The sequence below is a fragment of the Scomber japonicus genome, chromosome 19 (genome assembly GCF_027409825.1).
Source record: "Scomber japonicus isolate fScoJap1 chromosome 19, fScoJap1.pri, whole genome shotgun sequence".
Classification (NCBI taxonomy): domain Eukaryota; kingdom Metazoa; phylum Chordata; class Actinopteri; order Scombriformes; family Scombridae; genus Scomber; species Scomber japonicus.
The window spans coordinates 23,698,753-23,764,691 of record NC_070596.1 but is presented as its reverse complement, the minus strand read 5'-3'; the positions used below and the strand labels follow the sequence as shown (position 1 = coordinate 23,764,691).

General features: G+C 40.1%; 1 protein-coding gene across 1 annotated transcript; it reads left to right on the top strand.

The window, feature by feature from the left end:
- The first annotated feature begins 14,478 nt into the window (after positions 1-14,478).
- Positions 14,479-53,839, top strand: arhgef28a (Rho guanine nucleotide exchange factor (GEF) 28a). The gene is made up of 35 exons (XM_053339501.1): positions 14,479-14,533; positions 20,541-20,685; positions 20,780-21,157; positions 24,233-24,422; positions 25,200-25,389; positions 25,845-25,914; positions 27,575-27,621; positions 27,797-27,869; positions 32,040-32,149; positions 32,270-32,547; positions 32,630-32,813; positions 32,919-33,030; positions 33,577-33,663; positions 35,788-35,830; positions 36,830-36,931; positions 37,605-37,728; positions 38,355-38,490; positions 38,577-38,632; positions 39,291-39,351; positions 39,516-39,651; positions 39,742-39,857; positions 40,736-40,876; positions 41,085-41,335; positions 41,433-41,558; positions 41,686-41,803; positions 41,956-42,210; positions 42,342-42,418; positions 42,607-42,785; positions 42,915-43,006; positions 43,107-43,292; positions 43,907-44,142; positions 44,948-44,995; positions 45,712-46,230; positions 48,027-48,312; positions 53,240-53,839. Exons 1-35 carry the CDS (start codon positions 14,501-14,503, stop codon positions 53,413-53,415), a joined length of 5,361 nt encoding a protein of 1,786 aa, XP_053195476.1. The 5' UTR covers positions 14,479-14,500; the 3' UTR covers positions 53,416-53,839.
- The last annotated feature ends 12,100 nt before the right edge of the window (positions 53,840-65,939 follow it).

The window sequence follows — 65,939 nt, the reverse complement described above, 5'->3', positions numbered from 1 at the left end:
CTCCAAGACCCAAGAAGAGAGTCCCACAACATTTACAGATATGGAAGAGAAGTAGACAAAGTAGAAAGCCTCTCACTGAGGTTTAACAACCACAAAAATTTGTTTTGCTGTGTTCTTCTTGTGGATTTGTGGAACTGTAACCTTATGATTTCTTATGTAGCTATCCAAGTTGTTTTTGGTTAATGTCTTTTAAGCATATATGGTCTGGACACATGCAAGGTGCAGGACAATTAAATCAAATCAATCAATCTGTTTATCATGTTGACTTTAGTAAAATCTAGATAGAATAAGAGACATTAACTAATCTTTTAGACTATAATATACATTACAGATATATTCACATACAATATTTAAGAGATTAAAAATCAGGTCTGGTCATCATGATTGACTTAATGTTGTACAGATGTGTTTACAAACATAACTAACACATATTTTATAGCCCTGAGAACCACTTGTGTACATTTGTAGGTTGTGAGAAAATAAGCAGCTAGTTTGACAAAACAGTTGAATGATGATTAGCTTGACTGGCGTGACTAACATAAATGGAAATATCATGACTCTGCTGGACATTATTTTTTCATTGGATAGAAGTCATGGATGGTTGGGGGAGCTGTTTTAAATATTTACAACCAACATTTTCTCTTGATTTGACAAAAATAGCTAATCAATATTGTTTGTATTCTCAAGTAATCAACAGTAAACAACAGTTCAACAATCAGCATAGGATTGTTTTAGTATGGGTCAAAGATTGTTACATTGGTTAGGTCTGACTTAAAGTATAACAGTAAAATTATTACAACATTTAAAATAAGAACAAATGATAACAATGCTATCTTCATACTTGTTAAGGAATTTGCCACCAGATGTGCACTTTTACACACAGCGCCTCACACATTACCTTCAACCTGGATTCAGAGTCCAGCACCTTAAAACCATTTTAGCACACAATAGGAAAATTGGACATCCACAACACAGTGGAAGATATTACTTTGAGAAAAGGGAGCCTGATAAAACAAATATGATATGATAAATCACCAAGTCAACAGATACAATAGCCACTTTGTATGACAATTATGTTTTAAACTATTATTTGATAGTTGTATTAATATTTATTTGCACTAGGTATGGTTTTCCATAGTTTCTGCACATATGTGGCCATTTAAATTCAAAGATGCCATCAATCTAAGCTTGTACATACATTTTTGCATGTTCCCCTCTTTATAAAGAAAAAGATACAAGTTCTAATAAGAAATAATTAAGGAATTTCAACAACTGACATCATTATAGGTCCCAATCCAGTATTTTCAAGGTTTTAAAAAGCCAATTCTGTAACATCTCTAAGTGGTGTTAATATCTTTAATTATAACTAATGGCTGCAGTGAAAAAATTATAACCTATCTTGTGTGAGATCACTGACTGCCAGATGTTCAGCATAAGAAGAAAATGATCGATTTTGAGCTTGTTTAATATTCTTTCAGATCAGTTAACCACATTAATGAGGGCTGAAAATACAACATGTTAATCTGATTTCAGCAAATATTTCCTTGGAGTATGTTAAATCCCTCAATTGAAAAGCATAAACATGACATTAATCTTTCTTTTTTTAATTGCTGTGCTAATCTACATTCTTGTTTGTTTTGCTGTCTCAGGTTTATTGACTTTCTTTGTTTGTTTTGATGTGAGGCATGAAAATCCAAAGCGGGTTCAGTCGAGGACAACTGGATTTATTGTAGCTAATTGAAAACGTTTCGTCTCACATTCAATGGGCTTTTTTCAGTACTAAGTGACTGGTGGGGTATTAAGACTCTGTGGGGTCATTATCAGGATCAATGAAACCACTTGGCAGCATGAAAAGCTTTAAAATAGTGTTTTTTTTAATGCCGTGATTAGGCTTTGCAGGATGAACAGTGCTCAAGCCATTTATCCCATTCATTAGTCCTTAGGTAAAATGAAATATTTACAGTTTGATGCTATATTTGAGTGATGCTTACACTGTGATTATGCTGGTTTATTTACTACCGTTAACTTCTTTACCGTGTTATTTTGAGGCTATGTTGCAAATATGTTTTTGTCTTTTGAGACGTGTCAACTATGTTATTCATTTTCTTTGTGTTTTTATTCTTTGTGTGGTCATTTTGTAAAATGAAAACCTCCCTTCATTAAATAACAAAGAAAGACTTTTACACATTGCCTTGACTGAGGGGTTATGTTGCAAAATTCAAATCCCTCAATCTCAATTTAAGGGCTGATTTTTTTCATGATTAGTGTGTTTGAAAGGTCAAGCGCAGCTTTGGAGGCTCAGTTTGTTAAAGTATATAAATTACCACACAACAATTCCTAAGCTGTTATTCTTGGATCGAGTAAGGAATGTCTTCTCAGAAAAAAGGACCAGAAATAACAGAAATGAGCAGAAAAGGTGTCAGTAAAGGGTCTTTTTCTGTTGTTAATGCTGTATAAGTCTTCATATCTCTCATATTAGCGGTTTTGTTTTCTGCAACAAGCACTGCAAAAAGAGACAAGGGTGATTGTCCAGAGGCCTCTTTGTTATTGCTGTTTAGTTGTTTGTTATTTGAGTCTCTAATGAGGAGGTCAAGTGTTCCTCCTCACCATCCATGTTGCTGTGATGGCACCAGGGGGTCACACAGCGATAAATAAAAAGCTTCCAGGTCAGTTGAACTGAGGAAGTTGTGCTCGTTCTGTCGTGATCAAGATCACGCAACTCTGGTCTGGGCCGCCTTGTTTTGACATGTGAGCCTCAGCTGATGGGTGATGAATTCCACCAGTGTGCTGCTCTCTCCACCTACAGGGCACCTGGACCACATGCACTGAAAAGAAGATGACAAGCAAATACACCAGATTATACTTTACATCTAACCCAGTGTGTTTGTTTTGGCAATGTGGTAAAACAATTGAGACATTAAAGATGATGCATGTGGAATGTTATGTTGAAAACCTCCACAGGATGGCAGTGTTGCTTGTTTAATCACTTCTTTTTTTTCCCTTTTATGGTTTTACCAACAGATGGCACCATAGTCTCATTGGTTCGATATTCCAAAACTGCAAGTATTGTGGGATTTGTCCCATTCCCAAATGGCCTATAATCCTCTCATCTCCCCAATTAAGCAATGCAACACTTTCCTGTGGACACAGTAAAACCTACTCAGATTGCTGACTGTGTTAAAAATAAGAAAGCATAGTTACAGCATGTACACTATGACCTCATTTCAGACATTTAATCTGTTACCCACTATCAGTCAGTGGGATAAGTCTAAGAGCAGGAAGGGTGGGAAAGTCTTCCTCTCGTTTCCTGTTAATGTTGTACGTCTATGTGAACGTCTGCATGAACGTCTGTGTGATTATGATTACAATCCAACTGAGACCTGAAAGATTTTTATCCAACAAGAAGAGCATTAGGAAGTAAAATATGCAAAGTGAACACTGTGCTGCGACTGATGACCTTATTTCCCTCAGTGAACAGGTCATTCTTCTTCACTTAGAAACTAGACTGTCCTGATTGAATAATAAAACTTTCTGTAGTCCTGGTGTTACACGTTGCAAAAAAATTCAAATTATCTAGATGATATGATTTATGCAAATACTTATAAATCACCTTAAAATACTAATAATTTGTAGTGATAAAATAAGTAATAGTTAAATAGTTAAAGGACAAGGTGGAGGATTTTATCATGGAGGTCTACACCAAAAAGGATCATGATATATCAGGCTTTGGATACACACACAATTCTTGATTTTTTAACAATAAGAAATATAGAAAATTGTCAGCCATAACTTTTAAAGAGAGCATTTAACCATTGCTGAACAGTGGCCACTGGTGCCACAAGTGACAATTACAGTATATAATAGTAACTGCTAAAACAGGTTAACAGTTCAAGAGAAGAAGATACAAAGTTAGCGAAGTGCTTCAGTTATGACAGTTTTTGAGTAATCAGTTTGTAGCCACCATAGCATATCAGACCAAATAAGTCTGTGGCCACAAATCCCCTGTGTGTATTGAACTGATCAGTTCTTCTTTCAAAAGTGAAATAGTCTCACCCTGAAATAGATTTTACACTTTTTCAGCTTACTTTTTCAGACCGCTATTTTTTTCTTCACTTGGTGTTGAGTCATTTAACACTGCAACTGACTTGCAGTCCCGGATATTGAAGGGCCACTCCACCAATTTTACACATTTATTTGTTAATTTAGAGCCTAGACACAAAAAATATGTTTTGTTTATTGTTCGTTCAGATGGATATTTGAGCTTCATGAGCAGAATGACAAACACTTTCTTACATTCCCATTTACTTCAATGAGGAAGAGTATCCCAACATTTGAATTGTGTTCACATGCATCTGCTGGAAGTGCAAAATTTCTCTCTGTTCTTTGAGTTTAGTTTATCCAGTATACAATTCCCACAAGTGCAATGTGGAAACTTTAATCATCCAGTGCTCATACATCGTGAATGGACTTTTCAGTGACGTAGGAGACATCTTGTGTCCAGCAGTTAAACTTTTGAAACTAACAATATTTTAAAATTCATAGATTCTGAATTTTCCAGTGAGGGAGATAAAAGTAGATGTTATTTTAAGATCTTTTTAGTAAGGTAATTTAATTTTTATATGGAAAACCCATACCACAGAGCTCTTTTTTATGGGTATTAAAATACAGTAGGCTATGTCTGAATGGGATCTTTAATATTTTCTGTGGCTCAAGGGAGCTCTCCAAAGTTAGGCAAAATCTCCACTTGGCTTCTGCTTCAATTTGAACCATTTTGAAATATAATCTCTCTCTGTGAGTTGCCAAATGTCATGGAAGTGCAATACTAAATAACTGGAGGAGTACGCCTTAATAAACACAACACCTCTGACATTAATGTTGTTATCTCTTTGCCCAGGGAGATCTATTCACTGTGATAAAAAAAAAAAAACGGAGACAGCATAAATATACAGGAGTTAATAATAACACCCACCTACAGTATAATAATATCTTGCACATAACATAGATTTGCATGACTGTATCTACTTCTTGCTGTTATTATCATTAGGTCAGAAACACAAAAAAAGTATGTTGCTTCTTGTGGTGTATAATACGGAAGCCAAGAAAAGCCATGCTTGCTGTTATTTTTTTCAGGCAGTTATCTTGAGATCACAAGTTAATTATCTTGATCATGAGATAATTAACTTGTAATCTTGAGATAATAAAGCTTCTAGTCTTATGATAACAGGTTAATTTAGGCTAACTAGTTATTTCAAGAAAACAAAAGGCTGATTTCTCAAGATAATGTCTTGTTTTCTTGAGATCACAAACTCGAAGAAACTCAGAAATCGGTATCTGGTTCATTTGATCACACTTGATTTCAGCCTTCAAACTCACTGTCATGATTCATCCCTAATTGATCAAAGAGTTTAGAAATGTGGAGAGGGGTTACTGTAAGCCTCATTAACAAATGACTAATAACCTCCATATTATATTTGTGCATCCACACAGTGAGACAGTTCTTGGTAAATAAACATCAAACACATGACAATGGCGAGTTTACATATGTTTTGCCTGTTTTATGAAGTCATGCCCCAAATCCTTACATATAAAACCAATGTTAAAGTTGCCCAGTAGATGTCCCCATTTTGACACAACACTCAAATGCCTCGAATCACTGACGCATTTTCAACACAGATGCTTCATTATGATTCGCTGCTTCAGAAAACTTCCTTTCATCTCTCCCATCACTAATGCTGGCATGTGTCATGGCACTAACGGGTGGACCATTTCATTATCTCAACGCTAATTTTCTTGAGATAATAAAATAATTTACTTGTAATCTCGAGATAATGGCGTTAAAAAAATAATTACAAGCATGGCTCTTTTCATCTTCTGTACCACTGAGCTCAGCGATAGTGACATCACAGCAACTCGTTCTTCTGATTGGAGGAATCGAAGCTTGAAAAGCGCAGTTTCAGGAGCGGGAACACACACCAATTACACCCCTTCCGGCTCCTATATAAACAGACCTAACAGCGTCCCCCTCGTTCACTCTCGCTTTCGAGTTTCACGTGCAGGCAGTCTCAGTCAAGCTTTCATGATCAACCCAGAAACAGATCGTACTTCCCGCATTGCATCAACACAACTTGAACAAATGCTACGATTACTACTCCAAGAGTGAACTCACCACGGATCACGAACTGCAGATCAACCCGTCCGACTTGACTGAAGATTCGTGGGAAACCGGTTCTCCTCTCATCACACAGCAGCAGACCGCAGCCGAGCGCCCCGCGGGGCACATGCCGGTCCCGCAGGCACATACCACCGGCCTTGCAGGCTCTTCAACCCACACTGATGTGACACTCCCGGTAGATCTCCGGCTTCCTCTCCTCCACTAGCGAGGGCAAAAAAAAAAAAAAAAAAAAAAAAAAAACCAGGGAAGCAACGCACAAAGCCGCTGGAGCAGCACCTTCAACTCTCCCCTCTTCAACCGCTTCAACAGTCCAGATAACTCTCCACCACACCGGAGTCGCACTCTCCGTCCGGCCGCTTTTACATCCACAAAGGACCCCGACATCAGCGACCGAACTGCCAACGATCCCTGCATAGGATGCATTCCCGATCAACCTCAGCCACATCAAACTAAAGTTTCATTGTTTACTCAGCATCAACAAACAGCAACCGGCGCTCCCGCCTTCCGGGTTTTCGTCTAAGCCAATCACCGCCCGGTTCGGCACGCGTGACGTCACAGAGCCCCGTAGCCCCACGGCCACAGCGTCCCACGGCCACAGCGCCCCCCGGCAGGGGCCAGGTAGTATTGCGCTACTCATTCTACTCAGACTTGTCAGTATTATGGTTTTGGTGTCATAAAAGAAAAAGAAGGAGAAAAAAAAAAAAAATAATAATTAATTAATTAATTAATTAATTAATAAATAAATAAATAAATAAATAAAAGTGGCTCCCGAGCAACAGTCCACAAACCAGTGGGTGAAGTCACATTGTTACGTCCATTTCTTCTATACAGTCTATGGCATTATACCAACGGCATCAGTCCTGCATCATACGTTATCCATCTCCACTACTTTGTAGTAAAGATTCATAATTAATTTAAAGTTACTTCCACATTGTCTTTTCCATATACCAGCTGGAAGCTTCTCGCGCAGCTACTCTAACGTCACTTTGCCATTGCACACCGTTACACGTGCTTGAACATTACAAACACCAAGTTGCACGTTGCCAGCATATCGAGTCAACCGTCATTTTAGGCATCATCTGCCATTAAAAGCATCGTATTGCACGTTATTAACACAGTTACCACAATACTAACCGAAATCACTCTGTATCGTCCACGTTAAAAGCTGGATCGCAAGCTACTAACACAATTTATCACAAATACAACTAACCTGAAATTGCTTCTATATTGTCTGAGTCATAAACCCCCTGCCGTCTCCTCACTCCAACCGCAGAGCCGCTCCTAGACAGGGACATCAGGCACCGGGATGCCTGCGACCCATGCGGTTTCTTACTCCAGCCACAGCATTTCGTTTAGACAGGGACATCAGGCACCGGGATGCCTGCGACCCATGCGGTTTTCTTTACTCCAGCCACAGCTTTTCGTTTAGACAGGGACATCAGGCACCGGGATGCCTGCGACCTATGCGGTTTTCTTTACTCCAGCCACAGTGTTCTGTTTAGACGGAACATCAGTCACAGTGATACCAGCAACCACGCCATTTCCTCAATACGACCGCAGCATTTCGTTTAGACAGGGACATCAGGCACCGGGATGCCTGCGACCCATGCGGTTTTCTTTACTCCAGCCACAGTGTTCTGTTTAGACGGAACATCAGTCACAGTGATACCAGCAACCACGCCATTTCCTCAATACGACCGCAGCGCTTCGTTTAGACAGGGACATCAGGCACCGGGATGCCTGCGACCATGCTGTTTTCTAAATCCAACAGCAGCACTTCGCTTAGTCGTCTACATCAGGCACCGGGATGCCTGCGACCCATGCGGTTTTCTTTACTCCAGCCACAGTGTTCTGTTTAGACGGAACATCAGTCACAGTGATACCAGCAACCACGCCATTTCCTCAATACGACCACAGCGCTTCGTTTAGATAGGGAAATCAGGCACCGGGATGCCTGCGACCTATGCGGTTTTCTTTACTCCAGCCACGCGTTTCATTTAGACAGCATTTCATTTAGACAGGGACATCAGGCACCAGGATGCCTGCGACCCATGTGGTTTTCTAACTCCAATCAGTGTTCCGCTAGACGGGAACATCGGGCACAGTGATACCAGCATCCATGGCGTTTCCTCACTACGACCCCAGCGCTTCGCTTAGAAGCACAGCGCTTGTTTAGACAGGGACATCAGGCACCGGGATGCCTACGACCCATGCTGTTTCTTTAAATCCAACAGCAGCACAGCGCCTGTTTAGACAGGGACATCAGGCACCGGGATGCCTACGACCCATGCTATTTCCTTAAATCTAACAGCAGCACTTTGCTTAGTTATGGACATCAGGCACCGGGATGCCTGCCACCCATGCTGTTTATTTGTCCAACCACAGCACTTCGTTCCAACGGGAACATCGGGCACCGGGATACCTACAACCCTTGCCGTCCCTTCATTCCAATCACAGCACTCGGCTTAGGCCAGAACATCAGCACCAGGATGCTAATGACCCCTGCTGTTTTTCACTACATCTGCACCACTTCAATTCGGCCAGGATGTTTGATGTCAGTGACCCCGCCGTTTACTCAACCCAACCTTGGCTCGCCTAGTTCGACAGCAGGCAGCTTTTATCGTGGACATCCTGCTCTAGTTGCCACAGAAGCCTGCTCTAGTCAAGGCTCCTGGCACCGAGAGCTGCCAGCACTCTGCTCCAACCGGAACATCTGCCCCCGGGCTTCCAGCGCCCCGCTGTCTCATCATCAAGGTACCAGGATAACCCATATTTGACTACACTGATCCCTGCAGCTCATTTCTCCCGGGCAGTGACACCGGGATGTCATTGCCCCCAAGTGCTACTCCCGCAACTTCATCAGACAGAACGATGCATCGTTCTCCGCCAAATGGCCAGCTGAGACCACCCCCTTTCACACGTTTAACGTAAACTACCTGTCGTTCTCTCTCGTCACTTCGACCATTTCATTATCAACGCCCCTTTCATATGTTTAACGTAACCTACACTTCGTCCTATCTCATCGCTTCTACCATTTCATTATCAATGCCACTGTCACACGTTCAAAGTAACATATATATGTCGTCCTATTTCACCACCATAACTATTTCATTATCGACGCGCTATTGTATCGTCCTGTCGCTTCTGTCTTCCTTGTCACGGAACCAATCCTGTCTCGCCGAGCTTCGCTTGTGGTTCCATCTCCTCTCTAGCCGGAACGGTATCTCCTTCTTTCATGATGATCAGCTGACTAACTCCCTTGACATCCAGCTACACTGATGCCGCTCCTTCTGCTGATTTTGGGGGTTTCTACAACGGTAGATGGTTAGCATCAGAATGGCCCCCAGAACTCATGGACAATTGCCAGGTCGCTTCCTCCGCCTCTTCGAAATCTACCCCCGTAGTAGCCACCTTTGTTCTATGGGTCACGAATAGTCTAGTTAATCCATTCTTATACACTATGATAATCTCAGTCGTTGAAATCATTAACCAAGGTCGCTCCAACTCCTTTTCAATCACGCCATTCATGCGTCGCTCATGTGGCACTCCATCACTAACCAATATCCTCCGCGCCGCCTACGTCCCAGGCCACCATAATACCATCGCTGACTCTCTCTCTCATTTTATGTTCCAGAAGTTCAGAAACTGGCTCTGCACGCCAAACCGCTGCCGCCAGTTCCTCCATATTCTGCACTGACTTCAATCTGTAAATCCATCTTTAATACTCCTGATCTTCGAATTCCAAACTACAATATTAACAGCTTATCTTCTACACTCTCGTCCTACTGGACAGCTTGGATAAGTTCCAACACTTTCATGACCGACACAACATCTTTTTCCCCTCGTTCTATCTCACCACCGTCATCTGCTACATCACCTATGCTCATTCTGCCATGAACATAAAACACCTACTATCAAATCCTACTTCAGCGGTACTAGTTTTTCTCCAAACTAATCACAGGTAATCCCAGCCCAGCCATAAACCATCCCCAAGTAAGTCACTTCTCGCTGGTCTCGTCAGCCAAGAACCAGCCAAACGGCTTTCTCTTACCGCCGATCTGCTGTCCACTTGCTTACACACCATTCGCTGAGGATACCAAACTCCTCACATCGCCCTGACCCTCAAAGCGAGGTCCATATTCCATATTCCATATAGCATCTTCAGTTTCCTTGGATGCTCAGAATTCACTGTGTCACCATCACCTTCGACCCGTGCCGTCTTGCTTGTATCTTGGACTCTCACTATTCACACTCATTAACGTATCACAGCTATATCTGCTCAGACTCAACGATCTAAGATCCGCACGAGCACGTCTCAAATAATTGGAGGTTTTTGGGGGTTCGTCACTGCCCGGGCGCAGCGGCGGATCCTTCGTCCGACCTCCCCACACCGCATCAAGAATCACCGTATCAAGAATCGTTCCGCATCAAGAATCGTTCCGCATCAAGAATCGTTCCCCATCAAGAATACACAATTCATTCAAATTCTGTCAATAAATCTGTTAAAACGTATCTCGTTGGTGATGTGTTCCTTGCTCGTGAATCGAAGCTTGAAAAGCGCAGTTTCAGGAGCGGGAACACACACCAATTACACCCCTTCCGGCTCCTATATAAACAGACCTAACAGCGTCCCCCTCGTTCACTCTCGCTTTCGAGTTTCCCTCCCCCCCGCCCTCTCTTCTGTTCTTCTCTCCTCTCTTATAGGTTCCTGGGGGTTCGTCACTGCCCGGGCGCAGCGGCGGATCCTTCGTCCGACCTCCCCACACCGCATCAAGAATCACCGTATCAAGAATCGTTCCGCATCAAGAATCGTTCCGCATCAAGAATCGTTCCCCATCAAGAATACACAATTCATTCAAATTCTGTCAATAAATCTGTTAAAACGTATCTCGTTGGTGATGTGTTCCTTGCTCGTGAAATTATAATTACAATAGGCCTGTGTTACAACTGAACCCGTTGTCCCCTACAACACCATAAATGCAGCAACCAACTCACAAAGCAGTGGAAATATACCCTATAAAGAGATAAACTCTAACTATTAGATGCAAATGGGACATGCTACAGGTCCAAATAAACTTTCACTTATATTTTAAGCATGTGTTCTTCCCCTTGCCTCCCTATGGGGCTGCTCTCCGGCAGGCAGCCCGGTGTGTGAGGGGGCTGGACCAGAGGAGCAGGCTGCAGAGAGAGAGAGAGAGAGAGAGGAGAAACAACTCTGGCGACACCTGCAAACAAACTCACCAACCGACTCTCTATCTCCCGGAGCGAAGGGGACGGATGAAGCCGTGAGACAAAGCAGTAAGTTAATGCAGAATAAAAGGTTGTGGAAAAAGTGTTGCGGAATAGCGAGCGACAGAGAAAGTTTCTCAAGATACAAAGTCGTGCGATATTTGAGTTCACGACAGATCGGAGCGAGAGCTGAGACAGACAGAGAGAGAGACGACAGCAGGTAATGGCAAGCTGATTCTCAACTGGAAAACTTATTAAAATAGCATTTAAACAAAGAAAACAACTCTGTTCAGTGAGCTTTAGTGATGATGAGACTTTTGAGCATCTAAAGTTGTATTCATTATTTAATTGAGGTGTGATAAATGGTGTTGCGTTCACAGGTAAACAGTAAAAAGCGTGGCATGAATTGTTCAGCGTCAATGCCTCTACTCATAATGTTGTTTCAGTCTCTTTCTGTGCTCAGGTTGGAACAGTTGATTCATTTAGCCTACTGACTGTGTTTCACTATGTGCAGTTGTTTCACTTCCCAGTGAAAGCAATAGAGGTCATTTGTTCCTGTTGGAAAAGCATGAATGTGGATAATGTGTGTACTATATTATCTGAAACCTGTTTTCACTTATGTTGAACACACTTTAATCCCACAGTCCATTCAATGGTTTGATAGTGAGGCTTTTCCCTTTAAGTCTAATTAAAGTTATGGTTAGTTAGGTTATAAGAAAAGGTGATGTAGATTAGTGTTTACGCTCTAAGATAGGGACAAACTATTTTAAAGGCAGCTTTATTTACAAGCACTAATCTTTTTGTGATGTTTACTATATGATCATAAAATAGCCTTCATCATATAGTGACAATGGTGCTGTTTGCTTACTGTAGCATTTCATTCCATCAATCACATCGAGCATCTTCTTCTGAGAAATGATGATGAACAGTAGTCCTATATTATTGCCAGTGAAAGCATAATTACCAGGAACTGAAAGCAGCAAACTTTGAAACACCCAAAAACTGATTGCAGCTTATCATGTGAGAGGAATTAAATTATTCAATCATGCATCACCTGTTAAACAAAAAAAAAAAGAAATTAAAGGACAACAGGATCAACTTGCTCACGTCTGAAAATATTTGCATCACATGTGAAGGTGTCAAAATGAGTTTCCCAAATGCTTTTTGACAGCGTGCATTCTCTCGTTATGTGTAATCTCTTTTCTCACGCTCTGTTCTGGAGTGCGTGGCCACCAGCCAGGTCAGGTTTCTTACTCATTGAACATGTCAGAGTGTAAAGTCAAGCTGAGGACAATGACTGACACGGATTCAGCAGAGACTACAAAAAAAAGCTCTAAAATATTAAACATGGCTTGCAAACCACGGATGCTACTTTTAACCTTACGAGTTATTTTGGTTACCTGACTGGGTTATTTTTGGTTTCCAAGGACAATTCTTGATCCTTTTTAATGTGTTGATTCAGATTATGTTGTTAAACCTTACATTTACATAACCATGGCAGAATATTAACGTTTGTTGACCTAGTGGGGCGCAACCTGCAAACGTAGGACAATGTTTATTCTGCAATATGACACGCAAACCCTCTCTAGTTCCACATCACAATGGTGTTGCCCCATGGATATGAAAAGATATAAAAACAGGGACAGACGCCTGGGCCTGTAGCATTTCACTCCTCTATTGATAAGATGTCCTTTTAGATGTAATATTACAGTACACAAACGTGATAGTGATATTACTGTAAGACAAAGCCTGAGGACATTAGTCAGTGTATTACAGTATAATATGACTGGACCTGCTGTTAAGACAGTGAATCCCATTTGTCTTGTCTGCTGTGTCACTTTACAGGTTTGTTTTCATAAAATAATACTAAAGTCATCTTTGGTTTAACCCAGATTCAGAGGATAGTGCCTCCAGCCGCTCGTAGAATTATGATTGTAGATTAATCGATTTTATACTTATGTTTAGAGAAGTGTTTTCATTAGGGCTGCAACTAATGATTGCTTTCATGTCAATTAATCTTAATATCAGTCATGTTTCCAGCAGCCTAAAGTGAAATCATCTATCTATCTTGTCTGACCAACAGTCAAATCCATAAAAAAATCCAGTTTACCATCATGTTCTTCAAAGAAAGCATTACATCATCGCATTGAATGCTAAAGATTTTTGGCATTTGAGCATAAAACATGACTGAAATGATAATTCTATCATCAAAACAGTTCCCAGTTAATCTCCTATTGATCGATTGATCGTTGTAGCTCAGTGACTAAAAATCAGTGATGGTTTACTGTTGTTCTATATGTGGAGTAAGGGGTTATACTTGGATTCCTGGTTTTTGTCAGTTGAGTCATTTTTCAGCCAGAAATTGAATATTGTTTGGTGTTTGGACTGATGGTTGAACAAAACAATATATTTCAAGATGTAACCTGATTGTGATGGACATTTTTCACTTTTTATAGACCAAATAATGAATCGCTTAATTAATAAGCAAGGTAGATTAATCGAAATAATTGTTGATTGCAGGTTCTAATTAAGATCTTAAAGTGGGAAGATGCTCACCACAGGAAGTTGGGTTGTTATGTACCGTATATGGTATGAAAAAAACAAACAATTAATGAAATCAATGAGTGTCTAGACAAAGCGCAGCATGCTGACACCACTGTGCTGCTTTGAAGTCATGCACTATTCACAGCTGAGAGTGAAGTCACAGAGGATCAGGTGTGTGCAGATGATACAGTTACCTTTTCCTCCCCTGCTGCATCCTGCCTGAAGTTACTGTAACTACTGTGGCATACATAGAAGTGTTTCCATCTTCCATCTTTCAGCAGAAAACCAGCTCAGTTGTTTTGTTTACTGTCCTCAAATCATTATCAGTGATCACTTGAGCATCTCTGTTTCCTCTGGGAGACAGTCCTAACTACTCTGGACTGTATAAACAGCCCGTATCATGGCAGAAATCAATGAAACGAATGATTACATGGTATAACAATTTAGATTGTATATTTACAACTGGTTACAGACTGTAACTTCTGTTGTATTCTCCAAACACTGTAGTGACATGACTCTATTCTCTTCAGGCATCTGCTGGTGGATGGGGAGAAAATGGAGGTGAACAGAAGAGAAGTGCCTTTATATGTAAGTGCTTGCATGTTTTTCTTCTCTTGTGTGTTAGTGGTCTTGTACAGGGGTCTGTTTGGGTATTTTTAGGGTGTGGTTGGGTACGTACATTAAGTCTCTTAAGCAGTCTACCACATTTAGACCCAATTCACTTATTTTCTCACCAGAATTAGAGCACTCTGTTTTTCCCTCCAGCCATCCCTTTCCTCTCTTTTAGTTCTGAGTCTCCTCTCTGTGCAGCAGTTGACTGGCAAGCCTTGTGTCGCAGGTGAAACCCAAGCCAGGAGGGTTTCAGTCCCTGGGGAAGCCAGGCCTTACACAGCCTGCTCACCAAATGACAAGGCCCTCTGAAAGCATGGCTTCCATGGGGAGTTTGGGAACCCGAACAATAGAATTTACCCATTTCTTTAGGCTTTTGACTGTAAGGAGTGCACACAGCCCATATGAATTATATAAATACACTTCTCTTTTGGGAGCATGTTTGAGTGCAGACTGTGCAGGTGTGTTTGAATTATTATTTCAAAACTTTTCTTTTGACATAGTAGAACTCCTTACTACATTCATTTCTTCCATGTGTCTTTCTTTTCCCATTCAATCTCTCTTTCTTTTGCCCCTATTCTCCCGTGTGTGTGGAAGCCTGGGTGGGCCAGTCACTGAAGCGTTGCCAGATTTCTGGTAAGCAGAGTGTCTGCTTGTTTTGCTGTGTCACCAGTTTCAGAGGGGGGAGGGGGGCTCGTGCAAAACCCTTTCCCTTCCTGCACTCATAGAGGCTATTGAGGACCAGTCTGAAACCTAGGCATGTGAATCATTACGGTTCTACCACGTACACATACACCTCTCCATTAAGAGGAAGTGGCGTCTCCACCCTCTAAGGTCACAGCTCAACAGGAGTAACTCTCACTACTGAATGAGATCCAGATTTCAATGTGGGGCTTTGTGTGGGTGAGCCACGGCACACTGCCGTGATATAAAGGCTGTTATTGTAACACGCCTAGTAAAGTTTTATGGTGCACCTCCACACATACAACATAGTGTCAGGTCCACAGCAGATACCGTTAGGCTAGATCAATGGATAAATGGATGCATTAAAGTGCAGGCGGCAAGCGTGGGAGTTCCTGTGTTTGAGGAGGTTTTATTGAGCCCTAGAGTCGAAGCGATCTGTGTGCAATTTGTTCATCCAGGTGTGTATGTGTGAGGAAAACAGGAGTGTGTGTGCTTGTATTATGAGTAAGCTGAAATATGAGAGCTCCAAAGTCGTAGTAGAGAGACAAATAACCAAAAAACATGCTTTTCTCAATTTTAATTGCCAGGGACAGTGATGTCAGTTTGTTTGTAGGTCCACCACTTTGGTACTGACTGTTATACCTCAACAACTATTGGATGGATTGCCATGAAATGTTGCACAGGCATTCATGGTTACCAGAGGACAAAGCCAGCAGGTCAAAGTGGCTTTGAAGATAAATCATAATGTCTTTAGTGGCCCCCAAAGTGATCAAAATTTTAGTTTTTTTCCAATTTCATTTATGTCTAAGGACTTCAAAACTAGACAGTCCAATCAGTATGAGCTGTACTTTGTGCTATTTAGTAAATATTTGCATGCTAACAAGCTAAACAAAGATGGTGAACATGGTAAATCTACTAAATGTTAATGTTGTCATTGCGAGTGTGTTGCCATGCTGGCGTTAGTATTTGGCTTTTGAAGCATGTCTGGCAATTTTCTGTATTTTGTACTTATACTTGTACTACATTGTTAATTTCTTAAAGGAATTCAGTACAAAGTTAATAGGTTGTGATGTGTAGCAGAACAAACTAGCAAACGTCTGTAAACAGAACCATGTTCCCACACATGCTCAGTGGAGTCTGCCTTACAAGGAACTACTCTCCAGAGACTTAAGATGTAATCACTGTTAGTAGTTTTTTTTAGTCATTACTTAAAAAATGACTGTGACCATAATCTTTGTGGTGAAAGAACTACAACACAGATGAATAAGATATAGCAGGCTTTGGATGTGTGCACTTGTAAGTAGAATCAATTCATTGTCGGCTCTGCATATGAGGTTTGTTGACAGTAAGAAAAATATAAAACATTATCAGCCCTATCTTTTTAAGCAATGTTGTGCTTATATACAGCCTCACTGAGTTCCTCGCATTGCTGTAGCTGCTTGTTTCTTTAGAGCAGCCAGTATCTCAACACATGCTCATAAATGGAAATATATTAGTATATCCTTGTTGCAGTGTATTTGTTCAAGTGCCAGTATGGTCTGATAGTGTTACTTATCACAGTGCTGTTTGAGCCAGTGAGTTTATGATTTTTTTCAGCTTTAAGTGCTGTGGTGATTATGTTTGCTATGCTGTCAAACCAATATAAAACCTCACCCTGCTGGTCTCAGTCATACAAGAGGCAAAAAATATCTCTCTTGCTTGGACAAATACATACATATGCTCTTATTACAACAGCTCTCTTTCTTTATAGATGTGGATTATCAACATGAGTTTTCATATTTATTCGTTTCACTAAACATTTACCTCAAAATACAGTTATTTTTTGGCATTATTTTGTAACAAGGGGAGTATACGTCTTTGAAATGTGTGTGTGTGGCACCATGCCAGTTTAATGACATCCTTTCTGACATGCAGACTATTAGTATCTCATTTGCACAGCAGATTAAATCAGAGGTATGTGTCTCAGCTGAGTATGAGAAAATGCACTCCAGTACTGTCACATCCAAGATTCCTATGAGAGTTTCTTTCAGCTTGGATGTGAATAGCCTAAATGTCACTGTGATTATTGCGTGACTCGGAAATATTTAAAACATTTTGGAGTTTGAAAAATGATTTGCTTGATGTATTACTTTGTGTGAATGTTTATGAAACGACTAAGCAAGTCAAAGTTGGTCAAAATGGTCCAAGCATATGCCTTTTCTCAGCCTTCTGTTGGTAAATGATCAAAGCCAAACCATTAAGTCATAATGATTTATTGTGACTGTAACATAAGCCTTTTTTTTTTGTAAATTCATGTGAGGATCCATCCACTGCAACAATGTGGAAGAACCTTTAATGCGACTGTTTCTCAGCTGAAATACTATACTGCAATTCTACTAATATTTTGTAAATATTTTAAACAGTAAATGCCAGACCCCGCTGACGTCAGGCTATCTTCTCACTACAGGGAAGTGACTGTTATTGGAGCTGTTTTTGTTGTTGCGGTGGAAGAGATCTCGCTCCCCTGACGTCAACTTATGTGTTGCACTCAGGAGATCACGGCAAAGAGCTCTAGAGCTGATGACTTCTGGTTTCCTGGAGACAACAGGCAGTAGATCTGTTGTTGTTTTCCACCTCTGGACTGACAGCATGTGGAGGTTATAAAATCATGTTTACCTACAGTGTATTAGGTGTTTTTAATGAGAACAAATATTGAACAAAACACCCCCTAGTTGTTAAGTCATATTTATGAAATCCACAGCATGGTTGCCTTTTTATAGAGTTATATCAAACAGCTATTGCATATGATAAACCTCTCTATAATGTGTTCAATATTAAACACATTATACCTGACCTGAGAACTGCCCATATGTGAGGCATGAGGTAAAACCACAAGGTGTTGAATATTTCATTGTTACTGGATCAGGCTGGGTCATGATGAAGCCCTGGAGAAAAGGCCATAGATCACATCAGCCTGATGTCTTATCACCATGATCCAACCATCCTCCTTTCTGTTCCCCAAGGCAACAGAAACGGAGGTAGGATCAATGAAATTCTGTCTTATCAAATTGTGCCTTTGTAAAGCAATATTATGTGAGGCATCTGCAGATGGAGCCACAGCCACCATGGAGGAGTGAAAACCAAATAAAAAGATATTGAAAAATAAGCGTTCACATGTAGTCGTGTAGTGTCTTTCATAAACCTTTATGATCCAATAGCTGGAGGACAATTAAAACATAATAACACACCACAGACAGGGAATGGATAAATATCATTGAATGTAACATGACATAATAAGACTCATCCAATGACGATTAGTAGGAATAATTCTTGTGATGATGGACATGATCTGTGTCCAAATCTCTACAAAAAACTAATAAAATGTCAATGGTTACTTTTGAAAAAATAAAAAGGGTAAGTTATGTCACAACTGAATGAAACATTTTTCAGAATGACCTAACCACCCTTTTCAGAAATCAGGAAAGCTGCATGAACCACAGACCAACGTCTTATCGTTTTGTTATGTGGAAAAACAATCAGCGATAGCATTAACAGTGGTAAGTGTGCACTAAGTGGTAGTGCCGCAAACCACTTAGCACACACAACAAGCTGAGAAACTGCAGCTTGAGTCACTCTTATCAGTCCGAACCAATAGCCTGCCTACACGAGAGGTCAGTCACTTCACTACCTCTGAACCACTACAGACTTAGATTTTAACAGTGACTCTTGAAAGCTCCAAGAGTTCAGAGGGCAAAGAAAATAAAGGGAGACTGAGTCAAAAATAAAGACGTAGAGAGATATATTTTACAGATCCAGTGAAATATCTCTACAGGATGGATTGGCACAAATTTTGGTGAAATATTCATGTTCCACATAGAAGGAATCCCCCAAATCTGATAATCTTTTTACCTTTCCTCTAGCGTCACCAACAGGTTGACATTTTTGCTTCCTCATGAAATGTCTTAGGGAAATTAATTTTTTCCCCCACATTGATCATTACAGCGTCACAGAGTCGTTGGCATGGTTGACTTCTAGTGTTGTTAAAGACAATTACATAGATTTTATTTAATTCATACACAATCTTAACTGTAATTGTTAACCGTGTATGCTTCAGTCTGTTGTATATTACAGATATTAAAACTAAGGGTGACAATAATGCAATGATGAGCCACAAAATGCAGTACCTAAAATATAAAGTTAAGTCGATGTAGGCGCTAGAGCTAAGTTTAAACATGATAGATGTCTTAAAGTGTTAACAATTAGTGTACATTAAAGGCAGAGTCAGTCATTCTGGTGTTTATTGATATGGTTAATAAGTTCAAAACACATAAACACACACACAGCAGTATACTTGTGTATTTTAAACAGCTGCCCGCTCCGATTACATGACAGAAACAGACTTGTTTGTTTGTTTTTTGCAGTACTCACAGAACGGACATTTAGTAGTTTGCTGAATTTGACAAAAAGTGTATTGAATAATCTTTCTCCAATATCACTGGCTCTACCTTTAAGGATAGCCCTATGGATCACAAGATAAAACCCCTGAGCTGACCACAAGAAAGCTGGAGATAAGGATATTGCACAATGTTGGAACTCCAACTATGCAATCCCTCTTGAACTTGAAAGATACACTCTTAAGCAGACCCTCTTGGAAAGGTCAGCCTCGGGAGGATAATAGTACTTAGTAGGATTAGCTAAGAACTTGTATCTTTCCAATGTTGATGTTGACAACAAAACACATTCACTTTACAGATGACTTGATGTCCCTGCATCAATGATTACATATTAAAGACATGTATCAGATGCAATGAATCATGTGAGTAATAGAGAGACCACTTAGAGAGAATATTGTGTTTTTTATCCATGTTTAGAGGAGAGTTGTTGGGGGTTGTCAGGGAGATGCAGTAAATAGCAGTGCTTAGATGAGGTCAATAAAGGGTAAAAAAGGCCAGTGATGTAACAGAAATAATGAATCTCATTATGAAGGTGGATCATGAAGTAGAGGCTCGGTGGGGTGCAACGGACTCCCATTGTGAGAAAATGACTGGTGTCCTTCTTCCTCTTTTTCCCAGCTGCCTCATTTTTACCCCTCCATCTATTACAACACATACAGTGAACTTTTTTAAACTGACTGAAATTAGTCTGAACTCATGAGCTGGGCGATAAGAAAAGACCTCTTACAAATGCTCACTTTAAATTGGAGCTATTAGAACATCATAATTGAGTAATTATATTGGATAGGGAGCGATTAAAGACTCCTCTATTTTTATTATGAACCATGTGCAGGTGCTTAAATGATTGTCTTTTCTTTTTCTGGTTGCAGGGACAGGTGGAGGCCCATGTAATGTTACAAGCCATCCCTCCAGAAGACGCAGAGTTGTATGTGGTTCTACAAGGCTCTAGACTTACACATGTGACTGCAGCCAAAAGAGGAGATGATGGACTGACTCTGTCTTTCACAGCTCCTGGTAAGTCCTTCTGTCAACCTTTTAAAAACACTCAGATTTCTTTCTTTACTTGTCATCGTCTCACTTCCTTCTATCATCATTTTCTCTCCCATAGGCCATGACCTTGTGGAAGTTGTCTCTGTCGCAACTTATTTTTACGCAGAGGACCAGGTCAAGCCGTGCAGGGGTGAAGCATCTCTTGAATATGTCAGGGATATTGCCCAGGAAGCAGCAGAGTACCTGAGTGCAAACAAGGACCAGCTTGGCCCTCAGAGCTACCTAGAAGTCCTGAAGAGGTTTTCCACGTGGGCGCAGGGAGATGACAAGGAGCTCACTGCTGGACCATTAGATCGCATTGAGGAGGATGTACGGCTTAGACAAAGTTCAGGCGATGAAGCAGATGTCAAACAGCTGGATGAGAGGATCACACAGGCTATGGCTAACATGGATTACCCTCAGCAGTGGAAAAACACTGAAAAACAGCCCAGAGAAGGTAATGAAGTAGGAAGTGAGAGTGTAAGTCACGTGCTGTGGTCAGTCTTCTGTGGCCAGAAGTACTTTTTGTAACCACTCCAGATTATATGTGATTTTCTGGCATGGATGTACATATTGAGTTGCAGGAAACTAATCCGGTTTAAACCAAACACCAAAAAGCACATTCAGGAGGTTTGTATCGGCGTGGGTTCATTTCAGTTTCTCTGACAAGTTCAGCAAAAATTTCCATAAGTCTCAGTTTGTGTTCCGCTACTTCCTGGATCACCAAGGTCAAAATGTTAGGGATTCCCCTCCGCTCAGCTGACATGAAAAGTAGCAGAAAGTATGTAACTCTTAAACAAAAGAGAGAAAGAGAGAGTAGTAGAAAGTATTCCCCCCCCCCCCAGCTATTGTTATCATTGTTTTGTATTCACAGACATTCCTAAACCTCTGGTTCACGGAAAAAAAAGACAAACAATATTTTGCAACTTAACTCTTAAAATATGTTGCTTTTATTTGCTCAAGTTTTGAAATATTCATCCTGTTTTCAATGAAACTATTTCTTAGAAAACTGGAGGTCAAGAGTCACAGGAGACTGATTCTGGGAAGACATGTTGCTATTGAATTTTTTAATCCTTACATGCAAAAGGTCATTTGAAACATACATTCTTCCAAAAGTGAGTGAAAAGTGACCCACATTAGTCTTTTTTTGGTAATGATATCTAGTTATTTTCATAATCTTTGCTAATACAAGGGGTCAAACTAATTATTTGAATTCTACACTAGTGTTATTTGAAGGTAATCAGACCTGTCTATCTACTTACCTAGCTTGTCAATGGCAACAGTATTTATTTGCTGCTAATGTTAGCTAGCTATAAAATAGGGTCATTTGATTATAAGCAAATACTCTTTGGCATAAAAGAGGAAATGTTTTTCTTGTATGAAAATGTAGGCTAAATAAATATTCATCAAATCTAAAAATGTCTTGCTGTGTCAAATATTGATGCTAATAACAGTTGAGTTGTTGTCCATATTACTTGCGTTATATACCCCAATATAAGTAAATGAAAGAAAGTCTGTAGGTAATGCATATGGTTTATGTGAACATTGTTAATGATAATTAATTTGTTTCCAGTGTATTGAGGTCTAAATTTAAATCTCACAACCTCAACAGATAGACAAAATAAAACCAATACTATCCTCATAGCCTCATACCATCAGAGGAATGTTATAAAATATAATCTATTGTAAGTCAGATGACAAACTCTTTATCAAACAAGTCATATTATAGTCCTTTGGGTTACTATCATTACTCTATCATGGCTACTGTGTATCATTGTTCTGTTCAAGAGATTTCAAACCCAACATGAGATCTGACTCTACTGCACAACTCCTCCATCACATGATATGCAGGACCAGCCAGCCAGCCAGCCAGCCAGGCAGGCAGAGGCCGGTGTGCTCCAAAGACGGAGCAATTACTGCCATTATTCCTCTTCACTCAGATTAGAGTTGTCTTGCAGACCTCCGTGTCTATTAAATCAACTCCCACAATCCTCCTCTTCACTGCACTCCTCCACCTTTACACCACAGCTGTCTCAGAGTTGTTTTTGGCGTCTGGCCTCAGATTTTATTATTTATGATGTTCCATTATTTCAAAGCAGTGAAGTCTCTCCTCATTATGAAGAAATTGTGGTCGAACACTAACAACAGTATGCCAAGGTATTACTGTGTGCACAAAAAGAGCACTTACGCGTTTCCAGATTTAAAGTAAGAGATTGTGTGCCCTAGTGTGAAAAGTGAGTGTGAAAAGTTTGAGTTGATGTAGTCGGTACAGATGGCTTATACAGCTCTAGACTGTTTTGTATTCAGCATTGTAAAAGGAAATGAGTTCTGAGACAAACTAGAGCACACAACAAATGCACATGTCCCGTTCATCCCAGTCCTCTCATTAGACAGTAGTAAATTTATGTCCATGCCGTTCTTAGAAAAAACAAATTTCCATGCAAAACACAGGCGAGGTGCAAATGCAAATAGCTGCCGGCCCCTAGTCCTTTAGTGCACTAGTCAAATTTGACAATGACATTCTTGTTTGCATGAAGGGTATGTTCAGTATTCACTCTCCTCAGTCTGCCAAAACTGGGTCACAATTAACGATGCCATTGTGGAGGTGATGGGGGCATTTCAGCTATCTCAGGGCTCCAGCAACAAATTGGAGGGAAAAGAAAAAATAAGAGTTAAATTCTTCTGCACGTTGTTTCACTGTCCGAAAGATAGCACCATGGCAACCTTTAGCCAGTCACCCACACTTAAAGGAAAGGCCCAAAGATAAAGTACCTGTGGTCCTCTCTTAATGAATATTTGATCCTGTGCTTACAAAACAACAAGGGTGTATTTTGTATGCAGGATTTGTGCTGACTGCTAAGCAATGATCTGTATTACTGTTGGTGCTGCTGTAACATATTAGCTAGTGAGTGCATGTTAAAACATCAAGATTTACAATTGGAATTGGGGTTATTTATATGCCCTTATACTTGTTGTTTATATGCCCTTATACTCTACTGCACACGAGGCATGAGGCAGCAACTGTTTTACAGCAGGTGTTAGCTCAGTGAAATATCCTGTTTTTCTGGGTAGTAATATTATTGATATACCGTGGACCTTTCATAACCCAGTACTTCATTCCTTCATCTGCATGGTATGCTATTACAATACATTCCATACATAGCCAGCAGATGATCTGTGTACATCTGTGAAGGTTGATGGAAAGGTTTACATAAGTAACCTCAAAGTGAAAGTATTTGCCACATGGCGACATGTTGGCAAACTGTAAGATTATCCAGCAGTTATTCCTTCAACTCCAGTATGCTCGATTGAGACACTAAAATGCTGAATGTTCAATCGCTTTACGCTGCCCTGCATAAAACGTTTTCCCAAATCCTGGAAAAAGTGTAGGATTTTTAGGAAAACCTTTAGGAAATATTGCATTTTATGTCAGCAGCGTTTCTGACTATAAATCTCCCCCTTGTTGTTTTCCTCTCTCTCTCTCTCTCTCTCTCTCTCTCTCTCTCTCTCTCTCTCTCTCTCTCTCTCTTAGCTGTTGAACTTCAGCCCAAAGAAACTCTCCTTCACCTTGCAGTGCGCTTGGGTTTGGTCCATCTCTCCCGTTTCTTAATTCACCAGCCAAGAGGTCAAAGGTTATTGACTTTGCCCAACCAGGAGGGAGACACACCTCTCCAGCTGGCTCAGAAGGATGGAGAACATGCCATGTTCAGGGTGCTGGCAGCGTAAGGCTTTGATTTTTATCTGTTTTACTGTAATACTTAATATGTTCTCTTTTACTCTCTCAGACAAACATCTTTAATTGCTTCCAGGAGCCATTGGAAAGGGAATTTCTTGCCCTACTTGAGGAGTTTAAAGGCTTTCTGGAACCTTTTTATTTTATCACAAGTAAAGTTCAAGCTAATAGCTATTTATTCTATTAATAAGCTGCTAGAAACCACAAATCATCAAAGAGGATTTGCCATGGCTTCAACATTGTTATAAGAGCGGGGAAACCCACCACAAATTTGCCAACATCAAACACTTCTGAGCCATTTCTGAATAAATCTGCTATTTTCCATATGGAAAATAACACGCATGCCACAAAAACCCACTCAACTAGCAAAGGAAAACATTAAAGTCACAAACCATCTTTGTTAAACAGACAACTACAGAAAGCTACTCAAGCAAAGGAAATCAGGACACAGTGTTGCTATATGTATGATAAGTCATACGTGTAGCAACTAAGGTCATATTTCAAAACCTGAAACGTGTTTAATCACTGATCATTATCCTGCATTTCCCCCTGCAGTGATAACAATACAGATAATGCTTGAGAACCTGTCAGTGAATATAAATGATATCAACATTTTCACATATGATAACTAATGAAAACTTCAGATAAGGCTGATTCATAGAAGAGGCTCCTTTCAGTCTGCATTCATTCACTCAATATTAACCTCACATCTGATAATCTTTATTCTAATTTTGTTCACTCGTGCCGCTTTCTTTCACCTTATCAGACCTCCAGGTCCTGTAGTCGGCCCTATTCCCGGTGTATGGTGCGTTTGGTCAGACAGCTCCCGCATGATGAGGTTTTGTCCTGGGACGGACTCATTGACCCTGACTGTGCAGGAGGCTCCCAGCAGCTGCTCACAGGAGGGCATCATGTTCCTCCGAGACAGACTAGGAGACCACAGCGTCCTCAAACTGGTGAGAGCAAACACGGAGAGAACACCTTTATTTTAAAGTCTGTTATTGTCACATCTACTGCCAAATAAAGGAAAGAAAACACAAAACAAATATTCCCATGCATCTCTGTGAATGATGTAATGTGTCGTTGCTGTCGAGATAAGGCCTTTTCCACAGGTTTTGTTCGGGCTTGTGCAAACAGCAAGCCCTTGACTCTCACACTCTTTAACATGCAATCAGACATTGTGATAAGAGTTGAGCAAGTTAACAAGTAAACAAAACACTGCAGCCTTTTGCAGCTGGTAAGTCAGAGGGAATGAATGACCAACCTGAAACAGGCACACAGGCCAGGATGTTGTGCTATTAGCGTGTAGAGAATGAACCCGTGTGACATTTTTGAAATGTTAGATCATATTATTTAAACTACATGATTGACAGTGTAATTGTGTTAATGGAAGATCTGCTTTTTGTTTCAGATATCTGTGCTTAGAGCCGACAGCGAGGTTGAAAAGAGAGACAAAAATGAAGGGCATCCTAGCGATGAAGGTAAGCTGACCTTTTAAATTGAACTCTATGCTATATCAAGTATTAAACCTCTGTATAAAGTAGTATTAAGTAGTCCTTTATCATCCTGAGACCTGCTTACAGTAACCTGATAATGACGTTTGGTTACAAATGAGTCACAGATGATTCACAAGGTACTTTTCATCTGTAATCCACCTGCATGAGGAACTAGTTAAACACAACAGAACTAGCAAATAAGTACCTGGAAAAAAGTACTAATAATTGTTAGTAAGAACCTGTAATTACTTACTTCCCTCTCTTTCTTACTGTAAGAGTCTTTTTCTCCACATTACACAATCACGAGAGAGGGATGAGCTCAAGACAAACATGTGTTATTCGTGTTCTCCTGTATGTGCCACACATTACCTGTCACATGGAGGTTTCAGCTGTGTAACCCGACCTAGGAGAACAAAAACATCATACACACACACACACACACACACACACACACACACACACACACACACACACACACACACACACACACACACAAACACACAATTACATACATGCATACAGAGTGATGTAAGTGCACAAAAAGTCATAGATGTAGTATTGTGTAGTGCTAAAATGATTAGTTAATAATATATGACTGAAAATGAATGAACAATTTTGCTAACAAATCAATCATTTAAATCATTTGTGAAGCAAAAATGCCAAAGCTTTGCTGGTTGTCAGCTTCTCAAATGCTTCCTTTCTCTGTTTTATATCACTTTGTATTTAATATCTGTGGATTTTGGACTATTGGTGAGACAAAACATTTGAATTTTACTTTTTTTTGACACATTGGAGACTTATTTTTAAAATAACCCAAAAAATAATGATAAACATGTCAAATAATAAAACTAATCTTTAGTTGCAGCCTATCATACTGGGCCTCTGCATGCACAGACAGCTCATATTTGCTCTGCCTGTGTGTGGCGGTATGTAAGTGGAGATTTTACTGAAGAGCGGTGGAAAACAAACCACCACAGATTCACTTGAGCAAACATTTGTACTCCCTGACATCCATCACATACAGCCCAAAAAGACTAAGAAAACACTTCCAACAGACAGCATACACAGCCACACTCTCCTTTCCACGTGTGTTTATTCTTCCTCAGAGAATACAGGGAAAACTTAAGGGGGCAGATTGTGTTTCTTTTAGTGTGGGGTGACTCACGCTGGCATGCAGCCACACACAGAGTAAGATCCATGCAGATCTTTAACAATACTGCCACTACCTCTTTTATTTTTCTGTTTGTCTCTGTTTCATGCACATGCACACACACGTTTCGTATCGCTCGCTTAACCTGTAGCCACTGTTTTTGGTAACCATAGAGATGGCAGATGGCACTATCGACTCATAAAGGGAAGCAGGAAGTGTACCACAGTATTGACCTTAACCCTGTCCCGACTTCAGCAGCCGTCCATTAATCCTCTCGAAATAACAGCCTCACAGTAGGGAGTTTGTGCTCTTCCTTTGGACCTGCTGCTTTGGACGAGCACAACATCTCATTGGCCAGTTTTCCGTTCCTGGAGAGAAGAGTCATAACCAGAAGACCTGATGCCGTGCCGTCCACACCAATCTTCTTGACAGGAGGAGGAGGGTATTAAGTGTGTCATGCATCAACTTCTGGCTAAATATTTTTATTTTTCACAGGCGCTAGCAAGGAGATCCGAGCGGAGGAGCATGTGCTGGTTGACAACGTGAGTATGCAGATGTATATGTGAGTCTTGTTGTGTGCTATAAATGTTTATAGATTTTCCTCTTAAGTTGGCTGCCGGTCGTTGTGCGTGTATTTGTGTTGTTTCCAAGTAAATGATACTTGAATTTGCCTAAGAGCCATGCTTCCTTTGTGGTTTTGTCTTGGTTTGTTTAAAGGTTTTTGAAGAACAGCTTGTTCTCTCTTTGGATGACGACGACGATGAAGAAGAGTACCCATCCTCATTATTTGGTAATTCTTTTCTCTTCTCTTCTCTTCTCTTCTCTTCTCTTCTCTTCTCTTCTCTTCTCTTCTCTTCTCTTCTCTTCTCTTCTCTTCTCTTCTCTTCTCTTCTCTTCTCTTCCATTGTCTCAACATTTTTGCTCGGTAAACACAATAGTGAGTTATCCAGACAAAAATACTGTTTCCATTTTAATATTATGGCAATAATACGCTGACATTTTGGCTTAAATTCTGAATGGGTAATCCATAAAAAAACACAACAACATATCTGTGGCTGTACTGAACAGCAGGGTGTGGGAACAATGCATAATAAGCTGGTTGCGAGCGCCCTGACTGGAATCCGTTTCTCTTGTGACGCTGGCACAATATTCAGAGCTCTGCTTTGAATCACATAATAGGAAATCAATACTCTTAATGCTTTACAGACACAGGCAGGGATGCACTTTTTCTTTTAGGTTCAGGCAGTTTTCTTTGATTTAGCAGTAGTATTATTACTGTGGGGCTTTAGGTGGTGCAGGTTGGGGTTTTTATCCACTTGGCCTTTGCAGTGACTCAGTCTGAAAATACTGGAATCCTCTCATATCACTGGGACAAAGACAGAAATGGGGTCAGACTTGTCCCACTCAAATTCTGTCTGAGCTGGGAGATGCCCCCCTCTGGCCTGTCGCCCTGCCACCCTCCCTCCCCCGACTCCCCGGGGTCGGACAGTGGAGCTCTGTACTTAAAGTGAGAGTCGGAATGTTAACAAGCTCAAATGCTGCAGGCTTACAAAAGGTGACATTTTAGGTGAGACACATACATTATCCTTGAATTCTCTTCAAATGCACATGTGCGCACAAGATTATATAAGCTCAGCGAGCGCAAACACTGGCCTAACTCGTAAAACTTGGAGGAGGATGTTGAAATTTTTTTTAGGTGTTGACACGGTTACTGTGAATGCTATTTTCTTGTGTGTTGTTTGTGGGAAGAATGAAGTGTGCTGTAAACTCCAGAGAGACTAGGCTCCAGAGTTGCTGAGTAGAGCCCATAAACCTGTGTGACCATAAGCTGAAGTGTGTGTGAGTGTGTTATGATAATGTGTCTTCGTGAAGTGCTGATGAGTGACAACACAGGGGCATTGATCCCCGTGTTTTCAGCTCAAGTGGATTGCAGAGTTGTTTGTGTGTTGCTAGTAATAAAACTCACTGTCAAGCTGAATGCTTTGGTTGTGTTGACAGTGCCTTGAGGCCTCTGTGGTACAAAGTTGTCATCCAGAGTTATTTTTCCAGATCTGTCGAAATGATCATGAAGTTTTTCTCTGTATTCGCTGACATAACTCAGCAGTGTCAGTTATTGTTGGAGCTAGCTTTGGTCAATTAGTCTACCAGTTGAGACTGGTGTTGCTGCAATCTCTCCATCTCGAGTGGAGCTTTTGTGTAAAGATGCATGCACATCTGAACAAATACAAGGCAGATGGAGATGTATAGAGAAGACAAGTGAAATACAATGAATGAATACGAGAACTCCTGCCTTGTATGTTTGAGTTCCATGCTAATGTCTTCACTGTGTGAGAGCAGCAGAGAGGAAATGCCTCTGTGGTGCCCAGGATTTCCCTTACATTAGTGCAGGCATGGCTGGTCCAGACATCAAAGCCTGTGTGGAAAGTGCACACAGGGCTATGAAAATGGCATCTCATCAAGAGGTAATTTTCCACATTGTTATAAACCCCCTAGCACTGCCACCATCACCACCATCTTCTGTACGGTGGATATGTACACTACAACTGTACATTTATTGTGCACACATAAATTTCTTACTTGCACTATCTTTCTTCATACTTCTATTTTATCACATTTCATTGATAAATATTGCATGTTTTACACTTCATTATTGTAATTTGACAAGTATAGTTACATTACTTTGCAGTTTGTTAAACAAAACATATAATAATACAGCTCCTTTCATACATGAAATGCAGCTTAACGTGCTTTATAGTAGAAAATCAAATCAAAGACAAAGGTATTAAAAATAATACATGAGGCAATTCTTATACAGCAATAAAAAAGAGCAATTAAACAATACAAAAACAGTTAAAAAAGCATAAAACGGGTATATAAAGAAGTTTCAAATAAAAACAGTGATTTAAAAAAGTAATTAAAAGCAAGATTATAAAAATAGGTCTTGAGCCATTTCTTAAAAGCCTTCAACAGCTTGTCTAATTAGTTGTGGGAGTATTTCCTCAACCTTGGGTGCATTACAACAGAGGGCTGCTTCACTAAGCTTTTTATAGTTAATTTTTTGCAACATTTAGCAAGCCTGAACCACACGACCTAAGGGGAACGTTATGAACAAACTCAGATAAACAGCTAGAAATGGATGAGGGTGCTGAACCATCGAGAGCCATTGTAATGATGATAAAACTGGAGTAATGTGATCACCTCTCCTGGTTATTGTTCAAATCTGGCTGCTGAATTTTTTTTTGGCAATTCAGAATAAATAAATTGCGTTATAATAATTCAGGCGTGAAAAAACAAAAGTATGAGCCATCTTTTTGTTTTCTTTTTTGACTCGTTCTGTGGCGCCAGAACAATTTGGAAGTCAGAGAACAAGATATGACCAACTTTATGATACTCTGTCATGGATTTATGGCTTTTAACATTTTGTAAAACTCAATATGAAGCTACAACCAGCAGCCAGTTAGCTTAGCTTAGCCTTTTTTTTTCTTATTCGGCTGTTCCAGTTAGTTTAATTTGGTACAAAGACTGGAAATTGGGAGACAGCTTTCCTGGCTTTCTCCATGAAGTCACTGCACGCAGCCAGGAAAAAGATTGGAACGTAAACCAAAATTTTTCATTTTTACACTTTGTTTTGGTACAGATTAAACAAACGAGATGTAAGGTGTTGATTAGTGAGTTTTTAGGGATGCTGGTACCAAGTAGATTTTGTTATCTTTGAGTAGAGCCAGGGGGAAGACTAAATACCCTTGTTGGGCATGCTTTAACCAGTATCCATGAAGACCTGACCCTACTCCGCCTCTGACTGGTTCTGACTATGACCTTTCTATCCTAACCCTAACCATCTCACTCCCCGTGCCTAAACCTAACAAACTGGCCCTCAGGTATCTTTGTCAGATGTCATGGAAGCATGCCCAGCAAGGGTAATTTTTCTCAGAGCTATGCTAGCTATTTCCAATGTTTATGCTAAGCTAAACTAACTAGCTGCTGGCTGAGGCCTCATGTTTAGGGTACATTATAAATGAGAGTGGTACCAATCTATCAAACATCTCCTCTAACTCTTCATAAGACATTTTAATGATTCCTTTAAAATACCCAAATGTAAATAAAGGAGTTCAAATGAGTTCCACCTTGGGGTGATCTTGTACTTTGGAGATTAAGACGGCAACCAGAAACCACAATGGAAAAAAAAGGAAAGTCTGGGAAGATGAGTCCTCAGGTACAAGAACCTAACCCATGTGTTAAAACGATGGTCTTTATTTATGACTATTACAAAGAATTAGTGTCCATAAACAACATTCGGCAGCAGACGAAGTACGCGAAAGAGAGAATGACATCGTGCAAGTCAATAATCTACTTTTTTCCACCAGAAAATAGCCTGTTTGTACAGATGATATGTGGAGGTTTCTATGAAAACAAGCCTTTAAAGGTCAAAGAGGGAGTAGGTATGCAGTGTCTCATCACATTTTCCTTTCCTCCGTCTAAGCCTTGACATTTAAGCCATGAAAGATCAATGAATTATTGTGAAACGATCCCAAATAACAAGAATGAAGTAGAACAGAGGGCTTATCAGAACAGTCTGAGCAGTCCAATATAATGGCATGTTTGGTAATCGTATATTCCTCCTTTTTGGCATACCTGCTTGAGGTTTTTTGGTTGCTTGGTGTCAGACTGTGAAATTTGTTGTCTGGTTTAGATATCTGGTCATCTCACGCTTCTCTAAGAGCTGCTCTCTGCATTCAACCAGACATATGCTATGGCAATCAAAAGTGGCCTCTCACTGCGTTCTGTGTCAGTAAATCATTCAACAGAATAAAAAGCAATATCTAGTAGTCGTCTGCATCTTGTAGAGTGAATTACTGTAAAGTAGTTTATCTGAACTGGGAAAAGGGAGGGGAGACAATGTGAAGTAGTCCGTTTGAATTATTAGAAACTATTCCAAGATTGTGCTGTATGTTTATTGCAGTAAATGGGCATCCCATGCAGTCCAATGGAGTTCAAAGCCAGTTCTCCCAGCATGCTACAGACCCTCCGCTTTCCATGATCAACAGCAGCAATCAGTCACAGCCGACACAGGTTGCGTATAGTCTCTCTCTTCAAAAGGTTATTTAATCTTTTGTTTTTGCAATGCTACTATTTTATTCACATGATCTTTCTGTTGCACCTTTTCTCTTCTTTCCTGTGTTTTTGCCTCAGGCCGATGATGCCGACACAAAGTGCAACATCAGCGGAGTGACGAGTGACAGCACAGCGACTGACAGCGGATTATGGGACACAGTGGACTCAGAGGACCTCCTTCTAGCCACTGATACGCCTCCACCCTATTCAGAAGACTTCTACTCTCCCTCTGTACCCTGTTCTCTCCCTCTTCAACTCTCGCGTGCTGACCAGGCACTCGCCAGGCTGAGCCGTCTCACCTCCCCTGAGTCGACCAATCAGAGAGACAGTCCGCCCATGGACACCTGCGACCTCAGGTATTAAATATCATAGAAATTCAGAGGGTAAGCGTTCTGGGTTCCAGGGTGGGTCTGTGTGTAACCGCTCTTGTTATTTCAGTCCCAGTCTTGTGGCTCTGGAAGTGGACAGTGAAGAGGACAGCATTGAGCCAAAGTCACCGCTTTCCCCACTCTCCTCAGATGTTGAGAAAAATGAAGAAAAAACTGAAACCAATACTCCCTCCCCTGACCTTACTTGCACTCGCAGCCAGTCTGCCTCCTCAGCATGTGAACCCGCCACAAAAGTAAACAGCCTTTCGTCAAATATTTCCACTTTCCATTTATATCACAAAAAAAGTGTTGTTTGAAGTCTTATCTTCTTGCTTCCAATTATGTCTTTCTTTGTCTAGGAACTGGGTGACCAGGGGATACGCCTGCGCTCTTATTCCTACTCCTCCTCGAAAATCAGTTTACGTCCTTCTCGTATTGCCCGGGACAACCACACGTTAGATCCCAACCCCGGTCAGTAACTATGGGACTGTTAAACCACCTCACACTCTCACCTACTTAGAAGCTTGGTGTAACTCATAACTAACAAGGCCTCCATGAACTAACTTCACTTGTTTGGTGTGTCTCTAATGGGGCAGTCTCACAATATTTGTTTTTATGTTCTGTTACTTTTAAACTAGCTTTTCAAACGCAAATAACCTCACTACTAATATACAGTACAGTCAACTCCGAGTAAATGTATGATTAGCAATAGATTGACTTGATTTTGGTGAGTATATGCTTTCTCAAGAGATTTCCAAGAGTTAGATGAGATGATGTTGAAACAAGAGTTATGTCTATCATCACATCAAAGTCTCAGCAAGAAAGCAAATATGCACTGTATAGTTCCCAAAATTTCCAACATTTCTTAGGATTCTACTTTGCTTTTTAAAAAATATTTACAATAACCCATTAAATATTGTTTTAAGGGCTCTCAGTCCAGAGTTGACTGTACATGGTGATAGTTAACACGCTCCATAGTTGATGTGTGAGCAGCCCTCTGTCCACTGTGCCCTGTAGATGCCGTGCTCCACAGCGTCAGCCACAGCCGATCTCTCCTTCAGGCCCTATCTCTGTCTAAATCTCTGTCTCTGCTCCACCCTGGTAGTAAGTACTGGACACATGCAGCCGTCACACTGCGCTAACGCCCTGCATAGCCGGCATGCTGCTGTCAGTGTCAGTGCTTATGTGTGTATGTGTATGTGTGTGTGTGTGGTCGAGGTTATTATTGTAAACTAATTCAACGAATATCTGACTGCATTCAGAGACAAAAAATGACTTTAAAGGGGCTATAATCAATATTTTTATTAACAAAAAATCAAATTACAATGTATAATGTGAAGGCTTGCTGGTAATAGCAAACCCACAAAAAATGATCAACTGACTCTACAGTTCCCCACAGCTCATTCAGCTCATTGTTTTGATATTACTGATTTGGTTCAGTGCTCTCATCAGCATTGTTTTCAGCCGCAGCAGGCAGCTGTTTCAGCGAAAAAGCTCTGATAAACCAAATGTTTGCGACTTGCCCGGCATCAAATGGCTACACACTGACAGACAAGTTGGCAACTAGTTGGTGAATCTAGTGGAGCATTTTGCAGCTAAAAAAGCCAGATACGCCCTTCAGAAGTTGATGGAGGACTTAACCCTCATCATACCAACATACAAGGACTACTGACTGGGGTCACTGGAGACCCCAAGAATCAACTACTGTAAGAAATTACTGGCATAGCAACATTTATTTCTAAACTTATTTCTTCTCAAAACATAATTGTTATGTAATTAACGTAATCTAAAAAACAGATCATTATTGTTTTAGGCAGTTAATTTGCATATTGTGTAAAATGAAAGAGCATATCAGGAAATCTCTGTCTGCTGCATCTCTCCTTCAAAATAACAGTGTGTCCCTACACCACGTGATAGTGTGTGATACTTTTAAACTAGCATCCATGGCAAGCATGAACTCAATAAATAGTTCCATCTATTAAAACTGCAAAGGCAGAATTAGGTGCTTTTATTTTGGGGTTGTAAAAAGCACTAATTAAAACAGAAGGAGAAAACAATGATGTGAAGTCATTAGAAACATATTGATTGATAAAATCCTAAAAAATGGGAATAACAGAATAAAACACCTGTGAGGTATGACAGAAAGTAAACCTGAGTCTTGGACTTACATCAATTTAAAAGGTGATAATGTCACAGTTGTTTACAGCTTGTTTCTGAGGCTGAAAGGTCTGTTTTTGCAGACTGGTACATGTTGAATTGTTTTGCCTGTTCCAAAATATAATGACCACAACAGAAACATGATCCTAAAGTTTTGTTTTGATCCTGTGTGTGGAAGGGGCAGTACTATTCTATTATGACTGCCACCTGTTCTCCAAATTTATGGGCGCTTATCCAACAGGATTTAAAAACACAAATAATGAACCCTGCTAAACCTGAAATGAAACCAACTCCCTTTTTCCTTTTAATTATCTTAAATTACAATATATGAAAGTGTTTGGTAGAGATAGCACAGAAGTATAAAACCATCACAAACTGGAGTAGAAGTCACAATATGCATGTTAATACTAAAAACAATGACTTGGAATTAGAAAGTGGGACTAAAAGTATAATCAAAGCAAAAACTAAATTAAAATCATGAAACTGTAACAACCTTGGCGTGTGTTTGCATGTGTGTCTGAGCAGATCTGTGTCTGTATATGCTTGGTCTAATCATGACACAGCTCGACTGTAATCAGAATAACAGCGGGAGCGCAAGAAGAAATCAAATTTGCAATGATGAAATGAAAAGACTGATTGCTTTGCAGCCCGGTGAGAGATATGAGGATTCTCTGAGGGGTCGGCACTTTGTGTCTGTCTGTGCTTTCAGCTTTCATATGTGTCTCTCTGTACCGGTGACGTACCTGAGGATCATCTCTGTCACTTTGCATTTCAATCGTTGTTATGTTCAGATGCTTTCATATGATTCAGTTCAGACGGCAAACTCTTTCTCTGGCATGTAAAGAAACCTGCAAGGCTTTTTTTTATAAAATCATGTAACTCTAAAACAGTCTGAATTTGAGAATGAAACATCTTAAATTGCTATGATTTCCTTCTTTCTTATATCATTCAGTCCACAGGGATTAATCACCAGATTTGGTACAGCGGGTGCTTTTGCTGTCAAACGTGTCATTAGGTTTTTTTGATTCAACAATTACTTCAACAACTTCTCCCAACTCTTTATGTCCACAGAACAAAGAGCCTCCAGTATATCAGAACAGGCACATGAGAAAAGGTATTTATACTTTACATTTTATTTATTTATCTCTTTCTTTTTGCACTTGCATTGTGTTCCTGAAGCTTTTCAGTGTTGCTCTGTGCTAACATCAAATGACTCAGCCTTTCAGGTTGGCCTCACTCATTGAGGCTTTTGCTCTTAATTTAAATGACAGTATGTTTCATCAAATATGTAATCCTCATCGCCAAGAGCAAGATATCTCAGTAACCATGACCACCAGGTTGCTTGGTGACAGCGGCGCAGTCTGTGAAGTTTGCTGCCTGTCTCTTTTGTCCTTGTGTTGCAGAGCTGGTTTAATGTTTGCTCCTGGTGTTTTGATCCTTTCTTTCTTTCTGTCTGTCTTTCTTTTTTTTTTTTTTTTTAGTTGACAACAGTAGTTAATGACGTGCTGATATCCATGTGACCCTGTCCCTGAACTACTTCCAACCCCCCCCCCCCCCCCCCCCTTTTTTTTTTTTTTTTGGTACAATACATTTGCCCTGTTTTCCATCTGTGGCTTACAGTGTCATCGTGTCCCAGTGCAGTTTATTCTCAGATAGGACCAGCTGCATCACAGATATAAAGATATCATAACATATAATGATTGTACTATGTTTCTAACGCACATGCAAATAATGGTTCACGACTTGACCGCAGATTCTGATATAGAGTAATGTGTTATAATGTGTTGAAGCTTTATATGACCTCTGTTTTGCTCTAAGGGGAAAGTTACTGGTTTTAAAAAAAGGGACATCCTTTACCCTTCCTGTTCCACTATTTTTACTGCCACTCCATCAGGAACAAGGGCAACTTTTTCCCCCGTCTGCCTTTTGTCATTTAACTGCCTCGTCTCAGTAGCTCCCCCTGGTGGAAGACACCGCACAGACTCAGAGATAAAAACAACCAGAATAATTTGTTGGTTGTTTGTGCTTGTTTTATCGTGACCTTTGCGGCTTCACGTCAGCATTAAAATGTGAGTGTGTCCATGTGTGTGTGTGTGTGTGGTGTTCTCTACAGGGAGGTTAGGTTTCGTAAGCGTGCCCAGTCTGCTGACGATGAGGGCAGCATGGAACTGGCAGAGTCTCTCCAACACCTCACTCTGTCTGAGTTCCTCAAAGAGTACGTGGGGGTCGACCCCTGTTCGCCTGTTCAAGCTTTGCTAACCGTCCAATATAAACAAACTAACCATAAAAACCCTTCAACTTATGACACATTTATCACCTAATGATAACAAACCACTACTCTCCTCAGCGGAATAAAAAGAAGTTGTTATTGTCTTTTAACAGCGTGTGCACCAGAAGTCTTTCATTTGTGTTTTGCATGTTTGCAACCTCTTAACATTTCTACTAATTTTAATTTACTTTCACAGCATTAGGGTTGGAGATTATTGTCTGTTTTTCATTGTTTTGCCACATTTTCAGTCACTAACAACAGATTGTCTGTGATGAGAATGCCATTTCAATTGCTTTGCTTATATTTATTTTGCCTGAAATACCTATCTGTGAAAAATCATAATACTGGATTAGCTATTTGTCGTGTCACTTGTCAGTTTCAGTTTCAATTAACCATGACCCAGGTCATAAACCAGTTATTTCCTTGTGTACTATAAGCACATAAGAGTATAAGCCTGCACGTACATGAGCCTGCCTTACTTTCTTTTGATATCTTGTAGACTCAGCAAGAAGAAAATGAGGATTTCGTGACTTTTTAAAGTCTTTTTAACGACTAACACATGAAAGTTGGAAAATTGCACCGATTTTTTTAAATTGCATTCATTTATTTATTGTGACAGAATTGAAGAGGAGGAGTTGGATAAGTACAACATCCCAACCAAGGTGGAGTCAGAGAAGTACAAAGTGATTCGTACCTTCAGTTTTCTCAAAAACAGGATGGCCAGTACACGCAACAAGACAAAGGTAAATCCAAACCATAAATAATTCTCACCTCTGTGCTTCCTTGCTTCCTCAATACATTAAAAGCTAAATTTCATCTAGAATATTAAGAAAAACGAATAGGCTAGGTTGACATACTGATTAAATTTTAGTATTTATTCCTATAAAAGTAGTTATGGTATTTAATTCAAAGACTTTAGTGTGGTCTAGTATCCCAGATCTGGATTCAGGTAATGTGACTCTGTCTTTCTGCTTTGTGAAAAACACAAGCAGGAAATGTTTCTGGGAATAACTCAAGGTCACACTAACAGACCAAACATGGTGTCCAGCCTCTTTCCTTTTAATGATTAATCCCCTGTTGTTGAGTCAGCACAGAGAGTGGAAGCCGTCCCCGACCTGTATCTGTTGTTAATGCTACGCTCCATTTCCTTGTCTGTGGACTTTCTTATGGTTTAGAAAAGGGCGGGATTCCTTCTCAGCTCATATATCCACTTTAACACGTGGGAAGTTTACTTTACAAATAGAAACAAGACAGAGATCTGGATATGGGAATTGAGGCCTGCTTTGCTCAGAGTTTTTAGCTGTCACATTTTGTCTCCGTGTATATGGCCTCTTTGTTTACGCCTATGTCTCTGACATGGTTTTCAAAGGGGAAAGGGAAGGACAGAGAAGCCAAGGATAGACAGACAAATGGACACCAGTTTGCAACAGGCTCCTGTTTGGGCGCCACAGTGTGCGTGGTCTGTGACAAAGCAGTAACTGGAAAAGACCTTCTACATTGCCCCCGTAAGTACCAGCATAAGTCACTACATTTATATTTTCCGCAAAAAATGAATGTACATAAACTTTTAAAATGTGTCTTTCTTTTCCAGGTTGCACTGCCATGGTCCATAAAGGCTGTAAAGAATCTGTACCACCATGCTTGAAAGTGAGTATTGTCCTGGACCTTGTTTCCTGAAAACATCTTAGGGCTAAGATGATCATAAAATCTGTCTTAAGGGCCCTCTTAAACATAAGGGGTATTTCCCAAAATGATTGTAACTGCTCTTCCTAGATTAATGAGTAACTTGTAAACAACTCACTCGGAGGCCGAAAACATTTGAAGAAGTTCCGTAATTTGCAGGAGGAACCAAAACGTTCATGTTTTATTTAAGTTTTCATTATTTTTGTACATTTCTAAGACTATACTTTTTCATGAATACAGATATTTTTTGTTAAGTGGCCTTTAATGTAAAATGAGTGACATTGGTGTTTAAATTAGAAAGAAAAATGACACCATCGGCCAGTTTATGGTCAATTTCAGGTTCCATTTCCTCTCTTTTCTTTCTATTTTTGGTGTGCACGTTGTTTACTACCACGCTTCCATGGGGCAAACAACAATGGTGACTGAATGATGCCCATATTCATAGTGCCTTTATAGAAACACTCTGAGAAAAACACTCTTAACTCCTAAGATTGATTGATATCAGGAAACAAGGCCCAGATGTGTTGGAAGAAAAAAATGGTTTGTGCTGGATGTCTCTACTAGAGTCTGTCCTTGTGTCAACTGTTTATAAGCTCTAACCAGCCTCATTTGTATTACTTAGAAACTACAGGATAAGTATACTGTTACCATGGTGAAGAACAGGACAGCATCCCTCCCACAGAGTGAGTTTACAACACAAGGGTCACAACAGTCACAGAGCAATATTTCCTTTCAATCTCTCTTAATCATGTTGTGTAGTCAATTTTTATTTGGTTACATTGTATTGTGGTTGCAGTGAAGACAATTATGTTTATGAAGTGTCTTTTTTTTGTCTTTTTTTTTGCAGATTTCACAGTGAGAGACAGCCCTCCTCAGTCTGTGATCCCTCTCTCCAACTCTCCTCCTGTCGTGTCCCCTAAAGACAAGAAGGACGCCTCACCTCTATCATGCACGTTCTCTGGAAGCTTCCCCAGCAGCGACAGGTAATAAAACTCACAGATTTATGGGCTATGTATTATGCTGTGGTGTTAAAAAAGTTAGTATAAATTAAAACTCTCTACCCTTTGTTACAGTCGGCTCAGTGAGAGTTCAGAGACAGAGCTGGATAACTGGAAGCTGTCCAGCCAATCAGACGAACTCCAACAAACTCCTGTGTCCTCCACCTCCACTGACTCATCCTTGGGAGATGGTATGAGATAAATTGTTCATACAGATTTTTTAAAAATTATCTAAAAAGAACCACATCTGTTATTACCTGGATGTTATGTCGCCAGGTACCCAAACTCTGTTGTGTTTCCTGCTGCAAGAAGATGCCGACCTTAAAGCCAACAAGTCATCCTTGATTAAAAAGCAGGAAATGGTTAAACTACAGAATGGATGCATTGCAATGGTTATTTTAAAAACACTATTTTCACTTTTTAAAAATCTGAATTTGACCTTTTTCAAGTTTTCAAATAGACCCTTTACATTTTTTAAATAAAAAAACAAGAAATTAGCCCTAGGGATGATGCAATATATTGTGATTGGTGAAAGCCAAGACCTGTGGCTATAATCAATATTTTTATAGTAACAATTTATGAAATAACTTAGTGGGATGTAAAAGGCAGACACTCAAAATGATGCACCAACAGATAATAAACCTACCCTAAGTTTCCCTTCACCTTTACCAAGCTTCATCACATCTCTCAGTGTTTTGGATTTCAGCTACAGGCAATAAAAACTGTTAAAAGTGAAAAAGTTCCTGATACCTACTGTATGTAACTTCCAGAGGACAAAACAGCAAACAAAGTTAGGGACTAGCTGGTGAACACAGTGGAGCATTTACCAGCTAAAGAGGCAGATATTTCCCCCGGGTGTTAGTGAAGATTAAAAACAGAGCTACAAGCAGAGTGAATATTGGACTCAAACTCGACTCCTTATGAGTCTGCTGGAGGCTCTGTGTCTGCTGGATGTGTAAATAGGCAACTGTTGATGTGTTCAGAGTGGTGTTTCTGCTGTCCCAAACTGGCCAAAAAATCTAATTTTGCAAAGATAAAAGTAATTTTGTTACTCTGTGTCTCTCTATAGACTGTGTGGACGGGTATATCCACAGTGACATCTCAGCTGACGCTGTGGATTTCGAGGCTGAGTCATGGAGTCTGACAGTGGAGCACAAGTTCTGCAAGAAGCAGGACAAACGAGCTGTCAAGAGGCAGGATGTTATCTATGGTAAGCAGATGTTGGAGTTGAGAAAGAAGGCCACTGGAATGTGGCATTTTCTGCCAGTGTCAGTATTTCATTTATGAAATTGCTGTAACCACACATAATTGTCATAAAACTTCTATGATTTAGTGAGAGCCAAAGCTTTTTGGAGTGATATAATGGATGTTTTAATGACACACACATTGAGCGTCTTTATGTCGGTCCCCTGACGCAGAGCTGATGCAGACTGAGGTTCACCACCTACAAACTCTGCACATCATGGCAGAGGTTTTCCGCCGAGGTATGAAGGAGGAAGTGCAGCTTGACACAGAAGCGGTGGAGCGGGTCTTCCCCTGTCTGGACCAGCTGCTCCTCCTCCATCATGCCTTCTTCACTGCCTTGAAGGAGCGGCGACACAACTCGGCCCAGCCACAGGGACACAGGAACTACCTCATCCAACGAATAGGAGACGTCTTACTTCAACAGGTGAGCTGGGACTTTTGGGACTACCTTAATACCTTTAGCTAAAAGATGGAAACCAGTGAAGGTATGAATAACTAGATGTGTGTGTGTTTTTTTGCAGTTTTCAGAGGAGAATGGAGAAAAAATGAAGCAGGTGTATGGAGAATTTTGCAGTCATCACAATGAAGCGGTCAGCTTGTTCAAAGAGCTCCAGCAGCATAACAAGAGATTTCAAAACTTCATTAAGGTACTTAACCTTCTCAGAGCATACATTTTAAGAAATTTAGCTTGGTTTAAATCAATGCTAAAATAAAAGCACCTTAACTATTCTGCTCAAGGAGATGTAGCATAACTTTTGATCTTACTTTTTCAAGCAACAAGGTAATAATTTATTGGTGCGACGGAGGGAGATCCCTGAGTGCATCTTACTGGTAACCCAAAGGATTACAAAGTACCCAGTGCTGCTGGAGAGGATCCTACAATATACTCAAGGTCAGTCATGTACTGCCCTCTGCTGGATACGTCCTCATATGGTCACCAAAACCAAGTGCTGGTCAATAACAGCATACTAAGCCATGTTTCTGTTAAAAATATACAAGTAAAACAATCTTAATCTCATTATTTTTCCTTCCTGACTCACTCAGAAGAAACAGAAGACCATGCAGTCCTCTCAAAAGCACTTGTCCAGATTCGAGAGGTGATTGTAGCTGTGGACTTGAGTGTCAGCGAATATGAGCGGCATCAGAGGTTACATGAAGTGTGGAACCGCATAGAGAACCGCAGCACAGCCAAGCTAAAGAACGGCCATACCTTCCGCAAGCAGGACATGATGGGTCTGGGACAAACCCTCAAACACCAGGGCCTGCTCCTGTGGAAGACCGCTACCGGCCGACTTAAAGGTGAGACCGACGTACACTCTGATGTTTGATGAATGTGTCCTTTTTGCATCCTTTTTACATGCATTTCCATGATAATAGATAATCATGTTTGGGACATGGTAATGTATTCTGGCCTGTCCTCATTTCCACAGATGTCCTGGCACTCCTTCTCACAGACACACTCATCTTCCTACAAGAAAAAGACCAGAAGTATACATTTGCAACTGTGGTACGCAGCACTAATCATGTCGGCTCGATCTGAAGGAGACAAATACCCAGCTGTAACAGTAATCAGCTGTGTCTCGGTTATAATGTTACACCCTATTACCTGTTCTGATAGAATGACTTGTTTTGTGTTAGGCCATTACCGCCTTATGTATAACCATATTTTTTTCCCCCACTTTTAATGTGCTTCAGGATCAGAAGCCTCCTGTCATCGCACTGCAGAAGTTAATAGTGCGAGAAGTAGCAAATGAAGAGAGAGGCATGTTTCTGATCAGCGCATCAGCCGCAGGGCCAGAAATGTACGAGGTCCACACATCGTCCAAAGATGAACGAAATACCTGGATGAGGCTCATTAGAGAGGCTGTAGAGAGGTGCAGAGACGTTTGTGTTTTATGTTTGTTTGTAAACTGAAGAAAAACAAGGATATTGAAAAGAAAATGTTCAGCTTTTCCTGTGAATAATTTGTACAATCATTTGTTTAATGATCTGTCTCTGCCCAGCTGTCCAGAGGAAGAAGAAGAATACACGAGTGAATCTGAAGAGGAGAAGCGAGTTGCTGAGGCTCGTATTCAGAAGATCCATAAAATACAAGGTAACTGGGAATTCAAAGATATTTTTTTTGCAATATTTATTACCTATGAATTAATATTTCATGATTTTTAAACCTTGAACCATATGAACTTGTGTATTAGAGAGTCTGATGAGCCAGGACCAGCAGATCTGCTCCAGCCTGGAGGAAAAGCTGCAGATCTTTGCAGAGCTCTCTGTTCTGAGTGGGAGGACGGAGGCTTCTCTGGTTGAACCGCGACTGCTCGTCCAGCCGCACTCAGAGGAGCCGCCTCAGGCTGCTGCGCTGCTGGCTGCAGCTCTGCAAGAAGGTGAAACACTTTGCACATACCGTACAGTTTCATAACAAACACAGACAGACTTATTATTTTGGCCTGCAGCTAAAGTTTATTTTCATTACTAATCAATCTGACTATTGTTTTCCTCATGAATTATTTCACCTATGAAACAATGGAAAACTATGAAAGCCATTTCTTTGCTTTTTACATTCCCAAATTGGGATGGGTAGGACTGGGTTTAGGTTACCATCATTTAAGAAACACCAAAGTCACACAATTGAGAAGTTGCTACCATCAAATGTTTTAGTGTTTTTGCTTGAAAAGTTACTTAATAAATTAATTAATTATTAAAATAGTAGCAAATGAATTAATAAACCAAATTGTTTAAACTCTAGTTTATGTATATTTGCCAACATAAAATAAATATACAAATAACATATACAAATGTTGGCTTACTAAACTTGACAAAGATTTTTTGACTTACTAGTTAAGAGATCATTTGAAATATCTGATAAAGAAATGCAATCTTATTTTTAATGGCACACAAAACTCAAACCCAACTACACGCCAAACCTCACAGTATAAACACATGAACTAATGCTCAGATTCAAACTTACTTTCACACTTGTGTTGTTTTTGTTTCCCAGCTGAGAACCTGAAAGCCGCACTGTCCTCCAAGGTCTGTTCCCCATCCAGTCACAGCTCTGACTCCGACATAGACTCTGTGTTTCCTGTCAGCCCCGTTACACTTGAGGAACTCCCATCAGACCCAGAGGCCTCACCAAGGGACCCAGAGACCAGTGAGGGGAGTTGGGCCGAGGCGGTTGTACTTCAGTCCCCGACTCACTTGCAAAAAACAGACACAAATGACTTTGACTTTAAGGTACGCCACAGCTCCTGTTACAGTGTATAAAATGAATTTTGTTAATAGATATTTTTGTGTGACCTCATGATACAAATCGACATGGTAAATTAAACGCATAAGTTTTGAGTTAAATATTAATACAGCAATATGATATAATGTTTTCCCCATTACTGTAGTTCTGCTGGAGGTATAGTAGAGGTATTACGGGTTATTATAACCTCTTAAAGCCTGCATCTGAACGTCACCTCTTTCCATTTCTTCACAGATGTGTGGCTCAAGATTGCCAACAGTTGTTTTAATAATTCAGCGCAGTCTATTAGAATTACATTTCAGTTGTAATGTGATGAATCATTGATAAGCTCATAATAAAAGAAGAAGTCCATTTAGCCCCCAAAGGTATTGCATCATTAAAAATGGATATGGAGACTTATTCCAATTACTATGCCGCATTTGTGCTAGCGTTTGCAGCTTTTTGTGACCTGTGAGGTAAATGACTCTGAAAACAGAGAGTTATTTTCTTATCGGCTGCCGTGTGATAATTTAAATCTGAACAGCGTGGTAGGGCACCATGCAGCCTCAAGGGGGTGCAAATGTTTCATGAATGCAACACCCCATTTTGACCCTTGCTTTCCTTGAGAGGAATGTATTGAGGGGAAAAAGTGAGCATTTTAGTTCCCAGTGAATAAATTGTAAAATGAAATTATTATTCATTATTTTGCAGGAAAACTGTGATATTTACATGAAGTTTTTAAAAAATGAAGACATGAAAATCACAACAGTGTTTTTAATCTGATGTGTTTTGTGTGGTTTTGTCCATTAACAGGTTGCTCGAAGTGTCCAAAGCCTCACCCAGTTACTCTACAGTCTGCAGGTGAGTGTATTATTCTGTATAGTTTCACCTTTTATCCTGTTTATAGCCCCCATCTATTTTATCATCCAGTCAGCAAGTCAACAAACAAACCTCCTCTGTTCTCAGTATGAACGAATACATGCTACATCGGTGTCTTACTCAGTGAAGATGAAGATTTATTATGTGTCTGCACACTCCTGATTCAGTAAACAGAATCAACACTCTGCTCAGCTGTTTGAAGCCAAAAGTAGTGAGCTGCAGGAGGAAAGATCCTACTAATCTGTTTTCTGCTGAGAGGCATAAGATGATCTTTTGTTTCACCATACTGTACACACACACTGCTCTTTGCTATAAAATGTAAATTTATGTAGGGAGAGCGTGTGTGTGTGTGTGTGTGTGTGTGTGTATTTGCATAAGTGCATGTGTGTGCACACTCTTGCCTATCTGTGCAGGTTTTGGTCACAAAGCCATTTTCATATTCAAAGTTCTGTATCCCTTCTTCCACATGAACCTGAAAACCTCAGTTCTGCCAGCTGTTGTTGGATCAATCGGCTGTTGCTTTAATATATAAAGAAAACAGTGCACCCAGTAAAGCCCTATCAGATATACTGCCATATTTTGCCATTCAAATCATCATCTTTTACTACTTCTTGTGAAGATACACATGTGGTCAGAGTGGTCGTTGAGCTTTGCATTTTCATAAATCCCATCTCTGTGCCTTTCCGTCTGTGTGCCAGGCCGCAGTGACCATCCAGGACAGCTGCTATGAAGTCCAGAAGCTCCTCCTCCAAGAGAATGGGCGCCCTTCCCCCTGCCCCCAGCGACCCCACCTTCCGAGCATCCGGGGCAACACCTTACAAGAACAGGAGAAGCAGCGCAACCTGGAGAAGAGGAAGGAGGAGATGGTGGCGGCTCAGCGTCTCCAGGGCCGGCTGCGCCAAGAGAAGGAGCGCTGGGAGAAGGAGTGCCAAGCCAGGGAGAGTCAGCAGGGGGAGCAGGAGAGCAGGCTGGAGGAGAGGGAGAGGCAGTGCCACCTGGAGGTGGAGAGGCTGAGGCGAGAGAGGGAAGAGCTGGATGAACAGCTGGAGGAGTACCAGCAGAGTCTGGAGCGGCTCAGGGAGGGCCAGAGGAGTGTGGAGAGGGAGCGCGAGCGGCTGGAGAACCAGCAACAGCTGCTCCAAAACTGGAGGCACGGCCGGCAGAGGAGCCTGCCCACTATGATTCCTCACATGGTCATCCCTCTAGATGAGCAGCAGGTAAGGGTGGAACACAACTGACAACTTTTTCTTTCTTTTGTGTAAGGGTTTCACAATAACTTATGAGGTTGAAACTAAGAGCTTTGTAATGCTGCTGACTAAAGTTCTTGACCCTGACTGTGAGGTTGATATGCAGTCTTTATGGAGCCCTTGGCTACAGCTATTAATGAGAAGCTTTTCTCAGACAGCTATCAGCCTGAGTTACGTTGGTTCACTCATTTACACAAGCAGCTCAATCCCCTCTTGATATATGACCTGCGATAATGAGAGCTATTTCAGCATCATTTGTCTTAGTGCTCCAGCAGCTCCACTCACCAATAAACATCTTAATGATTGATGATAATTAAACCGTTGCAAATAAAAGCTCCGACAAAATAATTAAAACCAGAGGCACGCAGCCCAAGAAACCAATCAATCGTGTCCAAAAGGACTTAAATTATCGACACTTTGTTTGAAAAGCACTACAGAGAAATGTCCCCCGCTGCTGGAAGGCATTGAGGATAAAGCGCGCACTGTTCTCTGTGCCCTTTAAGTCTCAATGTACTTCACATGGAAAAAGCAGCACTGGTGAGGCTAATACATCAATGTGAGCCTTTCCTGGGTTCAGCTTTTATGCTGCTCAGTTCAGCAGGTGTGATGGTTCAAAAGACACACACAGAAAATACTTGAATAGACAGCCAAATGAGCAGACTCTTGTTACAATATTCCCTCTCTCCCTCACTGATTTACACACCACCTTGCGCTTTTCAATGTCTAGACGTGATGAGGCTCTCTCGGCTTTTTGCAAGCTTATTTATTTCCATTCATTTATTTTAGTCAGTGCGGAGTCTGCATTAACAGCAGTGGTCCAACAAAAGGCGAGCAGAGGCAGCGGAGGTCCTAATGTTCCCTCGCTAATGTTTTAGCCCGAGGCAGCAGTTCACAGGGTCAGGGACAGATCGAATGACGTACACTCACACCTGCTCTGAGGTACTTTGTAATTAGCTACGGTGGTTCAGCTCAGCAGAGAAAAGGCCATGTTGATGTGAGGATGAGACAGACGAGAGGACAGGAGGAGGGACTGGGGAATTGACCAAACTGCAGCAGTGACACCGTTTTGCATGCATTAAAGGGTGAGTTAACCCAAATTAAAAGAATTAAAAGTCACAGCAGCTAATTTTTCAGGAAAAAAAATGTACATGCTAATTTATAATTTGACATTCAAAACCACACACTGACAGAATAATTGTCAGGAGTCTCATTTATTAGGATTTTTTTTGCAAATTAACCACTCTGTAGGAACCCGTATATAATGAGTGGGTGTTCACCAAATAAACCAACAACTAAACTCTATTTTGCTGTGTTTTCTTACCACCCACTGTGTAAAATATCCTCAAAATTGACCATTATATGACTATAAATTACTCAGAAAATATCTAGCAAATTAGCATAAGAATTAAGGACCTGAAAAAATGTACTATTATCCAACTTTATTTTCTCATTACTTGGTGCCATCACAGGAAAGTAGGAAAATTTATTTTTTTGTAATTTGGGTGGCTGGCTCCTGTAATTCTTTTGAATTAGAGAAATTGACCTACATGTATAGCAAAAGAGCCTTTTTTAGGTTTCATTAGTTATATTTCCTGAACCCTCGTGCAGATGCATCAGTGAATCTCAAAGGGCATTGTTGAGTGGATTTACTAGTGGGGAAACCAACCATCCTGCTTCAGAGAATTTCATCAGGGCAAAAACATAAGCTTCCTCTGAATTTCAGCTCTGTTTCTGAATATGACAGTGACATTTGCTCTCTCCCTTAGGAGTCTGCACTAAGTCAGCCCAGAGACCATGCTGGTAACGGCTCCGTGTTCGTGAACGAGGCTGCGTTCGGCAGCGCCAGCCTCAACAACCGCCACGTCCGCCACAAAGGAAATGACCCCAGTGCACACAATTGTCTCAACACCCTGCTGGCAAGATCCAACAGCAGACAGACCTCCATAGCTAAGACCCAACACAATCCGCACTCAGACTCACAGGGATGGACGATGGGTCCCGGATACTTCTACAGTCCTGCAGGAAGGCTCGGACTGGAGCAGATGCCCATTGGTAAGAATTACTACTAAGTCCATGTTTTATCATTTGGTATAGATGGGGGAAATTAAGTGCAATATTCTAATTGAATGGCATCTGATGGGTACACGAGGCTCTGTAATTATAGTTGGTTTAATTAGTTTGTTGGCTGTCTGGTTTGTTGATACATTTTTTATGTTTTTGTTTATTCAAGACAATAAAAAGCAGAAATCACAGCTTACCCATAAAAGCATGCCTTAAAACAACAGTCAGGTGCCCAAACAAACACTGACACATGTTTTTCTTGCTGTAATCATTACTCCTGTTCATAATGGCTATTAAGAGATTCCTTCATAATATGCAATGTAAGTGATGGGGGAATAAATCCACAGCCATCCTTTTATACAAAACTGTTAATTTAAAATGAATATGAGGTTTTAGCCATTCTATTAGTCAAATCAAGTCAATATGTTTCATAGCAACAGTGTTTTTAGTGCTAAATGTCTTCTTTTTGTTATAATCATTCCACCGTTTTTAATGACTATATATATTTTTAGTATCCTGTATCTTGGTGTGACATTACTATCTAAAGTGCATCTCGTATTGGACACTAATATGTTATCATGCTGTTTTTGCTTCTCAACAAAAATAAGAAATCTGCAACCTGTGAGAATGTAAACAAACACTGCCTACGCCGGTTTCGCCCATGTGTGTGAGAGCATACTGTACACACACACACACACACACACACACACACACACACACACACACACACACACACACACACACACACACACACACACACACACACATACTCCGCTCTCAAGGCTGTATCCCTGGTGAGGCCTTGTCTGTCCTTCCTATCAGTATCTCCTGACAAAGAAACCACCCCCCCCTCTCCACCACCAGCATTTCCACCTGCACCAGCAGTGAGCAGGGGTCCTCGCCTGGCAAAGGAAAAGAAAAATCAATGGTTTCTCTATCTATCGACTGTCAGGGTAGACAACAGCACGTGAATCACAGTTCACAGGCGATGGCTGACTGATTGGGACATCGATCTAAAAAAAAATCTTTACAGAACTCATTACAGCATGACTTGTCATCGCATCAGGCGAAAGGGGGGAGGGGCGAGGTTCTGAAATGAGAGATGCAGACAGGTATTAATATGAGTTTCACTCAGGAGGTGTCAGCGACATTCTCACACTCACTCGTCCCCATTCATCCATTCATGCACCGTTCATTCAAATAATGATGACAGGCAGGGAAAATTACAGGTTACATGCGACTTAGCTCTTGTAAAAATAGGGTCAGCGTTTACTGCGGCTGATGCACAGTTTCTGGTATTGTTTACCAGCTAAAGCAGGCAGCACATTCTCATTGATCAGCTTATTAACCTTTCCTCATTAATGAGCACACAAGTGAGTTCCAGTGAAAATCTGAGTCACTTGTTAACAAGCCTGGGGTGTGTACTTGGTTGCAATAAACAACACAGGGTGTATTCCAGCTGACATTTACTCACAATGCATTCCTCAGTGGATCCCATGAGGGCCTGCGATTGAATACTGAATAAAATCCCCCAAACTCCACACAATTTCATGCTGAATTTAAACCTCTCCAAGGAGAAACTTTTGTATTTTATGTGCAATCTCAGATTTGAAAAGCTCCTTTCCTACCATGTACGGGAATATGTGTTGCCTGGTATGTCGAGAAACCTGGCATCTCTTTTTTCTTTTTTTTTTTGGAACAGAAAAGAGAAGAAATCTCTTTCAAATGCAAATTCACCATTGTGCCGCCAGTCACACGGATCAAAGTATGATCTCACTTCTCATCCTCACCTGAGTATGTGAAGATTTCGTCTCACACACACACACACGCAGACACACGCACACACACACGCACGCACACACACACACACATGCACACCCTTTTTCATTCAGTGGATTTCCATAATTTGTCTCTGCACAATATAATCTCGGGAAACCAGTTGGATGGAATTTTTCAAAATGACGTTTCATCTGATGAGTTGTATCAGGTTTTTGTTGCTCACCTTGTCACACAAAGAAGATGAGCATGATGAGTCGGCTGAAGGAGACAAGAGAGATGAAACTGGTGCACTTTACAGTATGTAGATTAACGCATACCTTTTATAATTCTTCTATTATTACTCCCTCTGTGGGAACCAAACCTGCTGTGTGACTTTTGAACAAAGCATTGAGCCATGCTGTAATACAAATGATTATTTTGCTCATCATGAGATCACGATTACTCACACATGTTGGATTCTTAACTGCTTTCTTTAAATAGCATTTGCTGTTTGTGTTGCAGCTTATTAATAATGCTAAAACGGTATTACTTCATGGACAAAGCTCTGAGACAAGGATTGAGTGACTTTTTTTCATCTGGCTGCACCCTGATGTCTCATCTATCAGAGACCAGGCCTATATGGTGGCTAACAGAGCTACTCTAACAGACTCCTATATAATTAATCAAACAGAGACACTTTCCTACAGGGACACAATGAGGCAATTTATAGTTCACGCCATCTGTTACCATGACAGCACACCTGCCCTAATGTTCGACAGCACCCACCATGCACACAAATGTAAGAATGTAAGCACACGCGCACAGGCACATTCCCAACCAGAAACCACCCACACAAACAGTTTCTCTTTGAGATCCTTTAATTCAATAATACTGTTATTGATCCTTGAAGAGAAAGGCCCCTTATCACGACAGCAATAGCGTGCCTGAAGGTGGTAGGGATATAATATTTTTTAAATCTTTGTAATCTGGTTTAAGGCTTGTCACCAAGATCTTGGTTGTTTATCATTCCTAATTTCCGGTCCCTGGTTTCCTCATCTCTTCTTGTCAGCTGTCAAGTGTGAGGAGGCAGATGTCGGCAAATCCCGACCATGATGACAGATTATGCTGACAAAGATAATGACAAAACTGACAACTTTAAGTAGAGAGGAAATGATGGATATCTTGGAAATCTTTGTTTTCTTTCCGTCTCTATTTTAATCACGCGAGTGCTAAAAGCAACTGCTATTTTGGTCCATGTAGGTGCAGCAGTGCAAAAGGGCAAAAGGGCTTGGTGAAATAGAATATAAAGCGGAAGGTGCCGTGATTAATAAATACACCCTCGGCCAGTTACGTTACTGCTCTCATAGATCTGAAACAGCTGTGCCAATCAGTCAGAAAAATGCTCCTCAAGAAAAATCACATCACTGTTTGGATGGTGTAGAGAGATACAAAGTGACACCTCAAATCTACAGCCGGAGGTGGATGGTGTTGGTTTTTACAGTTAATTAGTGCATGACAATTTAAATAACTATTAAAAAATGTTGATGTTGCTATGACAGTATATGTGATAGCATCAATCCAGTGTTTTTTCAGCATTAGTTCTGCTGTATCTCATGCAGTACATTTCCACAGTGTATTGAAATTGACATGACAACGCTGTATAGCATTTAATGAATCAAACATGAGACATCACTTCTGGTGAAAAGAGTGTTTGAAAGGAGACAATGGTGCACAGGACTGATGAGTGCCGGTAATCTGACGCCTCCCATGTAAACAGCAGACGTGACTATATGTGATTTAATATAGGAAACAGTGGACAGTGTTGGCGCTGCGCCCTGGCATGGCACTTCTGAAATCTATTGCTGCAGATTTATCAATTTATCCATCCTGCTGCCTTCACATGAACTGAAGGAGAAGCTTTTCCTACTACTATATAAATTAGATAGTGAGATAAACACATTGTCTGTACTTTGTTTTTATTATTAGTGTGGGAGGTGAGGGGTGGGAGGTTAATTGTATGTTTTATTGTTTCTCAAATTACATGTTTTTCTGTTTTATGTAAAGCACATGGAGTTACCATTGTGTATGAAATGCGCTATATAAATAAAACTGCCTTGCCTTGCCTTAAAATAGTATATTTACACTTTAAAAACATATTTTAAGACAAATACAAATACTTATCCTGGACTAATAATTTGTGTCTGATATGGTTTGTCCATAAAAAGATATAAGAACTTAACTAACATACAGATTTTTAAAATTACATCTACTCCTGGATCTGTTAATATTGCAAATATTTATATTTTCAGTCATTTAAGTGTGCAATTGAAATGTTCCTTTTCTATTGTTGCATACTGAACCATCACTCCAAAAAAAGTTGTGCTGTCACAAATCATGCTCCTAAAAACATTGAGAGAGAAACTTTCCAGTTTCAGCTGATGAATGTGAAAACAGCCGTCTAGTGTCAAACTCCAGGGACTTTAAATGTGACTGCTTTATCTGTAAATAAACATGTCTTTACGAGGATTGTATTCCTTAGAGTGTGGATGAAGTTTTAAAACATAATTTAGACTGTCATGTTAAGCAGCAAGCAAAACATACTTTTGAGTGGAGGAGGACCGTTATTTTTGTTATTACTGTGCATTTGCTCGTAGTATAATTTGCACTGTGTCGCCATGTGTGCAGCACTGGGCACTAAAATACCACACAGATGGGCAAAGCAAATTTCAAGCTCTGGAAAATACCATACCAGAGTGTTACTTGCGCTGATCGTAGCACCATCACGAAAATAGGGCCCTAAATATAATGCTCAGGGTGCAGGAGGAAGCAGCAGACTGGGATGCAGCAGCTGTGGTTGATCTATATACAGTAGGTGATAGTGGCCCAAGCAATTAGATTGAGCTCATTAAACAAGTGGCTTCATGTCTCATCCTGGTGATTATTTATCATTTCATAGTAAATGATGAAGTCTCTTTAGTTTGACTTCAATCAGATTGTATTAATTTATCTGGTTTCCTTCTATTTCATCGATTCTTCCCTTCATTTTTCCAATGTTTTATTACAATTATGAACTAGTAATGTATTATTATTATCAGCAGCAGTAGTGACATATTTGCTCTACACAAAGTATTAATGCTGTGTGTTTCTTGTGCCCACTCAGATCATAACAGTCACAGCTACATCGGGGAGACTTGGTCGTCAACAGCAAGCGGAGCTGACCCGTATCCGGTGCTCTCGCATCCCGGTGACCCTCAGTTGGACCTCAGCGCACTGGTTTCCTTGGAGACTGACAGCGGTGGGGAGGAGGGCAGGGAAGAAACCATCGTATACCTCTGAATGTTAATACATTTCAGACTCTTGAAACAACCAACCCAGCAGCACTTGGAGGAAGATCATGACGCATCAGAATCAGGACTGAACCCAGGGAAGTATTTCTCTGTATAAACACTTGTCTTGTACAGCATTTGTGTTTCGTTTGTTTTTGTTTTTTTTCAATATTTGAAAGATTGTTTTTTGTTGTCTTTTTTGTAACATGGAGAGTTACTGGAAACACGGACTGAGAAACAGAGATAAAGAAACTGAGGTTGTTTCAGATTTAATCTCACATGTGTCATGCACCTTAGCTCAAGGCACCATACTGTGTTCAATGTCTATTTTCTGTTTTTTGTGTGTGTATGCGTGGGGTCTTTATTGACTGCCTGGGCCCCTGCAGCCCCACCTTTCCTTCTTTCCCCCTCTCTGCGCCTTACTGCCCCCCCCCCTCCCCTCTTTCTTTTCTCAGGTCCAACATATCTCATCCCTCAAGCTCTGTATTTATTAAATTTACCACAGAGAGAGAAGAAGCGTACACCCAATATCAGTGAAACATCAGGCTGCATCTCCCTAGCGGGTGATTGTCTTGCCTTGGAGTAAACAGCCCCTCTTTGGTTTATCAGAAATGCTCTGTTTATTTACAAGCCGAGCATAACGTGAAGCACAAAACATTAGAATTGAAAGATGAGGTGTGACAGCGTCAGTCCCACGTTTTTTTCAGACTCGCTGCCTGTGGCCATCATTTATTCCTTTTTATCTGGAGCATGTATTTCTTGTTAAGAGAAGGGAGCGCAGATGTTGATTTAAGAAAGATGTTGCAGCTGTGCTAATATGTCAGTTTTATCGGAGCACAGAAATCCAAGCTTCTTTTGAGTGCAGCTGTTACTGCTAAATGTAAAAAGGGACTTGTGGTGCAGGAGCATGTTGGGATGTCAGTTGGCTTACCACTTTTGTCCAGACTTAAATATATATCTATCGGTTGGATTGCCATGAAATATTGTACAGACATTCATGATCCCCAGAGGATTGATCTTAATTAATTTGGTGATTCCTTGACTTTTTCTTCTAATACTGGATTGCCATTAAATTTGGTAAAGGTTAGTGATGGGGTAAACAAAGCTTTCATGAAACACTGATTCAATACAATCAGTAATTCGATAAAAAATAGTTTGTTGTTTCGAAGCATTTGATACGGTCAAAACATCTGCAGAGCAACTATTGATATTACATTCTGATACCATGATGAAACAGTTAGCAGTTAGTCAGAATATAAGTGGTCTTACTTTTGTTATTTTTTTCAGTCTGTACTATTGAAATGGCCCACTTTTAAATAGTGCGCAGCTGCAACACCTCTTTGACACGAGTGTAAAATGTAAAAAAAAAAAAAAAAAGAAAGCCTCATTTGAAGTGTTTGTGTGATTTTTGGCGTGGTAAAGCGAGGCGAGGAAACATCTTGATGCAATAACTGTGCTTTGAAAGATGGATGCTGTGTTGAGCAGTCTGTGTCATGCATAACAGAACTAGTAAACACATCTACGTATATATCCCAGCTCAGGATGAATTGTAATAACCTTGGTGATCCTTAACTTTTCAACTAGCACTGTCTTCTGGTCTAAATTTAAACTTGTCCAGTACTTCATTGTATGACCAAATACCTGCAAAACTGACGACATTCCCATCTGCCTCAGTTGTACTTTGTGTTCAGTGCTAATTAGCAAATGTTAGCATGGTAACACACTAAACTGAGATGGTGAACAATGCAAATATTAAACCTGCTGAACATCAGCATGTCAGCATTGCCATTACGATGTTAGCATGGTGAGATTAGCATTTAGCTCCAAATAACGCTGTGCCTACAGTCTCACAGAGCTGCTGGCTGTAGACTCTCAGTCTATTACTTATCTTTTTTTTTTTTTTACTTTATACAAACTGTAAAGGGTGAAAGACGTCCTAAAATTATTCTGGCTAGCACCCTGAACCATATGAAGTGCCCTTATTGATACTGTCATGCTTAATGCTTAACTATTACACTTGAATATTCATGTGGTATATTTACATAATGTCTCTCATGGGCATTTTTATGTATAGTTAAGTCTCCTGTGCCAATGCTTTAAGTGTCCCTTGATGTTTTTTACAGATGCAAGAGATGCATTGGTTTAATTGCTGTCATAGTTTCCTAATGGGACAATAAGGTAGTGGCAGTATTTTGATGTGAGTTTAGTACCATGTATATATGTTTGTGCTTTTATTTATTTATTATCATACAGGAGTTGTAATGTTTTACAGTGCTTTGTGAAGGGTATTGTATGTAGCAGTGTAACTGTGCAAACAGATGAACAGGTGTGTTTCCTTGCTGTGTGCTCATGTTTTATATATTCAGACATGACTGTATTGATAAAAATGACTTTTGTGAAACAGTGCTTTGTTTTTATTGTGACGATAAAAAAAATTGGGCTGTGTGAAGGTGTCATTACAATAAAACTGTAAACTGGTTGAAATATAAATGTTCAGCTTGGGTACAAACGTCACTTTAGTTTTATGTCATTTAGCTCTGAATGTGAAGCGTCTCCAACAGTGTAAACAGATGTGCGGGAAAGCAACCGTTCAGTTGCCAGCAATGACAGGTGGCAGACCAGGTGCATGAATGTCAATGATTTCCTGTCTGACTGCACCTCCGAATCGCAATCACAAAAACACATTAGTACTGGGTCGAGCGTGATATCTTGTGTAGCAAAAAACAACCTTGTCACCAAATTAGTGATCCGTTACAGACTTTTCCAAAGACTTTTATGAGTATAAAGTTTAAAGTAAAAACCTGTCTATAAAGGCTAAAAATAAAAACAGAAACACCTCATTTGGAGTTCCCAGGCATGTCTGACAGCAGTAATGTATTTCATACGCTACATCTGTGCCTCTTTTGCTCTTCCTCTTTTAGACAGAAGATCAGATGCCTGAGATCAACAGGGTCCCTGCTCCAAACCCAATATGCACCTTATTATTTCTCCTATTTGGCACCACGGTAAATCCTATTACCTATTACACCCCATCCATTCCTTATCAGATACAATCTCACAATGCATTTAGCATTACTTAATGTCATTTGCAGGAGAAACCCACATAATTCATGCATTAATTACTACATATAGAATTGATTTTATGATTTTAATTTAGACTTGATTTGGTCTGGTTGTTTTTTTAAAGGATTAGTGCGTAGGATTGAGTGGCATCTGATTTCAACTGAGTAGCATCCGAGCCCCTCCCTTTCTATTCATGTAGGAGAACCTACAATAGCTAAAACTTGTGAAAGAACATAAAAGGCCCTCTCTAGAGCCAGTGTTTGTTTTGTCCTTTCTGGGCTATAGTAGAAAAATGGGGCCATCTTGATAAACTCTGTTATTTGCATTGATTTTAATGTGTCTGATTTTAATATTTACACTGATAACGTCAAAAGCAGTTACTGCAGACTGGCTCAACTTGTACTGGTTCAAATATGGTTTGCATGATAGAGACCATTTTGTACTTTACATAAAAACGACAACAAAAATAAGCATGATATGTTAGAGTTCCCTGAAGCCTCCTCTGTTTGATCTGTGCATGTTTCCACTACCTCAAATTACATTACAAAAACAAAATCCCTGCTCATATACAGTTACTGCTCCAATTTATATCTGACTCACCGAGTAGTTAATAGACATGTGCTAACATTTCCTCCACTGGGACCCTAAAGGATAATTGTGGTGATTTTCTGTATTTTTAGTGTTTGGTTGTTCTCAACAAATCCAATTTAAAGTCCAAATTCATCAATGAACTGATTCTACTAACAAATGTTGAGTAGCCACACTGTTGTAGTGCTGGAGATGTTCCAATGAATATGGGCACTGTAGTTTATCCCACATACACCATCCTACAGTAACATAAGCCTATCTGTGGCTGAAAATTCAATATTCCAAATACTTTCAGAAGTATTCGCTAAAATCTTCAGTGCCAAGCTGTTTGAACAAAGTACTTGATTAAAAAAACATATCAATCTATTTATATATAGATATGCTATACTATTATACATCTTTAAATGAATAGGAACCAGTATATTTTGGGTTCTTCACAGTAACAAAAATACTGAATGAACCCCTTAAAACTGCATTATAGTGAGAAGTAAAGGAAACACTTTGAGACAGCTCCAGCTCCTTCAGACTGCTGCTGATTTAAATTAAAGTGTGGAATATGTAAACATCATTATACATTTCCTCAATCGTTATCCGCATCCTCTTGGCTGTTTGAGCCTTTTTCCATCTTCTTTATGTGTTAAAGAATTTATTTTAAACTTCCCCTACTAAATGTTTAAGGCCCAAAATACGTCTCTCTGATCTCAGGTCATCTGGGACTGCTTTGCTTCTGCAAATCTGGAACAAACCTCTCGCATCGTCTCCTTCTTTTCACTTTATTACTGCTTTATTAAACAGGGTTATTTTATTTTTGCACTGCAACAACACTATAACTTTTATATATGTGCCTAATAATATTTTTATTTCATATTATGTTATATAATTTATCATTTATTTTACTTTTACTTTCATCCCCTTTTGAATGTTGTAATGCGTTTTTATTCCTTTTATAAGTACTTGGCTTACCTGATCTTTAATACTGAAGAGCATTTAAACCTCTGTTTGATCTTCTTTATAGTTCTGGTAGCCTTTCAAGAATCCATTATGCTCTCACCTTTGCTGTTAAAACTGCGGAAATAAAATAGTGGAATACTTCACCTAATCAGTTTTGAACCACTGTGTACGCTCCAGTGAGCAGCAGCTTTTGCCACAATTTTTATGGCCTATGCAGCTGCTATAATCCAAATGTTCCTGTGTTTTATGTGCCTATGCAGCTTTTAGGGGTTTTCAGTTGGAAGCAAACCTGACGAAGGTGCACAGCAGCTGTTTGACGAGGTGCTGATTGTGTTTGTGTTTGACAAAGAGAGGTGTTAAAAAGGTGTGGAAAGAGACGGTACAGTTGCATTTTACTATAACCGAGCTTTTTTGTTTGCATATGATGGAGATGTGTCTATTATGTTTGCATTGTGTGCATCTGTTTTGTGTTTGACAGGTGTGGTTGCACTAACAGGGGAAAGTGCTCTTACTATCATGTTAATGCCAATCAGCCATCTGTTCATTCCAGTTCAGCTGACAAATTGACTCTTTTTGATATCATTTCCCTGATAACGTTACGACACCTTTTCATTTCCTGATAACTTCACTTCAAAGTATAACAAGTTACTGATTTATATATCTCTTTTCAGTCTGCTAAAGGTGGAGCCAGAAGTGTAAATATCCTGAAGTGAATTTTCCTTTCACCAAACCATGCACTTTACACATGCAATCTACATTATATGAAATACTTTATAGCTCCCTTAGAGGTTCGTTCCCTCTGCTTTAGACTGTGTGGATTCAATAATCAGAAATTGTTCCTTCCTCATTACAAGCTCATAAGGAAAGCCCCGCTATATGTGGCCTCTGTCCGTCTCCCCTTGTTGTTTTTTAATGACCCCTGTGGAAGGTAACGAATAACACCGAAGGAAAAACCGATAGAGGGGAAAACATATTATCGCTGAGTCATCTGCAAGGGTGAAACACGTGTTGCTACAGCCTTTCCCAAGGGGAAGTGTAATGATTTCTGTAGGCGCACAAAATAAACCTGCCCAGCCCAAATATAAATAACAGCCATTAAAGCTTATCCCAGTGAGGAATGCTTTTATGAGAAACCTGAACAATATACAGCATACAGGTTATTAGATTTCTCTTGAGGTGAAATATAGTGACAGGCTAGACTCAATATATATATATACAGACACAACTAGAGGAGAAAATCTATGGGTAACCGTAACAACATGCTGTATATTTGTTTACATTTTAAGACCAGGTTGCTCTGTCTAATGGAATGAGAACAAAATAGTTAAGTGAAAATGTAAGAATCCCTGTGAAATATCTTTGCAGCCTTCTCACGCATGCAGTGTATCTTTTGAAAGCGGCGTTTTAAGTGACGCATCCTCTGATCTTTACTTTTGACCCCGGCTTTAATTGGTCTCACTCATCACGTCCGTTTAAAGTCACGCTCATCTCCCACAGCTGTGTCAAGACCAAGTGCAATGCTGTTTACTCCAAAATAAATGCTAATCACAGCAGTTACACATCAGACAGGTTGAATGTCACAGCCACAAGATCTAGACTTCAAAGCAATGGCATGCATACATGTATACATGATGTGTAATGTCTGTTTAGGACATGATAAGAAAGGCTACACAGTTTATAGGACATCCTTTCTTACTGCATGTCTGGGAAAATCACATTTGTAATTTCCTTAATAGATTTTTGCATTTCCAGTTGGCCCTGATATAATATAATGAGCTAGATCCAGTATTAAAATGCCAACATCAAGGGCCAGATGAATGTTAATTGGTCCAGAAACTGAAATTAATAGTTATCACGCAATAAGCTACAGTAAGATAGCCAGAGCTGATTTTTGTGTGGAGATTAAAAATATTGTTTTTGATTAAAAAAGAGATTTAAATGAATCTTTATTTACTCTTAACTTCGGTTGAATCAATCCATCCATGTTTGTTTGCTTTTCAAGACATTTACATAACACTTAAAGCCAAGTTGGATATATCAGAGCTCTGGGAAAAAAAACACATCCATCAGCTGGTGAAAGTTACGACTTGGATATGGGTTTTATAAGCTGGAAAATGGCAAATATGTTCCCTCTGTGTGACGTGAGCACAGCATCAGTCAGCTTGCAAACACTTATTATTAGACTGCCTTGCAAATTTCTAGTAGCTTACAAATGGCAATTTAATTTTTTCCACATTAATTCAGGCTCATAGATGAACTGTGTTTCCAAAAAGTGAGGGAGTGGTAGAGGGTTAACATTAGGTCACTTAGTGGTAGTGTGGATGTCAGTTTACACTCCCGTAATGATACTGCATGGCCTAATTCTGTACCGCAACTTTTTACATAATATATTCATCATCCAACTTAAATGGTAATGATTATCTTAATAATAAGCAGACATACTGGGAAAACACTCATCTGCCACATATGATATCAACTTTTCCAGACTAAGGTTAGAGAGAGGTTAGAGAGGTTAAAGATGATAAGACACAAACACGCACTGTATATTATTTCTTATAGCAAAACATTTCTCCTGTTTGCTTTAGGTGAAGAAATAATCTTTATTCTCAGCATGTCAAAAAGCATTGGAATTGATAATCCATGGACTTCCAGAGGCGTCCAAGCACCTCAAAGTGCCAGAGGGTGAGCACAAATCAATACGAAAATTATAAATCCATGTCAACACTGCATTTGCTTTATCTGTCCCTTTATTTCTCATCTCCTCTAAACTGGTTCGCCACAGCCCTAATTTGCATAAAGCTTGTCAACTATGATGTTTTGTCCTTGAAATGTTAATAATCTCTCTTCTTATGTTTTGAAGGAATGGGTAGAAAAAAAAGTTTAAGATACAATCCACACATAGAGCATCTGTCAAGCCACCTGTTGGAAGCGTCTCTGCCGTCAACGGTGGATCATTTCTCACAACAGGCTGTTTCTGTGGAAGTGCGCTCACCGCCTGCTATCCTGTCATCACCGCTCCGTTCTTTCTGTCGTCAGTGTCATCAGTTGTTCCTACGATGTTGTTGGCAAAATAGCATTACAGGACCATGTGTATGTTTGTGTGGGAGGCCGTATGCGCAAGGGGGAATAAGCACATTTGATTGTGTTTGAGGTTTGGTTATGAAAGCACAGTAACATTAGAACATCAGCTGTCTGCCAATCAAGAGAAAGATCACAAAGGAGGGAGCAAAGGAATGTTTTTTCTAATCATGAATTGACAGACTGTGGCCATCTTTAAATGCCTCTTTTAATTGCTGTCTTGGTGGTTTTACACTGGGAGGGGGTGAGAGGTCTTCCAGGCATACTGCTACATGCCAGAGGCCTGTACCTGTCAGCACACAAGGAGTGTGTGACATGTAACTGATGGTATTCGTGAGAGCGTTGGGGATGAGCTGTTCACTGTGATCCTGCACCGTGACAGCGAGGTAATCCTAAAGAATAGGCTTACTCATTAGCTCAACCCACCCACCTGTTCCTCAATAGGACCCTCATTTTCCTTCTTTGTCCTGTTAAATTATAGAGGGCTGTCAGGTATCCGTGTGTCGTGCGTGTGAGCAAGATGTAGTGTGAGTATGGAATAATGGATAATGGAAGGGTGTTGAACACAAGTAATGTTGGATAAAATCATCTGTCCTCAGTATGAGCAAAAAATGTATTTAAAAGTTTATCTGAGGCTTAAATGAGGCTTCGGCCATCTGAGTTTGTCAAACTGAGAAAATTGTAACAAAATGAGGCAATATGGCACAAAAAAGAAGGTATCTTTGAAAGATATTCATTTGATTTGACTACATTGGATGGCTAACACTTACCCTAACCCTCTCTTAGTGGTATGTATGAACAGGAAGAGCAAGAAAAAATGTGTCCCAACTATTGTTTTAAGACAAGCTTAAACAATTGTGAAACTACCCTTTAAAGATCCCCTCCAGACATGTTTAAGACAATTAAAAATGCTCTGCTTTGAATGATAAATTGTGTAATATGGTTTTTTTTCAACAAAAAATTTCAATTATCTTATTAGAAATTCTTAAAATTACAACTACTCCTCCCTGATTGAAAAATCCATAATCTATCACTAAGCAAATACTGTATTTCAAAACTTTAATTGCTAAACACAAGACGTGTCCCACTTAACTGTAACATCTATTCTCAGTGCATGAGCTTTCAGGTTTCCACATCACACTTGTGTAAGATGCAGACTGGACCATAATTATCTCCAAACTCGTAGGTACATGTCCTAAACTGGGATTTGAAGTGAGCTCAGACATCTCAAAACATCACAGTGAAGCAACAATAAGCAACATACATGTTTGGGTGGAGGGGGTCTTAAAGATTTCTATGAAACCAAACCCTGTAATATATTTCCTCTAAATATATTTACATTCCATAATTACCTCTCTATAGAGTAGCTTTCATCGTGGGTGCCATTCCCATGCTGCATTCACACGCTCAAATGACTCACACGACACTATGCATGTAATCAAGTGTTACTGTTTTTAATTTTATGCCAAAGGTAATTTACACTCAGCTTCAGCCCACACAAATAACTATGGTAAGTGTGGTTGGTTAATATTAAACCAGGAAGTTGGCCTGTAAACTCTCATGTATGTTTACAACAGACAGTTTGGATAATAATGTTACTGGTTGCTTTCATTTTCTCTTCTGAATAGGTTTGGCTATGTGTGTGTGTGTGTGTGTGTATGATCATCTGATTGCTTTTGTTTCTTGCCGTGCCCGACGCTTTAATTGTGTCCCTGCTTTCCCATATCTCTGTTTTCGCAGATCTCATTACTGGTGGATGAAAGGTTATCAATACTGAGAGGAATAATGACCAAAACTACAAATATAAGACCCACGTTGAAATAAACTGTCATATCTCAAGTCGGCTCATCTGTATGTATGAGTCAACGTACAGTTTCCTCTGTCTCTAAATGAGTATCCCTTTATGTTCACTGGACTGTGAGCTCTTTAATGTCAGTCTTTTACTCTGCTTGTCTTTGATAATGTCCTTCCCCGCATCAGAGGTGGCAGCAGTTAACAGATAGCGTGCTGGCCCTCCTAGATGAACACTTGGTCATTAAAATAGGTGAAAACAAGGTCAGTCCACACCTTCATCCTCTTGTGCACAAAGAAGAACTGACAATTATAGCTTTCAGGGGTCATTTAGTGTTAGTCATGGGTACATCAGCCCAGTGTCTGCCTTGTGATCAGTGAGGAAAGCTGAAGTTAGTGATGCTCTGTACACCAGCTATTTAGGCCATGGCAGATTAAACAGGTTAGACACCCATGCCTCAAGTGGGTCATCATGCCTATATCCTTTGACCCACCGATCAGTTTGACACTGCTGAAAAGAGACAAGTAAATACTGGCTGTCAGAACCTCAATGATTTATGTTTTTAGGGTCACTCTTTCAGTCTATTATACTGTTCATAGCTAATGTGATACTTTGCTTCTTGATTAACACCTGTACTGTGATTACATGCAAAATTAAACATGCCTGCATTTTTTATTTTTTCCTATATTTGAGCTGCAGCACTAGCTTGTCACCTTGTGTCACCTCTAGCCCTGCTGTGCAATACATCAGTGCCAAACAAAGAGACTAATAGCCAGGGAGGGAAGGTAGGTATATATAGTATATATATCCTATCCATTCTGTTCTAACTCTGGGGACCAACATCTGTAGAATATCGTGAGAGAGAGAGATTGAGAGATTCGTGAGAGATTTTGGTTTTTACACGTGAATGCACACAGATAAGGAGAAACCAGCCCAAGGAGAGATTTATATATAGAAGTTAACTAAAGAAGAAGTCTGCAGATATACAGAGAGGCCATTTAACAGCAACATAAAGAGCACAGCAGTGTATGAGATTCCCACAGCCAGTAAAGCACAGTGGTATACAGTATCCAGCTTTTTTAGGTACTGCAGGTGCATTCATAAAGAGCAGATGGGCATAGCCTAATAAAGGTAAAGAAGTTGTCAAAATCTCTTCCTTGCTTGGAGGGAGAAACATAAGGAAAACTTTAGGAAACTTAAATTAAGTGACCTAAAAAGAAACTTAATTTAAGTTTCAGCTTTTAAACAAGATTTCTAAAAGTTCTGATCTATAATCTATAATAATACCTAAATACTTTTATGTTGTGACCATTTCAACTTCAGTCTCCTGAGCAGTTGAGATCTCACAAAGATTTGATGGTAACTCCTTGCCATTTGAAAATAACATGACTTTGGACTTGTCAGTATTTAAGTCGAGTCAAATGAGACTGAACAAACATCAAAGGCAGACTGCAAGAATTCAAGGGTTTGCATTACTGAAGTGGATGAGTAATGGATAACTGTATCATCTGCATAAAAATGGAGTGCAACATTTGATAAATAATCATAAAGATTACTTACATATATGGAGAACAACAGTGGTCCTAATATAAAACCTTGGGGCGCACCAATCATTGTATCCTTTCTTTTGATACAATGAGAAAGGATGAAAAAGACCCAGCAAATAGATCACATTGCGTTCTAGCTGACAAGTAATTTGAAAATCAACTTAGCATGCCTAGATAACCTAATATTATAGAGTGACATATCAACTGTGTCATAAGCCTTGGAAATTCAATAAAAAGAGCTGCACAATATCTTTTGCCATCCAGTGCCTTGATAATGTCATTCTCCACTTTAATAGCAGCGGTTATTCTACTGTGTTTTCTAAAACCTGACTGATGTTAAGAGAAGTTACCATTTGTGTTTAAAAAAATGTCTAAATCATGTTCAAAGACACGACTAAAAGGACTTTAGTGAAAACACATCATTTAGAGATCAGCCTCTAGTTTTTAATAACTGCAGGACCGGACCACTACCACCACCATCTTTCAGCAAAGAATGAACATAGGTATATCTCCATATGTTAGCAATCTCACTGTTGGAAAGGGTGAGATTAAAAATATGAGTCAGAGGTTCTGCTATAAAGTCTATAAAGTTCACTTGTAAGAAAGTAAGGATCAAGCTTGTCAGCAACTGTTGATTTATTAGGATCCAGTTGCTTTAAAGCTTTACGGACCTCCATCACATCAAGAGGAGTGAGATTAACTAAGTAAGAGGTGTAAGGTAAACAGACATCTTACATCTTCAGAGTGATGAAGTCTTATTTAAAGCTGTGCCTTTTACTTCTGGATGGAGAAGCAGACCAAGCAGAGTAATTGTCTGTCAATTTTGATTTTGATTTTACAGTTTTACACTGTTGTCCTTGTGTAGAAGTAAGGAAGGAAGGGAGGAAGAAGGAAGGAAAGGAGGAAGGAAGGGAGGAAGGAAGGAAGGAAGGAGGGAAGGAAGGAAGGAAGGACGGAGGTAATAAGGAAGGAAGGAAGAACGGAAGAACTGAGGAAAGAACAAAGGAGGGAGGGAGGGAGAAAGGAAAAGAGGAAGGGAGGAAGGAAGGAAAGAAGGACAGAGTTAAGAAGGAAGGGAGCAAGGTAGGAGGGAGGAAATAAAGAGAGAAGGAGGGAGGGAGAAAGGAAAGGAAGGAAGGAATGAAGGACAGAAGGAAGGAAGAAAGGAGGATGTAGGAAGGAAAGAAGAGAGGAAGGAAAGAAAGAGAGAAGGAGGAAGGGAGGAACAGTAAAAACAGACGGGGTCAATTTGACCCGGGAGGACGACACAAAGGTTAAGGTTAAAGTTAAGCTAATGCTAAGCAGATAGCTTTCATATTGCTATCATTGCAAAGTAAGTGAACTGATGTAATGCTATCTTAAGCCGCAACAATGGCAATCTCTCTTTCTCTTTCTCTCATGAAATACAAATGTACAGACCAAATGTAAAGTAGTTGGATGGTTTTGAAAACTTAAATGATGATTAATAATAAACTACTTATAAGCAATTAAGTGTTTTCCACCTGAAATACTTTA

What these genes read in the sequence shown, in the direction of transcription:
- arhgef28a (XM_053339501.1), top strand. Translation starts at nt 14,501, where the DNA reads ATGGAGGTGAACAGAAGAGAAGTGCCTTTATAT. An exon ending in TGAAAAACAGCCCAGAGAAG is followed by an intron (nt 21,158 to 24,232) that starts GTAATGAAGTAG and finishes TCTCTCTCTTAG; the next exon opens with CTGTTGAACTTCAGCCCAAA. An exon ending in CAAATGACTTTGACTTTAAG is followed by an intron (nt 44,143 to 44,947) that starts GTACGCCACAGC and finishes GTCCATTAACAG; the next exon opens with GTTGCTCGAAGTGTCCAAAG.